The sequence below is a fragment of the Pagrus pagrus genome, assembly GCF_965226575.1.
Source record: "Pagrus pagrus genome assembly, chromosome: 6".
Lineage (NCBI taxonomy): Eukaryota > Metazoa > Chordata > Actinopteri > Spariformes > Sparidae > Pagrus > Pagrus pagrus.
Window position 1 is genome coordinate 20,026,738 of NC_140190.1, and position 72,089 is coordinate 20,098,826.

The 72,089-nt window shown below is 40.5% G+C and overlaps 2 protein-coding genes across 3 annotated transcripts; both read right to left on the bottom strand.

Annotated features, from left to right (window-relative positions):
- Window positions 1–2,137: 2,137 nt before the first annotated feature.
- ncl (nucleolin) lies at window positions 2,138–10,470 on the bottom strand. Of its 2 annotated transcripts, XM_084354582.1 has the most exons (16): window positions 10,300–10,470; window positions 9,121–9,222; window positions 8,917–9,022; window positions 8,187–8,306; window positions 7,529–7,753; window positions 7,162–7,296; window positions 6,631–6,714; window positions 6,319–6,442; window positions 6,055–6,191; window positions 5,492–5,618; window positions 5,256–5,392; window positions 4,623–4,752; window positions 4,178–4,317; window positions 3,779–3,905; window positions 3,132–3,427; window positions 2,138–2,916 (listed from the first exon to the last, which is right to left on the bottom strand). In XM_084354582.1, exons 1-16 carry the CDS (start codon window positions 10,315–10,317, stop codon window positions 2,852–2,854), a joined length of 2,073 nt encoding a protein of 690 aa, XP_084210708.1. In that variant the 5' UTR covers window positions 10,318–10,470; the 3' UTR covers window positions 2,138–2,851. The 2 variants fall into 2 exon arrangements, with proteins under 2 accessions (XP_084210708.1, XP_084210709.1); XM_084354583.1 differs by lacking the exon at window positions 7,529–7,753.
- Window positions 10,471–16,883: 6,413 nt separating this feature from the next.
- nppc (natriuretic peptide C) lies at window positions 16,884–20,251 on the bottom strand. The gene is made up of 3 exons (XM_084354894.1): window positions 20,039–20,251; window positions 18,637–18,931; window positions 16,884–17,422 (listed from the first exon to the last, which is right to left on the bottom strand). The coding sequence occupies exons 1-2, from the start codon at window positions 20,129–20,131 to the stop codon at window positions 18,659–18,661; spliced, it is 366 nt and encodes a 121-aa protein (XP_084211020.1). The 5' UTR covers window positions 20,132–20,251; the 3' UTR covers window positions 16,884–17,422; window positions 18,637–18,658.
- Between the last annotated feature and the right edge of the window lie 51,838 nt (window positions 20,252–72,089).

Here is a 72,089-nt window from a genome sequence, read left to right on the forward strand (position 1 = left end):
TTTGCTCCCCATGGGATTTATCATACTGAAAATGGTCCTTGTGTTTGCATTAGGGTGCACCAGCAGCAGCAGATTTATACATGTGGAGCGCCTCGGTAACCGTGCATGCACACCCGTCTGCATGTGCATTTGAAGATACAAAGCATAGGATGGTCTTTATTTAACAAACATCCAGGAAATGTGAAGAAGATAAATCCTTATTTGTATGCCCGCTCAAGGACAGTGTAGTCCCTGACTCACCATGTCACACTGGAAAACAGGCCAAGCCAATGCGACTTCATAGTACATCTGTGCTATAGGACACCATGTACTTGACAAAGATTCATTGTGAAGAGGACTCCGAGCCGTATACTCCCCTTTAAAGAGGGTCCTATTTAGACTGCCACTGTACGAATGAGATAAAGTATCAGTCTCTGTCCTCTCTGCTCCTCACAATGCCCTATTGACTCAGCATCACACTGTATAAAACAGTGACATGCTGATGGAGGTTTAATCATAAAATGCAAAACTGGAGGGTAAAATGTCCCCAACCTCACCTCACTGAATCACAATTGCTTCCTTTAGCAGGAAGTAAATAACATCACTCTACAACACAGAGATAAGCAGCTTGCAACTTTTATTTCGCTGCTATATACGGTTGGTTGCATGTGTATTTGATCAACTGGGTACTGAAGCCCACGTTAATACAAAAAATAAAAAAGAACAGCAGGAAAGCACTCAAAGGTGAACTCAGACATGGAAAAGAAAGCACACAGGTCATTCTAGACGGCTGACATAACGCCACAGAGAAAAGCGAGCATGACCTCTGTCACCGTTCAAGGCGGGGGGCAACCAATCTCTAAATGGAGGTATTCAGTGGTGCCATCATCAGTGCCTCCCGCCCAGGCACCTTCAGGAACAAAGATCCCTGTTCAGCTACCAGCGCCACAGGATGACAGCATACTGCTGTCCCCTGTCTGGTAGTGTCACTGACAGAGGGAACTGGCCAGCAGCTCAGGGTCACTGTTAATCAAGTCCTGCTGCCAGTTTACATAGGATGTGTTTTTCTTCTACTTAAATGTACATAATTACTGTTTGTTTAGCTTTGTTTTAGCTGTCTGTATCTTCCTGTACATTTGGTCTTGGCACTGTGGCTGCTGTAATACTTGACCAATAAAGCCGATTCTTTGTCTGAATTCTGAGACGTGAACCCTCATTTTCAGACTTGCCTTTCAAGCCTCGCCTCTTAGTAATAGGTTCAAATCTTAACAATGTCCTCTTCTCTTTTTCAGCTTGCAACTAAAAGAAACTTACCATCAGAATGTACAGAAAGTGAATAAACTGCTCAAGTGTAAAGCAACAATTCATCAATTAGTTGCCAAACATCAAATTAATTGCCAACTATACTTGTTAATCAATTTATTGGTTTGAGTATTTTTCTTTTTTGAGAAAAAGTCATAATTCTGATTCTAGTTTAAGTGTAGATATGTTCTGGTCTCTTTACTCTTGTATGACAGTAAACAGAACATCTTTGTATGAATAAAGGGCATTTGTATTTGCAGTTCATGCCAAGCCATCACCGATAGGTTCTCTGCCGGTTGTGTATTTTGAATAGGCAAAGTTCACCAGCAAAGTTGCACTCCTATTAATAGCCTGAATACCCATTAAATCTGTAGTCTTGCCATGAAACGACAGAACACCAATCGTTTGAGAGTTCTGGCCATTGTCTGAGGTGTTACACTGCCACCTGGTGGAAGAGGAAGTTCATTGTCTATCAGCCATTTTCTGCTGACTTATTAACAGTGACACAGGTTACACCCAAGTCGTCACTGTTGCCCATAAGCACAGCTATTGGTGTAAGCTTACAAACGTGGCCATCTTCAATTCATTCTGATTCAATCGGCTGGGCAAGACAATTTTTAGCACCCATTAGCATAATGCAATACAACAGCACCATAAATCACAGCCTCCATTACTACCAGATTTGAATCAACAGTTGACGGACTAACAAGCTTCAAATGTAGAATTTATTTTAGGGATGTTGTATTGCATTGGATCTAGTTAGCTGCATTACCAAAATCAGTAAATGTACCAAACTTGGCAACTACTGATACTTATTCAATGCTTAAGGTAGACATGGATACAATGACGAGAGACATTTAAAAATCACCACCTAGAAGATTTTAATTGATCATGTGAAAATCTTGAGATTTTCAGATGGGAAAAAATTAGTCAATGCACTACAAATAGTTTATGTTACATACATAAGAGGGCAGTTCATCCTCTGAATCAGACACCGACTGTGCCCCCACCAAGCAAACATGACTGAACATCTTTGCCATATTAACAACCAACTCTAGAGCACTGACTCAAATCTTCTATCAAAATATGCTTTGCACATTACAGTAAAACAGTTGGCAACTAAAGCAAACTAAACGACAAACAAAATAAAAACAAAAACATATGGATACAGGTGTATTTTCTTTTTTTTTTTTACAAAAGGTAAAATTAAATCATACAAACTGTTTAAATTTACACAATGTATCTGACAAAGACGAGCGTATTTTTCACAGCAAACCTGTTTGCCAGACCCATTCCATTTCACTCGTTCGGAAAAGCAAGTAAGCTAATGAGGGCAAGAGGTGCAGGTTTTGCATTAGGGACATTCAGTACTAACACGTAGCACTTGAGCTGAGAAGGTCAGAAGTACCAGTCTGGCACAGTTGGGTGGGGGAGGTTTCAGGGGTCTAAATAAAGGGCTAAAATGCCCATTAACAGTTAAATATATAATCAATGACGCTTTCTGGAATGTCCAAAAGCTCTGAAAAGTGATGAAACCAGAGTCCATTCAAAAAGTAAAATAGACTAGGATTTAGTCATCAAACTTGATTTTCTTCCCCTGGGGTTTGGCTCCAAATCCACCGCCACCTCTTCCACCTGAAATGAGAACAAAAGGAAACTTAGTTTAAAATACTCCACTTTCACCCCGAAGGGCACCAGTACTATTACACATCCAGAAGTTGGTTGACATCAGTGCCTTAACATTTGCCAAAACACCGATGGCCGTTTTCTGAAAACAATGAAACCAGAGACTAAGTTGTGCAAACCAGACATTAGGTTTTCATTGCCCTTTCAACTTCAATTTTCTTTACCTCCGAAGCCACCACGCCCACGTCCACCTCCGCGAGGGCCTCCCCTTCCTCCTCCTCCTCTGCCGCCACCTCCGCGACCGCCAAAGCCGCCGAAGCCGCCACGGCCTCCTCTGCCACCACCGCGGCCGCCAAATCCACCACCAAATCCGCCACCGCCGCGACCTCCACGGAAGCCACCTTCACCCTTGGGCTTGGCGTAGTCCAGGGTCACCTTGCTGCCATCAATCTCCCCATCATCCATGGCCTCCTTAGCTGCCTTGCAGTCATCCTCGTTGTCAAAGTCCACAAATCCAAAGCTGCAGGGAGGTGAAGAAAAGGCTTCGTTATACTTCAGGTGGAAACTCAAAATTGATTGACGTCACCCATACTAGGAATTCTTACTAAATATTTATATTGTATAGAAAGATGCTTGGTTTAAATTATTAGATCAATTAAGAAAACTGACTTAATACTTAACCCAAGGACATATGATTGCATTTCACAGTACATAAAGATCTAATCAACAATTCTACTGTGTTGATGTCGTTTCACAGACGACCTGAGTCAGCTGCCTGTTGAACTCCAAGTACGCTTTACTTCTCATGTGAATCTGTACACTGTCAGAGAGTTGGCAGCCAGAGGGAATGTCAACAGCCCCACAAACTTACCCCTTTGATGATCCTGTGTCTCTGTCTGTGACTATCCTGGCTGCTGTGGCACCATCGAACGCATCCCTGAGGGTCTGATCTGTCGTGTCCTCAGAGAGACCCTTGACGAAGAGGGTTTTTGTTGGACCTGGTGGCAGAGACAGAAGTCATTATTAAAATGATTTGTGTAGATTTTATCTACCATGATGATAATCATTTGGATTAATTAATTAAATTAAATTAATTAAACGGTTCGATCTAAAGCCTTTTACACAGACCAGATCAGGACTTGACTATCATTGATTCATCAAAAGAGTTCAGGCGATCAAGTTTTCATCACATCTGGCCCCTTTACCCCTGAATCATTGAACTGTGGTATGGGTTTGAATATTTTCACACTGGTTAAGTCTTAAAATATACCTGAGTTTCCTTTGCCACCATCTCTGCCACTGTTCTGGCTGTACTCCAGTCTGATTGACCGGCCTTCAATGTCTGTGTTGTTGAGGTTTTCCAGAGCATCCTTAGCTTCTTCTGTGCTCTCAAACTCTACAAAAGCAAAACTAAAGAAAGAAACATAACATTAGAAAATGATTTATCATTACACATGTGGGTGCAATCTGTCTCACTGACTATAGTGTCAAATTATTCCTCAATAAAAACATTTCTGCCTGTTGCACAGCTGACGTAGGCAGCACCCAAATGAGAGGAGGGTGAGCCTGTTCAAACTCTGCATTGGCTCTGCTTCTCGTGCGAATCCATGCAGAATCATAGGTAAGATTGAGAGGAGCTCATGAGAAGGTGGAGCAGTTCAAGATCTAACGCAGAAAATCCTATACAGTTATTGTATACCACACAGATGACTTACCCTTTAGGCCTGCCATCTCTCTGTGGAATCCTAATGGAGACTGCCTTCTCAAATGTGGATTGGAGGACCTCCTCTGTAGCACTAAATGCCAAATTATTAACTACGAGGGTTTTACATGCTGCTCCTGTAGCTACAGGAAGAGATGAAAGAAAGAAAGGAGTGGTAAGACATCTACCAAGCTGAAACATTTTCTATGATCTCTTGGACTAAATCAGTACATGACTATAAATATATCTTCTTGCATCTTAACTGGCCAAATGCAAATTAAACTTCCCCTTTTTGATTAAAATACCTAGCCAGAGAGCTTTAAATCATTATAAAGACAATGACTATTCAAAAGTTATCAGTCTTTATCAGAGGCAACATATTAGATTCAATTAACAAACATTTGAGTTAAGTAATGATTAAGCTGCATTGTCACCACTATGACAGTGCAAGTAGTGACTTATATGACGAGCAATTGGCATTTGCACTGAAGCCATGTAGAAACTGCTTCATAGCAAACCCCTTAAAAATCCACCCACACTGTCATGCCCAGCTTCCCAACCATTTTAAACAAACTACCACTTAACTACTAAAGTCTTGTGCAGATAAATGCCAATGCTAGTTTCACATAATGTCCAAAGTGTTTACCTGCAACCCTGCCCCCTTTCTGGCTCTTATCTCCCACATAGTCGACCATAATGGACCTTCCCTGTACGTCAGCTCCCTGGGCCTCCTCCAGCATCTTCTCTGCTTCAGCCTCAGTTTTGAACTCGATGTAGGCAATGCTGTCAGGGGAGAAAAGAGTTTACTTGTCTGGTACAAGATGAGGATATTACTGATGAAAACTCTGGTCAGCTCCTGAATAACTGGAGAGTTGTTCTTACCCTCTGTTTGAACCGTTCTGGCCCGGAGGTAACCTGACTTCAACTGCATCTTCAAAGACTTCCTTAAGGTCATCAACCGTTGCAGAGAAGGGGAGGTTTTTGACAAACAGTGTCCGTGCATCCCTCTCTGTGGGAGAAATGACCATGTCAGTGGGGGGTAATTGGACTAAATTATTGCCAGAGTTGACTGCCTGGAAATTTCCCTGATACATTTAAAAAAAAAAAATCCATGATACAAAGGCACATGAAAAAAATCAAGTAAAACCTCTTCAGACTCCACCGAAATCCATTTGAGGGACAAATGTGACAGCGATTGAGGATAGAACCGGCAGACAATAACACACACCGGTACCGAAGACATAGCGCTGCATTCACTTTTCCTCCGTACATTACACACACGAGTACTAAACAACCACATGTATGCCAAGAAATGGAGGGTGTGGGGTAATTTCACATGTAGGATGCAAAAATTTGAGGCAAGTGTGCACACTTTACAAATCTTGAGAAATGTTTAACTTGTTAAGTTGACTGCCTACATGAACACACACAGAATCATCCTTCACCTTTCTTGCCATCCTGTGAAGCGTCTTTGCTTCGGGGCATGTCCAGCTTCAGCTCCTGACCCATGAACTTCTTGCCGTTGAGCTCCATTGCCTTCTGCATGTCCTCCTCAGATGCAAAGTCCACATAGCCAAATCTCCTGTTGAGGTAAGTCATGCAAGAACCATTAGACATTCCTGCTTTAAGAAGAAAAAAGCGGCAACAACACACACAACGTCCATCACAAAATGATTTCCACATAATGTACGTTTAAATGGATTTCTTACTTGGATCCACCTAGTCGGACATCTGCAACCTCAAGGTCATTCTTGGAGAAGAATTTCCTCAGTGAAGTTTTGATTTCTTCAAAGTCTTTGTTGGAGTTCAAGTTTCCAACAAACAGACAGAACCCTGGAAAATGGGAGCATACATTTTCTATTAAACTTCATGTATCGAGTAAAAATGAATCAATTGTATTAATTTGGCCATACAGAGTCAGAATAATAAAAAGGTGACATCACACATCAGTATTAAGTCCCTTGTTGATCATCATAAAATATGTGGTCATCTGATTGATGGGTCAGTGCATTTATTCTTACCATCGCCGTCTGACTTTGCCTTCTTGGCAGGAGGGGTGTCCTTCTTGCTCTCTGCCTTCCTCTTTGCAGGAGTCACTGGGGCGTCTGTAGGCAGAAGAATTGCATAAGCTTAAATTCACCAACATTGATTCAGCAGAGACAGAAAGAAAGTCAGAAACTAGTATTCTGTTAAACTATATTAAAGCTTAAATATATTATCACTTGATTTTACCGACGATGACACCATTATTTGCCCATGACGCTGTAATTTGTCAAGTGTTCTGGCAGCAGTCGAAGGGAGTGTTTTTTTTTTATTCATTCAATCCCCTGAAAGCCTTGCACCCATGGCATGAGCAAGTAATTACCGGTTCAACTTTTCCATCTCAGCCCCGTTCTTTTAGCCTTCCGCTTTCTACAGGGTCTTTTTTTTTTTAAAACTCAATTGAAAATAGCAGATTGAGGAGAGCAAAGCGACTAGGAAAAAATGCAATAAATTAGATTGATTCTGGCCAGCCATGGCAGGTTAACCACATTTCCATCGCCAGCACTCACCATCTTCCTCGTCATCATTATCATCGTCTTCGTCATCTTCGTCATCATCCTCCTCAGACTCTTCCTTGGCCTTCACCATGCCAGCTTTCTTTGCCTTTGCTGGAGCAGGAGTAGTGTCCATCTCCTCTTCGGAATCTGAAGACCGACAAAACGTTACATCAGAGACAGTGTGACCAAATTTAAACCACTGACCATCTGCCGTTAGTCTGCATCAGATTCATAATAAAGGTGACATCATACAAAATCAGTATTAAGTCCCTTGTTGATCATCATGTACTCTTCTACAGCTGTAGATCACAAGCCAGCAACCCCACACTGACTCTCACCAACCATTAAGGTACAAATGTAATTTAAGGCTTAGTCTAACCATCTTCATCGTCATCATCTTCGTCCTCAGACTCCTCTTTGGCAGCCTTGGCCTTTGCAGCCGGTTTAGCAGCCTTCTTGGGAGGTGGGGCCTCTTCCTCTGAATCCCCATCTTCATCATCAGAGGACTCCTTTGCAGGTGCAGCCTTTGCTGCGGGCTTGGCAGCCGGTTTAGCGGCAGGCTTGGCTGCTTTCTTGGGTGGTGGGGCCTCTTCTTCAGACTCATCTAGATAATACATGCACAAGAGTCGTGGATTTCTACCATAAGGACATTTGGTTGAATCTGCACAGTAACGATCCTCCAGAAAAAGTATTAAAATGCAAGAGTGTAGCAGCGATTGAGGATAGAACCGGCAGACGATAACACACACCGGTACCGAAGACATAGCACTGCATTCACTTTTCCTCCGTACATTACACACACGAGTACTAAACAAACACATGCATGCCAAGAAATGGAGGTGGTGTGGCAATCTTTGTAAAATACAAATATTGCAAAAAAAGAATTATTTCATCTAATTTTATAACCAATTGTTATATTACAAATTCTATGATCAGACAAAAATTTAAAAGCTGTTCAAGAAATTGGATAGCTTTACAAAAAACATCAGTACACATTTTTTTTCCTGTGGCCAGAAATACAATGCTCTAGGACTTACCATCATCATCGTCGTCATCATCTGACTCCTCGGCCTTTGCAGGGGCTGCCTTGGGTTTAGCTGGTGCTGCTTTTGCAGGGGTCTTTTTGGGTGGGGGGGCCTCCTCTTCAGACTCCTCCTCTGTAGGTTGAATGATAAAGCACAAAACCTTAGCACACCATACTATATATTGTGACATGTGTCAACATGGTGCTATCTGACCAGACTTTGCATACACTCCTTATTTTGCTTGAATATGAAAGGGTGGACATGCACCTTTATAGTATAACTGTTTAAAGATATACAATAAGCTGAGAAGGAGTATTAGATCAAACACTGGGTTTGACCAAAACTTTACATTACATTGTAATACATGCAACATATTTATGTGGATTTTATATTTTCTGGAAGAATTTATGATCTTGAATTAAAATGCAACCAACGGGTGAAAGAAAACTTGTGAGAAAATTTCATGTCTAACCAATACCTAATCCATTTGATAATGCCAGGATCAGTGCATCATCATTTCAAATACATTTGGACAGCCAACTCTGATTTCTTCACACTCAAATAAAATTGCATGTTTCAATTATTTTAGTGTCTATAAAATCTCCATTAAGCGTCAGTTCATAAATGCAATTCTCAGCTTTCGCATGCAAAAGCTCCAGAACCGCCACTATACAGACCTTGCGGCCAGATGTTTCGTTGAACTCTTCTAATAAACTTAGTTGTTACAAATGTTACCACTTACCAGAATCATCATCGTCATCCTCACTTTCTGCTTTTTTGGCAGCAGCGCCATTTTTAACTGGGGCAGCTTTGGCTGGTGTAGCTTTCTTCACCGCTTTAGGTGGAGCCTGCAAAAGAAAACACAAAAATCAAATCACTTAAAATCTCTTTGGAACAACCTGAAATGCTCAGAAAATACCCAAATATCCTTCAGTAAATACCATACCTCTTCTTCCTCATCACTGCTCTCCTCTTCACTAGATTCCTCCTCCACATCTTTAGGGGGTGGAGGGGCTTTTTTCTTCTGGGTTGCTTGCTTGGTTGCTGCCTGTGAGAAGAGGGACAGAATGCAAATTTAATCAAAAATAGAGAGATGGTGAGAGATAGACAGGCATAGCTATAGAGGAAAATCCTGGAGCATAGTCCTCCACACAATCTGCTTCAACATGTTTGCTCATATCGGGGGTTTACACCACAAGGTATTTCAAAGTTTGACAAAAAAACGTACTTCTACCAAAATGGATGACTTAATCATTGCGCCAATTATTTACGAAGGTTAAAGATGAGGCAGATCTTGATAACTGAATGCCTGGGGGCGGTAATCTAGTTTCTCGGCTCCGGTTCTTCACCTCGTGTGTCACTCAGAGCAGGCGCACAACCCACGTGGAGCTCAGGAGGTCGGGCTGTTAGCATGTCGGCTAATTTTCCCGTTAGCACAATAGCTCTTAAACGCACGTTGAGCAGCTATCAAGAAAGTCGGTTGCGTCCTAAGAGCACTAATTTCTGAATCAAACTGGTCACGCCTCAATGAAAAATTACACGGCCATTCATACGGCTAATTAACATTGCACTAACTGCGAGACGGAAATGAACCTCAGCTCTGCATTTGGATTGTTAACTGCGCTAATGCTAAGAGCTAGCTTACACGTTAGCTGGCGCAGTGTATACAATTCAGATTTTCCACTAATTATTTATTAAATGTTTGCAACGTATTATTTGACAAACGTATGTTGCATGCGATTAAATTGATCTTTTCCCTCGTGTAGCTGTAACTCCACGCTTAAAATCGAGAACGCGCATGAATGCCATCTTAATGTTAGCAGGCCAGAAGCGGCCAGGAACAAACATGGCCGATCATAACGGAGAAGAAACATTATGTACGAGTGCAATGCCACCATGCGTTTTCACACCGAGGGGACTCTTACAGAAAGGGTTGAAATTAATGAAGAGAGGGAAAAAAATCATTAGCTGCGGCACATGAGCAGACATTTTAACCCACTGTCAGTTCCCCCGTTTCTCACAAACGCAGCAACTTCAACGCAAAAAGGCCTCACGCATAAACACAGCTTTCTGCCACTACGCGCACACACTCGACACGGTAAAACGCACGGAAAATTGGCCTTACCTTTGCTAACTTCACCATGGTGCTGTTGTGTGTTTCCGCGAAACACGAAGAACTGGACGTTTTGGGAGACAAGTAACGAAACAGCTATTGCACACACGTGGCTCAGCCTACTCGGTGGGACATTGGGCAGGAAAGACAGAGAAGTGGAAGACGCGCTCGTTACTCTCCTGCTCTGCGCGTTCGCGTCGACCCGCCCACACGGCTGTTTCCACCAATCACGAGTGGGGGACGTATTTGCATCGTGCCCGCGCCTCGCCTACATGGGAAGGAGCCGCGAGACGTATCGCACCGTAGACACACACGGCTTCTTGTTAATGCTCCTCATTAATAAATGCGTGACGTGAATAAACGATAACGTGATGACGTTTTCTTTATCAAAGCTGCTGTGAAATAATGTTTTCCCTCCGAAAGTGGACGAATTTTACAAGAAACGTTATGACGTTATTTACACATGGCGGTCATTTCACCTGGAATATTTAGAAAAAATAAATAAATAATGAAACTTAACTTTATTCCTTCAATGGACAGCAGTCACTCAGCACAAAGCGTCTTTTTGACTCCCATGCAGCTGTTTATGTGGACCACGTGGTCTGGGCCAGTTGCCATCACGCATCAAGCACATGTAGCAGCCACCACGCGGAGCACTACGCGCTACCAGATGTGGAGAACAGCAACATAAACTCAACTACTTTACAAATCTGAGGTACTAATTCAAGGTACTACGTTCAGATTATGCTGCTGAATACTTCTCCACTTGTTGATTACATTTATCTGTCACAAACGACCAGTTCCCAGCAGATGAGGATGGTGTTTATCATAAAGTAAGATACATGTGGGCTATACTGGCTGGCCTAAACTACTTACTATATAAAATGGCTAAAATAGATCCACCTGGATCACCTACAACAATAACGTTTGCTTTAAAGTGGCACTAAGTAGTTTTGGAGAAGCAATTTAAACTCAGAATTTTAATATTTACAATATTAATGAGGTAATTAAACAGACTCAGGCTCATCTATTTTTCCATATCTGAATAAACAAGTCATTCTTAGAAGAAAAGAAGGTCCCCAGAACACTGTCTGAAGCTAGAAAGGTGGCAGGGTCCGCCAAATATAAACAAAGTAAAACAGTATGAAACTGTGTTGTCAGTTTGTTTATTCAGTTTATTCAGTCTGATCTGGGTGCAGAATAGAAATTACGTTGGTCTAATATAAAGAACATAACACCTAATGTGTACTTTAAGCCGTCTTTTGGTAATCTAGGTAGTTTTTTTTATGATAATAAGGCCCTTCTGTATTATGCTTAAGTAAAATTCAAAATAAGGACTCCTAAATTTGATATAAGTTGTAATGTTACTTGTTACTATAGCAAGACTTCTTAATATGTACCTCCATCACTGATAAGAAACGTGTACAGAATGGATAGCCACCACAACTGGAAGAATATTAAGTTGACCTCCTATAAGGTCCATTCAGTTGCTATTCTGGAGCTTTCACATGTACACACAATCTTTCTCAGCCAACGCAGTTTGCCCAGTTGACGAGGAATTCAATCTGCCCAAATTTCCATTTTTTGAAGACTCTGAGGACTCGTCATCTAAAGTATATTGGATTAAGAGATTGAAAGTCCTCTTGACCGCGGAAAATTCAGTTGATTAAACATCCACAAGGTCCATTTGGTAGCTGTTCTGGAGCTTTTGATCATATGCTTCACTCTTCCCCGGCGGCAGTCTGTTTATAGGTGTATATGTGTGTGTACAAGGCAGCCTGCAGCAAGGCTCGATTCCCCGGAGATACCAGCAGCACATGTGAGTAATTAACCCTCAGCACCACAAAGAGGCAGCATTGCGTTTTACATCCCTCACTTATTTCACAGAGGGAGAGAAAGTCGTTTGGTTCCAAGCAGCTTAATCTCTCTTTCATTACTGGTGTCTCACAGTGAAATAAGGCTGGCTGCCCATTATTTTAATTAGTGAGAGGTAATGCCTTTGTTTAGCTCCATTCATTTGTTTTCTTTCTTTCTTTCTTTTGTTTTATAAATGAAGAGGCATTTGAACTCTGGTACTTTTTCGTGTTACTGTTTTGGGGGTAGGGGATTGCTTGTAAAATTGTCTTTTTGTAGTAGAATGTATGTTTTGTTGACTGTTAAGTCTTCAAAACTCTTAACATCACTTATCACTGATCTCAATGATGTCGTTTGAGCTCACAGACCTGTCTTACTTTTCTGCTCCTTTATTTCAGGCCTCACAGATCGTCCTCACAATGCAACACTTATTTTTGACAGTAATTATTGAGTATTCATTCTACTGTCAATGTTGTTTCCTTTCAGCCCTACATGCATGGATTTTACCATTCAGCAAGTGTATTACAACTGATTTCTTTACAAGCGCATACAATGTCATATTTTTAGTTAAATACCTGAATAAAACAATTACTGTTTCATGCAACCCACACTGTAAAATCTGACAAAGTGACTTAACTTAAAAAAGAAAAGAAAGCTATTACCTTACAATTAAATTAAAATCAAATAGACTAGAGTAGAGTTGATATAACTTTTTAGCTTGTACAACTCAGATTTAATAGTCTACTTGGTAATTCCGTGGTAATTGATTTCCTGAATTTTTTAAAGTAAAGTCACAGATATGTTGAAACTTCACATTTCTTTTTGGTGCAACTTTATGTGTTTTTATGTTGATGAAGGTTCTCAGTCATCCAGGTCATGGTAAATTTAGGGCAACTGAACTTGTTTCAGTTTGTTGAAGACGTTGCACCTCTCATCCAAGAGACTTCTTCAGTTCTAACTAGCTGGAGGGGAGTTGCAGGCTTTTGAACTCTGTGTAGGTGTGACCTTACAGAGTCGTTAAGGACACGTGTGAGCTCTGAGTTTCAAAGTCAGAGTTAGGGCCACTTGTGAGTCGTTGGTTAAACCGGCCTTCATGGGGGTTGCTAGGGCTAGGTGAGCCCAGGTGTGAATGGTTGTTAAGCTGTCTGAGGAGAGAACTCAGTACAGCATTGTAGGTGGGTGATAAGTAATGTCTCAGGCCACCTCCTCTGTTCAAAGACGGTCGTTTCAGTTTGACATAGGTGGATTCCGTTACTCCTCTTTCAAACCATCTGTCTTCTCTGACCAAAATGAAAATGAAACTGAAACAAGTCTAGTTGCCTACGATACAGCATCTAGATATGTGTCTTTATATTCAATTTTTATGTTGCCACAACGCTGTGCTTATGGACTGGTTAGGTTTAGGCACAAAAAAACACTTGGTTAGGATTTGGAGAAGATCATGTTTTGGCTTACCTGGTTCTGTCGCCACAAACAAGCCTGGAAATTGTTTCGTTAAAAATATCTGGTTTTATGACCACAAGTATGGCTGGAAAATATCCTGACATCTTGTTAAAGTTATCAGTCGTTTCGCACTTACAAATGTTGAAACGCTGAACCGTGGTGTGCTGCTTGGCAGCTGCCTCGCCTAGCTGTAATGCCACCACCACCACCACCCCCTCCAGATATGAAAGTCAGCACATATACACATAATCTCAACATGATACGACACATATTGTCAATATGGTGCATATGAATCGTATAAATTTAACATACGCAGTGTTTGGCAACATTTTACTCTGGATTTATGGTCGACTGGTTGATGTAAAAGGTGATTCCATTTGATGTTGTAGCAGACAGCGGTGTAAAGTGTGAGGTGTATAGAAGAAGAATCAAGGATTCATAGCTGTTTCATAATTTTAGTTCACTCATGTTTCACTGTCTGATATAAACATTTATCCTTGTTTTAAGTGTTTACATTGTACCCCAGCTGGCTATTAAACAGAAAGCACAGCAGCGAGGGAAATAGATGCATCCTGGGATTTTAGGTCAGAAGGGATTTCCTTTATCACAGGGTAATGCGCATTTATTTCTGGGCGGCAACCCAAAATGACCAGATGTATTCTCAGCTGTAAATTGTCGGTAAAAGCATACAGTGGTAAATCTTTGGTAATGTTTCTTAATATGTCAATATTTTTGCCAGTGTTTGCAGCATTGCTAATGGAGTCAAATACTAAAACCTCTTGTCTGCTGTTATGAGTCACCAATTCTCAACAGGGCCAACTTGTCGTCATATAGCTGGCACATGGAGTGGACAAAATAACAGACACACATAATACACCAAGTCCCAAATCAAGGAACAAAAGAAGAGCAACCCATTGTCCTTAGAGCACTTGGATTCTCTATAGATGCTGGACTATCTGTAGTTCTTTGTGTTACAAAAGCAATCAAGGATATCCAATTTACCTATGAGAATTCAGACATCGCCAACACTATGGTAAATCTATGGTAAGTCATTTTTATACAACAATACAGTCCCAAATGCTCCCAAAATATAGTTTAGAATGATCTAGAGCATTGGAAAAAGGCATAACAGAAAGATGATCAGGGTATAAAAGATGTAAGAATAGCTAAAAATGCTAAAGAATTGCCAGAAAGGGCTTACGTTTTGACTTTAACACCTGTGCAGAGAGCTTCCATTGTGGTGTCAATGTGTGAGGCATTCAATTTCAAGCATTTAATGTTTGTTTTTTGAATTGTCATCTTGAATATGGGAACATTAAACTGTAAACTATAACTATTATTATAACACCATCCATATATACCCTGACTGTTATGTTACCATTCAGAGCTACTGTCAGACCATATTTTCTCTGAGGTTTTGTGTTCTCTATTCAACCATTACTTGGCCTTTGATGCAACCAAAATGGATGGCATATAGATATAATTTTTTAAAAGGTCACATCACGGAGCACTGAGTTTGGCACAGTGGTGTTGATTAAGTTCTGTGGTTTACTTTTAGCAGCTCCTCTTCAGTGTAGTCCTTCCCCACTGATGGGCTTCAGCTCGTTGGAAGCTTGTATCATGTTTTGCACACTGCCTCCTTTCCTTTCTCAAGTTTTTGCAACTAGTGTTCCTGCAATGAGGACATCAACCATGTGAGGTGTGCCGCAGTTTGTGGCCAGTCTGTACTTTCTGTCAGTGACAAGAAAGAGAGAGATGCCATTCATTATAAATGACATTTAAACATTTGTGTAAAAAAAATCTCCCTGCTGTCATGATGAGAAGGTTACTCCATGCACTGAGTCATTTAACTTTTTCAAATGTCGTATTTATCATCATATGGTAAATGATGGGATTGATTGTGTGCATGCGACAGGTGTCTGCTTTGTTTCCCTCTGCTCGATGCTGCCCTCTAGTGTTGGAGCATATTAGTGCAAGTGATCAATGTTGAACCACTTGGTTAAGCACTTTATGCATGCTACAAAATATTGTGTTCAATTAGATTTGAAAAGCTTTGTGTGCATACCTTTGGCTTGTGTGGTAATAACTTTTATGACCTACAGGTGACCACGATAAGTCATCCTTGTGATGAAGGGTGGTCTACAACAACTCTGTAAAACGCATCCAATACCAAAGTTAAAGCCCTTTCCCAGAGCCTGCAGATCTTCCTCCACAGCCTCTCCGACTCTCAACCCCCTTATGGGTGATTATACCACAAGACTGTGGAACAACCTGTCTCAGAAACTTCAGCTAGCCAATTCATTATCACGTTTTCCTCATAAACACACTTTTATAGACTTGCCTTCACATGTTTCCATCTTATATTCTCATGTTGCTTGTTTGTTTCTTTGAAAAACTCACATACAGTATTTATGACCGCTTTTGTATCCTTCACTGTTCTCTTTCCTTTTACTTTGGAAACTCTGCTTTTAGACACAGATAGGTATTATTATCATTCACCTTAATCATTCAACTTAAAGCTTTGGAAGTTAAAGCTTGACTTGACTCCAACTGCATCGAAACCTTGTAACTGCTTTGAGAAACTCCTCCGCCCCACGAATCTACCAACACCGTTTTTGACCTTCATACTTCATTGGATGCTCATACTCTGGATCACAGGAACATTGTGAACATTTTGAATCTTTGGATAACTGACGTCCCTGCAATTAGTGATTGACATGGTATTAAACCTAATTCTACTGTTGCTCTAGAGGTCACATTATGAATATAAATTGTAACAGTACAATACCATATTTCCATTTTTCATTGAAAAGTTCTGTATTTAAAGTCAGTGAGCCATCAGTTTTCAACTTGGCTTAAAACTGTGTCTGGTCATAGAGAGTTGCTCTCCGTCAGCTGTTAAAGTGCTACCTAATAAGGGTATGATGCCATTAATACATCTCCAACTCTGCGAGGTGCAGGTCAAATGCAGGAAAAATAAATGAACTATCCAACGTAGTCTTATTAAGGATAATTAGGTATTAAGTATGATATATGAACACTCAGTAAATACAGTAGATGCCTCAGGTTGGTGATTTTACTGTTACATGTGCCTCTATGGGTGCAGAGTTGTTTTACTCTTCTAATGAAACCTTTTAAAAAACTGACTTGCGTAGAATTAAACAACAAGGCAGGTTGTTTTTTTTGTTTTGTTTTATCTCAGCTCCTTAGAAGCTGATATATCCAAGGTACCACTTTTCACCGGAAAGCCATGCAGAAAGTGTTCAGTTCCATAACATAAAAGCCTGAGAGGATACATGTAAGTGCACATGGAATGTTCTTTTTATCATTTTTATCAACATTTACAACTATTTGAGACAAAAGAAAAAAGTTACAAACAGAATTGACCTGCAGTTTGCATCCATTTTCAAAATGTTACATAAATAAAACTCATATTTATAAATATCTCTTTTTATAAACATATAAATAGTTTTTTAAACATAAATACATTTATGTAGGGGAAGATGAAGTACATGAATGTACAGCAGCAGCAACAATATACAGCTTTGCGGTTTGTAGTTTTTACACCATGGTCCGCCATCTTGTAGTATGCGTCTGTGTTTGCATTTATTGATCATTTGTATGGTATACACATATGTATATATATATATATACCTGCATATCTATTATATATATATTTATATGAAGGTTTTGTAGCATTGTCGTCTCAGTCTTTGTTTATGCTGGTCGTGGTGACTTTCGTACCGAAAATCTGTCACTTGGTGAGTTTTGCTTTTCTTTTTTTCCCTCAGGTGAGAACAAACTGAACCTTTGTTATCCAAACCCATCGTCCAGAGATCTAGAGAAAGAGAGAGGGAACAGAAGAATAAGGTTAGAAAAAAACAGTTAACCGCTAACCGTTTCTACCCAGCGGACACACGGATACGCCGCAGCCCAAAGACGGATGTCAGCTGATGAAAACCACGTACAAACACATACACACTCACTCACTCAAGTTAGTCACAAATTCACACTCCCCCGTCAGGTTTTCACAGTTTGCCACAACCACAAAAAGGCCTCAAGCCTCAGGACTAATTGTGCGTCACCTAGCTTCCTCATTACTTCCTTCAGCCACCACAGCCCCTTTGTTGTTTTTCTTCGAATCACTTGGATAAAAAGCTAAGGTTTCCCAGAAAGATCCTGGCCACCACAGGGTGCTGTGTGTTTATAACGTGTGTGCATTAGCCTGTCTGCATCCTCTCGTTCCTCCTCCGTCTCCCCCTGTCCTTCCTTTCTTTTTAAACCTGATATATGCCACTTGTTTCTAGCTGAAGCAGATGGGATCGTTCATGGTGATGCGCATATATGTATGAGCGGACTTCCTGAATATCTACTGGATTGTTTCCTGTACGTCAGTTTGTATAAGATTAAGTTGGTGTTCCTGCTGTCTGAAGCATGTTCCTGTTAGAGGAGGGAACACAGCTGGACTAAAGGTCATGTTTTGATGATATCGTGTCAATCAGGCAGATGAGGTAATGACAGATATCTGAACATGACGTGTTTAATGTAATGATCTTTGACCCAGACTGTGTTTATCGCCTGACTGAATATTACCATCACCTGACGGAATATTACCATGCACAGCCATCTGTCTGCACTGATTTACAGTATATCCCTTCCTTCCTTCCTTACCCGTCTTTTCTGAAACTACACAAGACCCATTTAGGACCTTTGATGAAACTTTATTGCTTTCGTCCTCTCTTCTTTATTTTTATTTCCTTTCTTTCACCCACATGGAGTCCTTAGATGACCACTGACAAAAGAAAATGTAAATTTGAAGCATCCATCTTCCTAATCTCTCCCTCTTCCTTCTTTTTTCCCCTCATCCTTTTACTTTTCTTTTGCACCATCCTTCCATAAACTAGACCCTTCTCTTTGCTCCCTTGATTGTTTCTCTCCTCCTTCTTGTCTCTTCCCCCCATCTCCAACACCCATTCTTGCTTCCAGTCACCCTGTTTATGTTTATATATCAGGTTACAGTGTAGTGGTCCTGTATCTTTGAAGGAAACTCACCATCAGAGCGCTGCTCCGACATTTAGCAACCCATGCCGCTGATGGTTCCTATCCTGTCCATCTTGTGCCCGAAGCAGCCACTCCGCGACGTGGACCCCCCTTTCTTGTTTCCGGATTTGTGTCTCTTTGGCGTGGGTTGGTCGTTAAGGAGACGAGCCCACATCCCTCTGGCCCGGGTGTCCATGCGTAAATCTCGCAGTAACCGTATCCGAGAGCGCACAGCGTCTAGCCGCCTCTCCCTCTCCTCCGACTCCAGAAACTCCGCCAGCTCCTCGCCCAGCAAACTTCTAAGAGACTGGAACACAGATTGAGAAGGTCAATAAACTTTGTCTCCCTCAGGCAAATGCGCTGTGCAGAGAGATGTGCTTTCGATAAAAACCGAAATACATGCTGGCGAGCAGAGCATCCGTGTGCACTGAATTCGGGGCAATCTCAATTTAAGCACTTTCAAAAACAACGTGCATTAACCAAGAAGGAAAATGTAATGACTCCTGCGGCGCTATAGTAAGAACTGAGATGGATGTGGGTCCTGACTGACCAAGAAACAATTGTGGAATAGATCCAGAAGTTTCTGCAATGACTCGATTGAAACATCAGCTTCCCGTGAGGGTTGTGTTCTTTCGATCGGTCTGTGTGATAAATCAGCTCTAACGCTCTCCTGATGCCTTCACGTCTTGAAGCGTCACATCAGGCAGGTGCCTGCAGGAGCCCGCTACTCTGCTCTGAACGCAGGCTGTGGCATCAGTTTGCAGCCATCCTGAATTCAAGCCATCTGAGCTAACAGCTGAAACTCTTGATTCGAATGATTATTTTTGAGGTCTCGGTGTTATTCAGCTGATTCGAATTCTGTGCGTAATGACGATTTTACGCACAAAACAGTTTCGTTTGCTCCGACTTTAATCTCCGCAAACAGTCGGGAAAAAACGATTCCGAGTTGAAGCTGAGCATGTTCATCGTTTAAATTCGCCTCGAAAAGAATCTAAAATTGCTTTTAATTCTTGAATGTTTCCGCCTGGAGGCTTTGTTTTCTTTTTTCCTGCGGAGCGCATGTCAGACGGCTTCACCGGGCGCTTAAATGCAAAAGCTGACAAATGCTGCGGAGCAAAACTGCAGCAGTTATGAAGTGTCCAGGGGCTAGGCATCACTGGATATAAAATACACTGTCTGTTTATAAAATGCGGTGGATGTTTTCGATTCAGAGTGTGGGAAAAATGCCCTCACTGACTTGCTAAGCATGACTGAAATGATGAAATATGATGCGTAAAATAACAGTCTTGAGCGCCTGGACCACAGAAACAGCTGTTCACTCCTGAGGCAACATTCAGCTCCCGGCGGTTAATGGTGCGAAGCAAATAAACTGCCGTGATTGTACGAAATAAGGATACAAGTGACTTCTTCTTACCTTCTGCTGCGACTGAGATAAAGGTTTTGCCCCCATCCTTACTGAGAGCAGGGTGACCATAAGTCCACACGCTACCAAGTACGACAAGTTCATTTTGACAAGTCTTGTATTCTTTCAGGGATTCCTCTGCGCTGAAGTTCACAAAGAGGGACGCAAGCAGCAGCCAATCAGCTGTTAAACATAAGAGGCTTCAGTCCGTCCTTTACTCCAAAGCTCTTCAAGTGCTCCTCTAACTCTGTGTATTAGTCCTCACCGCTTTATAGCCAGCCCATGGTGATGTCATGCCAACCTGAGTAATGGTCCTCCTTCCGCGCCAACTCCCTGTTTTCTCTACCTGCCTCGGAGCACGTCATGCGAGGGATTAATTCAATGATACAAGCTCCGGTCATCGGGGCTTTGGAGGAAATGAGATAGCCCGTGAGCTATCAAAATGCTCCGTTTTTTAACTTTGGGACCTCTGGCTGAGACGCAGCCGCTGAAATCGAAGGTGGTTTCAAAGGCTGCGCGTTAAGAGCTGAAGAGCGACTTTGGCAGAGGAATGACCTCAAAGATGCCAGCCGCCTGCCCTGCGAAACATCTGAACAAGTCGTATATTATAATGTGAGAGTGTGAATGACATGTTTTCTTTGACAGGAGAAGTGAAAATTCAAATCCACTGCCACAGGAATTAGAGATTTGAACTCACTTTCGGAGATACTCCAGAAATCCTCAATGATCAAGTGTCACTTTTGGTAACAAACCCTTTCCTGAACACTTTCTAAACCAGAGGAGAACGTGGATGTGCCTCGCTGCAGCCCCATCATTCATTTATTTGAAAGAAAATTGATATTTTAACTTTCACCATGAACCTGAGTGACCGGTGAATGAACACGATTTTTTTTTTCTCGAAACAACTGGGATGAACTTTGCGTAACACACCCCGTAAATCTGATGCGGGCATCTGTGCGCAAAGAGGTTACTGGAAACGTGACTTTACGCATAGCGATGACGTCTGTCAACAATGGACCATTCAATCAAATTGATCCGATGGTTCACACGACAGAAATGATTCACAATTAGCGCGGAGACTCATCGCGAAGGAGTCATTGTTGTGTCTGGGTGAGAATGATACTGTGTGGCTTGTTTTGTGGATCTTGGAGATGCTTCACGGTGTGAGTTTCATCCAGACCTGTCGCATCTCACCAGGTAGCTCAGAGCAAAACAGACACATGCTGAGGCTGCTCCGAGGCACGATGAGTGTGTAGACGTGTGCGTGCTGTCTGTCCAGACAGCCACCTGCCCTCAGAGGGGAGGTTAATTGCTTACATTGGTTATTGAGCCAATTATATGAGATTATAGCTCCATACAGAAACACTAATGAACAATACTACCACAGTGTCCCTCCAGAATATGTATGACTGCACTGTTCCTACTAACTTTACTGCACAGTAAAGGTTCACAACAGAACCTCTAAAGCCTGCTGGAATAAAAAATCCTTCTTGAATGATCTCAAATCTTCAAAAAAGACTGTTTTGTAAAATAACTGAGACCCCTTGGTGCTTTATGGAATCATTTTTAATAGCATCAGCAAGGGTTCCTGCGACAAGCACGTCTTTTCAAGATAACATGGAACTTTTTCAGAAAAAAAAGAGGTGCAGTGAAGGAACAACTCAACATGAAACTACATGAAGACGCAACCTTCGAGAACCATCTCCTGACACAGTGTTCAAACTTACATGAGAGCTTAACCACCTCATGACATCATTCATTAATACTGATTTATTTTATGTGATATAACTGTGTATTGACTGAGGGAACTCAACTTATTTGCAGTGTTTACAGCCTCACTCATGGATGCAGGAACGCACGAGAAACACCCCATGTTAAAAAAAGAAGTTACAGCTGGCACATTACTTAATCTGTGTCAAGGGAATGATGTCATATTAGAAACAACTTGAACTGAAATAAGTCAGCAAACAGTTTGTTTCACTGAGAAAACGGTGTATTCAAGTTGAATTAAAAACCCGGTGAAAAGTGATATTTCTTGCAGTGTGGGGCGACTCTGGGGCAGTCTTGGACCTGCAGAGCGGAGCTGCAATCTCAGGCAGCACCGTCTGTTTTGGAACACAGAGTGGCAGTATTTGCTGTGCCGAAAAGTGAATACACCTCACAGTCGCATGTACACTGGATCAATACCATCCTGTAACAATAAGTCACTATACCAGTCAGATGAGGCACATGCAATGTGATGAGACAAAATCAATAAATCCCAATGTTTTCTGTGTGTTGCATCATAGAGTTCTACCAGCCTTAAAACTTGCAAGTGTGGTGGATTTGCGGAGCTACCACACCGTGTGGCAAAGGTGATGTTTGGATGATTGATAGCAGCAGTGTCAGCCATCATATTCATATCAGCACTCGCAACATGCATTGCTCTCTGTCTCTTTGGTTGCACAGCAGGGCTTGACCATGTGGACAATAGTCCCTCACTGTAGGTGTCTGTGTACAACAACGGGCTTTGAGTAAGAACCTTTAAATATTCACAAACTCCGATGAATGTGTGAAAGTCTCTGAAAAAGCACTCAGTAGTAAAACCCATTACTCTAGAATTGAGTAAGTAATGTGCAGCAATTCATAATTTTATTGATGAACAATGTGGCCTGATATTTAGGATAATAACAGACCAGCAGCACTCACTGAGCAAAAAAGGCCCCAAAAAGAAAAAGAAGAAGAATCTTTACTTATATCACATATCATACAATGTACAACATGGTGAAAACTGTTACTCTGCATTCAACCAGTCACAAGGGAGCAGTGGGCAGCCGACGTACAGCGTCCGGGGACCGACCCCAGACTGAGTCCAGTGCGGTGGTCAAGGATACTGGAGGAGAATGAACCTAATGTTTTCATGGTGGAGGAAACCGAGCCAAAAACACACTAAAACACTCCCAATCTGTTTTATTGGTGGAAACTCTCAATCTTCAATAGTTCATTTTCTTCCTCTGAATCAAATCATTTTCTCTCTCATGCCAATAAGTAATATTTTCTTAAATTTTTGCTCTCACGACATCATTGGTTTTGAGCAGTAGGTGTTTCTGCTCCGGACTTCTAAGAAATCATTTCTGATTAAACCGTGCGGTGTCTGTTTTGATTAGTAATTCTTTGATTAATTTTCGTGCTTCAGTGGTTGGAGCTCTTTTCTTCTGCTTCTCCTGCTCGGCCGTGGGGATAATCACTGCTCAACTGCCAAGTTTTCTTATATTCATCCCTGTATACCAGGAATAAATAGAAGAATTGCTGGGCAGAATTTTCCCAGGAGGGAGCAACTACATTAATAGTCTCTCCTGCACTGGGAAACACTATTGTGTTGTATCAGTCAGTAACAGTATGAAGCAAACCAGATATTCGCTGATATGAAAACATTGCTATAAATGATTGCGTAAGAGATATTAAACTTCCAAAACTGCATTCATGTGTTTGTTCAAGAACTGGGTCTGCAGCACAAAAGGCTTCCCGTCAAACGGCAGATTATTCACTCAGAATGTTTACTGAACATGCACACTCTATTTTAGCTAAGCGTTGTCCTCTCCAACACAACAGGCTCAGTTTTACCCCAGTCCTCTACCTTCACGCAGCGCCACCTGGGAAGTTTAATGTGCCTTGCTCAAGGGCACTCTGGCAGTCAGTGGTGAACATTTTTATTAATTCCTTGATTTTTCCACTGATCTGGAATTTTAACCAGTGGCTGTTGTACCTTGCGATCTAAGTGATCCTGATTCTGATTCAGCAGTTGCCATGAAGACTTTCACGGCTACAGATCACAATCAAATGAGAACTGTTGGAGCACAGTGAAATGAGAGTGGGCGGCTTTAAGATGTGGTAATCATCCACGCTTCTTCATCTACAGCGAGACTGTGTTGAAGACAGTGTGAGGCAGTGAATGGGATAATTTGATGAAAACTCTCTCATCACACTATTTGTGCCCATTTACTGACACTTCATGGACGAGGTATGCGTGACTGTCTCGTTTTGTCCTTCACGATAAACTAAATTGAAGGAAACTGAACTGAACTCTTCAAGCACTACCTACAGAAAGTACTTTGCCGAAGTAAATAAACACATAAAAGTTATTAAAAGACAACTGTTTCCTCAATCACCAACAACACGTTCTCGGACATGAGTCATATATCCTTCTTACTTCAGAGACACACTTTGGTGTAACACCGCATTGGCACTACTTTCACTGACTCACCCGTTTTCTGTCGCTGACACATAATTACTTTACATTGCACAAAGCTTTCAGAGTGTAATTTATCTGATGTTTTTCTTTAGTTTTAATTAACACAGATGAGTAGATTGAAATTGAGTCCGGTTCCACCAATCACACGGCTGTTGCAAACACTTGAACTTATGACATATTTTGTTTCTTAAAATGGCTTTAAAACACACTGGAGCTGCTTTACCTAACATTTTGTCCGGAGACAAATATTTTATTGCATAACTGATAGGAAACACATCTTTTATATAGTGAACATCCTTTTTCGTGATAAACAAACGATCGAGCCGTTCAGAGAACAGATTTGGACAGTGGTCGCCAAGATGGGAGTGCAAATTTGAAATGGATGAAAACCTTCCATCTGCAGTTCTGCAGCCCTCCGACCTGTCATGCTTCAGTTTTGAATCCCTAGTATTTCCACACATCCAGTTGAACTTATTTTGTGGACTGGATGTCATCGGCAAGTCGAGCCGCCAACCCTCGCTTAGGATTTTGAAATGACTGGAAAGATGCAGGCTTCGACTTGTAGCGATTGAATCAGGACGTCAGTCGGTTAAGCTAGTCAAGGCAAGTTACTCATATGAGGATTTATCTTGATTCACGATTATCCCGATGATGGAAATTCACCACAATCAACTTATCCTAAGAGTTTTCTCCATCCATGATAAAATCTTTGGAGTGTCACATACTGACTCTAAGACTCTAGTCTCTTGCAGTGCACAAAACCTGCATAAGGAAGCCCACTATGCAATTAAAATGGACAGCATGTCAGTCACCAGATTACATCCCTGCACATTAAATCTACTTACTGATGCTCGTTTGTAGCAATCAGGAAATGTTGGATGCTCAGGCCTATGAAAAATTCTGACCTGACTCAGCCCTGACATCAAGACTATGGTGCCACAATGCCAGCTGTCATCAGCAGAGACGAAAAGTCCCTTTCAGCAACTGTAGCTGGAAATCACTTACACTCTGAGGTACCTGTGGTCAGGAAGGACTACAGGATCCCACATAACATCTTAATTAACTGATCTGCAGTCAACTTCTCTTTCACAACAACAACAACACTGTGGAGCAGCTGAACTCTGCTGACCTCGTGTCCATGACGACTTCTCTGGTTTTAAGCAGGACATTTTTCTCTGATTGCTAATTCCTTTATTTTGAATTTTAACAAGTGAGTGACACATTCTTCCTTAATGCCGCAAGTGTTGTGTCACAAGTTTGTCTTTTTTTGTATACTTTAACAATGTTACACACTTTTCCCGATGACATCACGCGGGTTACTGAGAGCACCTACTGTATTTTGCTCTTTCCTTTTGTTCCCCCTCCTTTTCTCGCTCTGCCTTTGCCGCAAATTCTTATCCGCTTAATTTTCAATAAATCTTTTCGCTTTCATGTGGCTGAAAAAGCTTTGACTGGTTTGCATCAGGAGGCTATACAAACCAGCGGCAGGGCCATGTGTTGCAGTAGCCTTCAGCAGTGAGTGTCTATGGGAGGATTGAGTGTCTTGGTTCCTCCTCTGGGGTTTGTGTAAGACAAACTACAAGGCTGTTACGGTCCTATAAATAACGGTTTTATTGCGTGGGGAATTTTAATGCTTTTTACACAAGTGCTCTGAAGGCTTTCGCATGTGCCAGCAACAGGCTTTTGCCTTCAATGGACAGATACTTCAGACTCATGTATACACACATACCAGCGTCAAGAAGTACATTTTTTTCAGGAGGTTGGTTTTGTCTTCTTGATCTGATGTTTCGTGTTGTAAGAAATCTGACATTTGCTTTACCATGCAGAAAAATGAATACTTCATTTATCTACGTTTTATGATATAAGAGGTGAAAAAAGTGATTTTTTTGTGCCATGAGTACAGATGTTTGTTTCACGATCGTGATTTGTGCTTTTGTCGGTATCATCCTGTTGATTTTAAAACCACACATGGATATGTTTCGCTCTATTTCCCAATGAAAGATGGTGAAAACTTCACCTCTATCAATCACTAACATTGCTTTTCCTACAGCCAATCAAAAGGGCTGTGGCCACAGAACATCAGGTTATATAGTGTGACACAGAAATATGCAAATTTGATATAAAATGTGTTTAAATAATAAGTTCACTATTTTTGCTCCACACTTCACATTTCATTCAGCTTGTTTGATTTAACTTGACACATCCCAACCCGACCTTCTTCCTTGTTGGTTTAAAACAGGCCTTAAAGGATAAGTCCACCTTAAAATGAAAAATTAGACAATATCTACTCAAGATTGAAAGTCCACAACACATTTCGGGGGCATCAACGCAAAAACATTGTTAAACCATTCTCCTAAACAACTGAAATAGATGGGGACTGGTTTTAAAAATGTGAACAAAAACAACTAAAAAAGACATAAAATGGCTCCATAGTGCTCATCCAGCGTAATCCTAGTTTCCAGAAGCCACGGGATCTCAAATTGATTTGAAAAGCTCACGCACCCAGTTCAGAGGGGGTGTGCGCCAACGCTTTTAGCTATGCAGCTGCAGTGAAGATTTCGGCCTACAAAGAGGGTGTACACAACATCTTTTCAAATCAATTTGGGATCTCAGCACTTCCAGAGACTTAGATTGCAGCAGACGAGCTGTATGGAGCCATTTATGTTTTTACATTTTAAAACAAGTCCCCCATCTACTTTAAGAGAATGTTGCCAGGCTAATATTTTGTGGACTACAAAACTTCACCTGACTTTTCATTTTTGGGTGAAGTCTTCCTTTAAAGTCTGATGCCATTGTCCTTTCTCTGCCCCTCAACTACTAATACTAAGTCTGTATTAGTGCTGTTATTATTTTTGCTAAGTTGGTGCTTTGTATCGGGTAAGCCTTTAGAGCAGCTGGCTGTATGGCGCCAACATCTTTTTTTTTTTTTTGCTACATGTTAATTTACTAATTCTTTGGTCAAAAACCATCCAATTTTCTTCTTTACCAGGATAATGAACTGGAAGAAACTCTCATCTGACCCCACTTGGAAACTACTGCATATTGTATAAAAGAGGAATCCCTGTTATAAAACCACAATACCACATATGTGGTATGATGCATCTCAAGAATACCAGTCAGTTATGTGTCAGACCCAGGGATGCAGGTGTAACAGCTTGACAGATGAATTTTCCTTAGAAATATTGTTCAGCGTCGTTCATGCGTGAAGCCAATATAAAGGAAGAAGAAGCCACAAGTGGAATATAGTCATATGAACAATAGAGTTTTATTGCTCGTTCCAGAGCATGTGTTGTGTTTTCACTTTATTGTAATTCCATAACCAAAATATACTCATGAGTTTTGAGCACAGACGTGGAGATGACTCAAAAGCGGAAAAAGTTAAGTCATGCGCAAACATTTCAAATTGTCTGTGAGATTTGACATCTCATGATATAAAACAGCCAAGGAATTGCATTTTAAAAAAATCTGAGCATACCAAAAAACACCTTGAAAGGTTAGGTGAACAAGAGATTTTTCTGTTCTAATGGCACATTGCCTCAGTCTGGAGGAAGGAACATATGAAAGACGCACTTAGGTCAAAAGCTATTCTTGCACAGATATTTTGTTTTCTGGACCACAAGAGATGCTGTCTGGCTTTTATTTTACTGGGTTTGTGTTTAGCAGCTGAAATGACTGTAACTGCACACGCACAAATTGCTAACATCCGCAAACACTGGGCCAATGGTATCAGTGTGACAGCTAAGTTCTGCTCATTGCATTATTTTGAAAAATAGCTACAGTCATCATGGTGACTATTCGGATTTTTCTGAAATCTTTTCTTTTTTCTGTCCCTGCCCGTACTACTATTACAATCATAAAAGTGAATGATATCCAGACTGTTTTAAGAGCATTTATTCCAGTGTTCACAGCACTGGCACACATAACTTGGTGGCAGAGATGTTTTTCTAAGCCACTCTAACACTGGTGTGTCACTTGTGTTTTTCAAACCATGTGGAAAAACGCGTGTTTGGGGTTTGGGTGGCACAAGCTGCGACAAAACCACATGGAAACATGGGACATTTCATCGCAGATATATAATCTTGGATCGAGGCTCCAAATAATTTGCTTGACTGTAAACGAAGTGTCCTTCCTAGACAAATGCCACTGCATGAAAACACTGCAACACACTGTTTCCCTAATTATTTTTTTATTTGAGAACAGTATTTCCCCAATATCTAATTTATGAGTAATTGCTTTTAAAACTCACAGTGAGTCATGAGGATGTAAAATATGTCATTCAAGGTTTTGCAAGTATTAACGGCCATTTTATCAGCGCTGAACAGAATGACGTGCTGTTGTACTTAATTCTGTTGAAACACAATCCTATAATCAGTGGTGTAATACAGGGTACATACAAGTGAACTCTATTTTATACGCTATTTAGCATAGGTATGATTACGCCATTAAACAGTTTGTGATAAACATTATTTAATCTATTAAGTCTAGAATAAAGACATTAGTCTTTCGGGGAAGGACACACCCTTTCAGAGGGACCCTAAATGCTGTGGTTTATTCACTTTCTCAAGCATCATTGATACATATTCCCACACAGCACAATGTCATTGAAGGAGAAAACTCAGACGTAGCCGAGAGAGAGGTGTGATTCAACTCACTTGACCTACCAGTAAAACACGTCTTCATCTGCGAGACGAAATATTTTCAGTCCCGCTTGTCGTAACGTCTGAGGACAAACTGCATTCAGGGAGTGATGTAACCCAACATCAGCTGAACTACAAATCCAGAGCTGCAGACGCTTCACGTGAGGTCACCACTCTGCTTCACTTTGAAAAACAAAAAGGAATGTGTGTCAGGACGACCGCAGAGGAAATTCAAAGGCTCGGTTAAGGGTTTAAGGGCATCTAGCTGACGTTTCTACTCAGCAGCCCGCCGAAAAAGAGTCAACAAGTAAAGGCGTTTGGACAGGACAATTTAGAAGTGTTTTTATGGCATAATGAAAAACCAGGTGCTAAAAGTGGTCATGAATGTGGAAGAATGTCCAGCGTGGTGTCTCAGCTCTGCGATGGTGGTAGCTTGTTCTTTCAGGTACAAGTAAGAATGTAATGCAATCCAGGAAGGCCAGTTTGAATCATAGATCAATAACTCTGAAGGCTTATCAGATGCCAGAACAGTGCGGAGGGATGTGAGGGATGTGAGGAAGGATTTTACATGTGTAAAAAGATATCAACTATGTAATCCTCTGCTTAACACAAGCTTACCCCCATTATCTCAGGAGATCTTACAGGAATGTGACCGTGCACGTGCCAAAACAATGGTCTCATGAAAAGGCATGAATTGGCTTTGATTTGTCACATAATTAATAACTAATAACTCGTCTGTCTGATCTCCAAATGGATGACATATTTGAAAATCTAAAACTAATGTACAAATATATCATCCGGTGATTCTTCATGTTTTGTCCCATCTAATACACATTACACATACCTCACATGTCCGGAGCAGTGCTGAACATACTGACCCCGGTGGTGTCTTCAGATTCCTTGTCCTATCACACCATCGTGTTTCACACCATCAGCCCCAAACCCCCCAAATATCCAGTTTTATGTCATATTTGACAAAAAAAGAGGCTGAAAAAATCACACTTGAAAAGCTAGAACATTTGATTTTTTGCTTGAAAAATTGATTTATTGAGTCAACAAATTGTTTGCAATACGTGTTTTGATGATCGGCTACACACACACACACACACACACACACACACACACACACACACACACACACACACAAAGACTTATCATTTCAACTATTGTTGCAAGTATTAAAGGTAGGGAAGGCGATTCTAGGGAAACAATGTTGTTTCTAAGTTTCTCGTCTCTAAATTCTAACTCAACATGTCAGTATTTGATGATCTGGGAATGAGACTCAACAATCAACTATCTGTCCAGAATCGCTTTCCCCACCTCTAACCTGCCATCAGCTGATGGTCAATGACACCGCCCATCTGAGCCTGTTTTTGGCCTTTATTTAATATATGACACAATAATTTGCATGTGAGGAAATCGTCAGTACTTTATACCAAGCTTTTTTTTTTTTAAAATGCACTTGTATTGATTAATTGCTGTACCTATTCACAGATGTTAATGAACTAATCGTATACCTAATGATTCATTAACATCTCCCAGTCTGTTCTCTCCTGTTCCTTCAGCAACTACTCATCATCGATCAGGTTTTTCTTGCTCCTTAGCTCTCAATCGTTCCTTAGTACCTGCTCACATTTTTGTGTTCTATACTGTAAAATCTCACCGTGTTGATTGCTGATTTAAAGACTGGAGGGACAGAAATAAATCCATGTTCAGTATATGACTGACAACCACTTCCCTTCCTCAAGGCTGGCAGATAAGATTCTCATGAATAACGTTTATCTCAGCTTTAACCCCAAAATCAGCTGCATTTCCTGTGCTACCTATAGAGTATAAGAGCAGTTTCAGGCAATACAGACAAGTGATCCTGTCACATGCTGTGTGACAGGGCGAGAAAAAAAAAAATTCTTCCTGCACTTACGTCTATAAGTTCACTGTACAGTCACGTCACAAGAATCGATTATAATCAGTCTGTGAGAATAGTGGAATTTTTGGTTGATATTCCCATTGAAGGATTTTTCGATATGTCACCATTACCTGCATCGCCAGATGCCAGATTCTCCCTGCTGAAAAAGTAAGAGAATCACCCAGCTGACTGGAAATGAGGCGTCATTATGGCTTTGCCTCTCACTGAAACCTGCATTTAGAAGCCTAGCTGCCACTTGGAGCTGTGATAGCCACTCGCACACCAGAGCAATTTAAAACCAGATGAAACATTTGACAAGTGGCGTGGTGACCATGTGAGGTCCAGCCCAAATCAGACAAACCATGCCAGTCTGGCGTTTTCAAAATAACCCTCTCTCCCAACTCCCATGTGCCTCCTATTTAGTGGCTGATTTCTGACGTCAAGTTAGATAGACCTGCGCAAAGGCCACGCAGGTCCATAATGAGCAAGTTAGCACAGAATAAAATACAGACTCTTTATATTTACAATACGTGTGTGATTTGCATATTCTGTAATTTCTGTGTTCTTTGGTGGAGCGAGTGTTTGTGTTGGTGAATACAACACATTCAAACTGTTTTGGAGTCTGGATTCGGCTTATAAACTCATTTTGCCTCTGGTTTCATTTAATATGCAGTGATTTAATCTTGTACGACCCAGCAGACGTATTATTGTTTGATGTTGTTTATTCTCTTAAATTGTATGATTTACCAGAATGAATGCCTCACTTACCTTTGTATGTCTGCACACCAAAGCAGAGGTCTGGGATCCTTACGCATTATGGGAAACCTGTTGGCCTGAGACCTGAGAAAAAGTCCGTAGCTTGATGGCAGTTAACCTTACAGTCAGGAGCTAATTCAATAAAGATCTTTTTTCACCCAGTACGCCGCTACAGCTGAGCCTAAAATGAGAGAGGATGGAAGACAGTAACCCAAGCGCTATGGAAGGGCGTCTGACTTGCCACATTAAAGGCAAACCCAGGCCGCTGTCAAGCAGCGTTAAGCAGCGCTCTCATAAACTCCTGTCACATACTATAGACTGGCTGAGAACGAACTGCACCATCACCCCTGGGTGACCTCTGTCTCTATATTATAACTCAGAGGTCAAAGACAGTCCCAGACAGAGTGGTCAGTGTTCTTTCACAGTCTTCATGTTATTTTACCTGACTGGTGCATCCTGAATCCAAAATTGTTCCCACTCAAACAAACTGTAATCATGACAGACTAATAACCACAAACATGCCATCAACCAGAAAGTGAGGTCATCAAGGATTACAGTTGGGACCATGGCCAGTGTGGCCACTGGGGTGGGGTTGTGACTATGAATGTCTCAATGATCAACCAGGCAGTTAATAACTATATATAGTCACATTCCCACTGTGGGAAATCCATAGTAATTGGATGGATAAGTGTCATTAAACAGGTAAACTGTGGGAGGAACTACTCTCAACTATAAACAGGGAAAAGCCATCTTCAAAGCAATGTGGTTTTCAAAAATAATATTGTTTTAAAAATGTATACTCAATGTATATGTCTTAGAAAGAAATGACAGTGTGACATTTGATGGTAAACCCAAAAGATATCAAATGTAAAGTAGAATATGATTTTTCCCCCCATTTTTTTTTGAGTGTTTCTCAAAGCATGGCATGTGATTCATAGAGCAGATATGCATGTGTCAGCAGAGAGAAATGTGTTTTTCTTGGGAATGCTGTAATATTAGAAATAACATTATGCTCTCACCGTCAGTAGTAAGCACAGGTGACGCATGCAGGCATCACAGAAGTTCCACAGAGAAGCCGCAGGCTCCACAAAGCGCACTAACTGGATGAGCCCCGGTGAGTCCAGACATACTCCCAGCTAACATGCCCCTGTGGGAAAGTGTGGGTTTACTGTGGGCAGGGTGAAGCCCACACTAATCCCACCTGGGCCCTCTGTCGGTTGGCTCACAGCAGTTTTGCTGCTAGCCTGTTAGCTTGTGCAGGGCCCATAACAATTTTGCCCTACTGGGGAGTTTATTAGTGTTTATTAAATTAACTTCTAATTAAAAATAGTCAATATTTCATATACAAGTACTGTATGTCCACAAAAATTAAGGGCTTAAATCAAAGGTTACCATAACCACTTTCCCTGCACCTGACAGGACAGAAGCAGATTGAACTGGGTTTGCTAGCAGCGCAGCTTCTTTTTTAAAATTTTTTTTTATACATTATAGCCTCTTTGTTGAGTCATCTGGGAAATTTTGCACCTACTACACATACTGTACACGTTTTTAACCCAGGTTTTAGTCAAGTTGAAGATATAACACCAGTTGTGGGTGAGCTGCATGCTAGCAAGACAGAAGGCTGTGGTTATGCATCTAATGTTGGCAGAGAAGTAGCTAGCAAATAATATCCATACATTAGGTTAATGGAGAGTAACACCACCTGGTTGAGGACTTAATGTAATCTCTAGAAGGTAAGTATGCCTATGTATGTTTTTAATAAATTTCCATTTCCACGCAGTTTATAATAAACTAGGGCACTAATTATGATTAGGGCGTTAGCATGCTAGCTATATTGGTATAGCTCGCTGTGTGGTAGCAGTCCACATTACTGTGTATTGGCAAAGACACCTTTGGAGTTACAGAAAGGCTACGTGGTTGTATGCTTCATTTTTTGTAGGCTAGCTGCCCAACCAACCTTTTCACGTTTGTCTGGTTAAAAAAAGTGTGTGTTTTGCTTTGGTGTTTAGGGGTTTGTAGTAAAGCCAGCATTATAACTCACTAGCTAACTGGAGACTTCTTGGTCCCGCTGTAGAGTCAAATGCCAATGCTGTCAGTGAGGCAGCAGAGTTGAAATGTTGTATTTAAAGGTCAGTTTCACATTCGGGGCTAATAGTTAATCAGTACTATGAGTACCAGAAAAATACCTTTAAATGCATCTCACAACTGGAAAATAGGTAAAAAAAATGTCCTTGTGTTATTTTCTCTAAGGTTAGCAATGACAACGACTGAAACCCAGATTGACGTTTGACCTGCTGAAGCCAAAGATGGAGCGAGCAGTTATATCCAGATGAACCAGAAGCACTAACAAGCTAATGGCAGCAAGTGAAAGGTAAGTAAAAGAACCACTTACTTTGCTGTCAGATGTTTTCTGTCCAGATAGTGTGTACTGCAAGTTCAGCATTTTTTATGCTTATTCAGAAATCTGAAACAAACAATAGGAATGACTGTTGAGACATCAGAATTGCCTGGAGATCCATTAGGCCTCTAGCATTAGCACTAGGTTGAAAGCAAAGCATTTGTTCCAACTTTAGCATCAGGTTGGAGGTACAATATTTGGCCAGGGAGTGGCAGAGGGCTGTCTCTGCCTAGCCATGCCTGACGCCTTAACCAGGCTTTTACAGTAGGAAGGAGTGAAGCACATCGAGGTTTACCGCCATGCTGGGATCACCAGTTTAATGGAGGCTCGCCCTAGCCCACATTCAAACCCTGCATCTCTTGGCTCCCTTCCGGCAGCTGGGGTATACTGGGGAGCGTTCCCATGGAAAAGCTGTTAAACTGGCCACGGTAGTGAGGATGAGGAACAAGTTTCCATCATGTTCTAACTAGCTACAAAGAGATTCACATATTGCACTGCCATATAGACTCCTGCAAGATAGTCCTATTAATTGTGATGTGTTGGGTTTAAGTGGGCAGTTGAAGGATTTGTCTGCATGTTTTTCCTGCCGTTTTCCATTTTGGTGGCTACAGGTGTGTGCATGGTCAGGTCTGTTTCCTCTTGGTGTTTTAACTGACCTATGAGGGGTCTGAGCGAGCTTGTTTTTGCATCGTCTCCATGTTGCTATGCAGACTGACTTTTCCATTGGCTGGGATTTACCAGTCATCCTTAAAGACAAGCCCAGTCCTGATTGTTCCGGATCGTACGGCGGAATCAAATTAGGGACTGGTAATGGCCATAAAGTCCGTGTCTGAGGCATTATACTCAAGGGCGTGGGCCCACCTCACATTTCCCATCCGCATTTCCTTTTCGTCCCCGCTTCTGAGCGGGATTGTCAGCTTTTTTTCATTACCAGCTAATCTTGAGGATTTGTAACTAAAACAACAAACAGATAAAAAAGCACAAATCAATGGGAGAGAGTGATGTTACACAAATCAACTGTATGTTCAAATTGGCCAACTCATACATCATGCTTATTCTTCCATGAGTGGGCCCCCATGCTTTGTTTATAAAATCCAATAATGTCCTACAGTACATCGCAGTGATTCAAGGTGCATGTCCTGCTCCTTGTGTTGTCTTTTTTTCTTCTTCTTCTTGGGAGACACGGGAATACCACAGCGTTTATCTCACTTACAGTTACACCGTTAGTAGCAAAAATACCACTCTACAATACAAGTCTCTGCAAACTTCCATAATAACCAGGGGCACTTTAAAGATGATCTGTATCACTATGTGGGAGCATTCTCGACTACTTAAATATGTAAACAGAAGCCAACTTACAATAACTAATTACCAGCTGTTGACTGTGGCTGTTGTTTGGTTAGATTTATCCTCATTTACCCTCTCCTATGGGCATGTGAGTGCTGAATTATTGTTTGCTTTGAATATGCATTATTAAAAAAGAGCCAGCAACCAATTTGGAAATGCTTCCAGACTGTCTTGTTATCATTACTTTTCAGTCATTTATTTTTTTCCTTCTCTGTAGGACCCTTAGGGTGTGAAATTATATTGTGGCATTTTGCTGGCTCAGTGATAACAGCTAGATATCAATCTTGTCATTCTCAAAATGTATACCACACTCCTTTGGTTGGCTTTGATGTGTAAGAGCAACAATTATTACTTTGTTGCTCAACACCTGTCAATCTAGTTAAGATTGTTACATATTCTGACCTGCAGAATTTCTTGGTAATAAAAGCAGAAGTCAGTATCTCTGCTCTGATTACCTTCTTTAAGGTATCACAGCAATGTGCCAACACTTACGCCGTAATCAAACGTACATTCTTCCGGATTGTTCAATGACAAAAAATGTAGCTCTCAATAAGAAGTTCCAACCCAAAGAAGATGCGTCTCTTTATTGTCATTGTTAAGTTAAGTAGATTTAATTAAGTTCGTGAGAGGTGTTTTAATAAAGGAACAGGTCCTGATGGTGTGGCAGCTTGTAAACATGAAAGGAAAGACGATTATTTTTAATTACCATTTCCATAATTTAGAAAGCGTGATCATACCCCGGCTTAGTGGTTACATTATTGCCTCATAGCAAGAATGTACTGGTTTTTATATCTGATCCAGCTGATCACAGGGAGTTTGCACGTTCTCTCCACATATGGACAGGTTTCTGGTTACTTCCACAGTCCAAATATATTCAGAGTGGGTTGATTGGAAAGACAAACTTGCATAGGTGTGAATGAGGATATCTTTCTGTATGTGTTGACCACTAATCTATTGCATCTATCTAATCAGCACATCTATCCTGCAGAAATTGCTCAATGAGATACAAGTAATAATAAACTATATACCTCAATATGTCATAAAGAGATGGTAAAAAGAGATGTTGTTCTTGCATTCATGCTGCTTGAGCTCTGATACGCCTATCGCAATCCACATATAGCATTGTAGATAAAAGTGAAATGAGTAGCTATTGTTGAGGACTTATACTGACAGCAACGTGATGTCGACATTGTGTGAAATGCTCCTACCCAGTGCTCTTGAGGAAAGTTTCCCACATTTTTCAGGACCATTTACAGAAAGCGTAAGGCAAGACCACGTCTGCTTTCATTATTTTTGTTCCAGTGTGACATTGAGCTATGTGACATATTATAAAGACATTATCTTCTTCCATCCAAACACACATGTCTACATTGTTTTTCTCATTCCTTCACCTAATTCACAGTGAACTCTAATTACACAAAGTGTGTCTTTCTCATCAATGAGATGTGGTATTAATGTTCAGTGACCGCACGCGTTGTGATAAATTCTTTTCGCATGTTTATCTGCTCCATGACTCACAATGTGTTTTTAGGGCCTAACGTTCCCGATATAATATGAAAATTTAAAAAACACACCACTTAATTCAGAGCATGTTAACATGTGGCGAGCAGTCATATCCAGAGTGACTTTCAGCGACTTAGTGAGTGGTTTCAGCTTCTTGCTGAAGGGCTTTTGGCCAGGACATACGGCTGTTACTGCAATTGAACCCTTGTCCTTTACATGATGGGATGGTCACTGTAACCACTAGGCCATGCTGCCACCCTGAATAATCGTTACTGGGTTATCCAAATAAGTAATATACTTGTGGAACGGAAGGGAAACCTTTCGTTGGATGTTGAGTGGGTGGTTGTAAAAGCAAGACTTCTTCACTTTATAAGACCTGAAGCTGCCCTCACATCTAGGAGGAGCTTTTTCCCAAATTATTGCCATCAATTGTCGCTGCACTAGCAGCTGGCCAAGAGCGTTGGAAGTGGACGCTTATTTCCTAAAACAGTGAAGCACCGGATGGTGGTGTCAAGCACCAGAGCGGTCAGGTTCCTTTGGCCTGTAATTAGCCATGAAGCAGTTTGGTGACAGCATTGCTCCTTTGTCACTCTGAGTTAATATTACCTTACCTTACCTCATTGACAAACCAGCCATGTCACCTTTTACTGAGTTCATGTTAGCATAAAGCTAGTCTGTGACTGTAATTTTATCAAGTTAGTCAGACAATGAACCCCTACCAGCTCACTCGCTGCTATGTCGATCATTATTTCTCCTTTTTTATTTCTCCTTTGTGAAGTCTTACCCTTTCAAAGCCTTGCAGTCACTGTTATACAACTGACTGCTGTGATCAGACAGTTTGGACATTGTACAGTAACACAACATCCAAAACTCTGCTGCAGTGAAGCCATGACTCCTGCCCTGCAGCTATAAATGTTTTAACCATGATGTGAAAAAAACAGGTAATGAAAATATTATCTTTCAGATGCCAAGGAAAACGTATTTAGAAATATCGGATGTGCTTTTACGGCTCATTTAAAACTCATGTCAGCGTTGTCACCTCTGTGATGAATTGTGTTAAAATTACAGTGCAGTTTCCTTGAACTTGAAGGTTGATTCAGTCCAGAGTGTTTAATGATTTTAAAGTCAATATTTGGATAATTTGAGAACTTATCTTTGCTGTGTTCATCACATACACAGCTAAGGTGAGCGCAGGTCAAAGCACATCTAGTCCCGGGAGTTCTTGTAAATGAGCCTGTTAATAACCACTTGTAGCAGAGGAAATATTACTGTCAGCATAAATATTTCCCACTGACAGGCCGCCGTCTGTGTCATTAAAACAAACAGTACAGGTACTTGATAACCACCTTTACAAACACATCCAGCATTAAACCGTCAGGCTTCAAACTGTGGTTTCCATACTTAAATAATCAATCCGATTGTCTTGTCTTGTCATGCTCATTGAAGAGATATAGCTGCAATGGCTGCAGGAGTTTTTCTTGTTGATGATACTCTACATGCACAAAGCTCTTTGTGTGTGAGAGTGTGTGTGTATGTGAGTCTATGAGAAGCTGACTAAGGCAAAATTGCAAACATTGCTTGCATACAGTGATCACACATGAAGGAATACAGGTGCAAGAATTAGAATATCATGGAAAAGTTCATTTTTTTCTGTGAATTCAAAAAAGTGAAACTTTCATATATTCTAGATTCATTACACAAATGAAATACCCAAAAAGCCAATATCTCAAAATATTAGAATGTTACATAAGACCAATCAGAATAAGGATTTATTATACAGAAATGTCGACCTTGTGAAAAGTATGTTCATTAGTGCACTCAATACTTTGTTGGGGTTCCTTTTGCACAAATTACTGCATCAAAGTAGTTACTAGTAGTTTTGGCACTGTGGGCAGGTGCCAAGTCCTGCTTAAAAAAGGAAATCAGCATCTCCATACTGTATGGAGATCCTTTTCCAGCAGGACTAGTAACAGACGATACAGACAATACAGACGAGCTGAAGGCCGCTATCAAAGCAACCTGGGCTTCCATAACACCTCACCAGTGCCACAGGCTGATTGCCTCCATGCCACTCTACACTGATGCAGTAATTTGTGCAAAAGGAAAAGTATTGATTGCATAAATAAACATACTTTTCAGAAGGTCCACATTTTTGTATTATATATATATTTTTTGGGTTGGTCTTATGTGATATTCTAATATTTTGAGATACTAGATTTTTGATTTTCATGAGCTTCAAGCTGTAATCATCAAAATAAAAAGAAGGCTTGAAATATTTCACTTTACGTGTAATGAATCTAGAATATATGAAAGTTTCACTTTTTAATTAAATTACAGAAAAATGAACTTTTCCATGTCATTCAATTTTTTTTAGATGTACCTGTACACATAAATATACATATAAACATTAAGGAATATAAAAACTTATTCAAATGCATTCAAACTCATCAGCCTTCCTGAGTGCAGTGTCTCAGATCAGACCTCCCTCAACCCATTCGTCAGTCTGGGGCCAGCTGTGGTTCAGGAGGTAGAATGGGTCATCCACTAATCACACTGCAGGTGGTTTGCTCTCTATCGCCTCTTGTCCACATGTCCAAAATTGCTCCAGATGGGCAGGTCACCATGCATGGTAGTTGACTGCCATTAGCGTACAATTCGAATGGGTGTAAGTGCCTTTGTTCCCTTTACTGTTGGGAGATTTTGACAATGTCGAATTTCCAAAATCTATTCGACTAATATTAAAATAAACCTGAGAATAACCTTTACATGTTGAGAAAGAAAAATCATTAGTGGTAAGGATATAAAATTACACGTATAACTGGTATTCAGCCATTAAGGCCAGGAAAACTGCCGCTGATGTGTGTGCTTGGTTTCAATAGTCAGGGGACATTTTTCAATAGTGCGAGTGTGTGCAAGTTTTTCTTTACTAATGCGTGCATGATATCACTAGTACATTACGTGTGTGCTTTCACTCATACTTTGTGTATACATGGTTTCAGTAATATGTGTGAAACCGTATATTAGGTAAGGATTGTGGTTTGGCATGTTGGAGACAGGAAAGCTTAAAGCAGAGGTCACCAACTGGTGGACCGCGGTCCGGGTCAGGACCCAGACGCCGTCTCGTCCGGACCCGGACCTATAACCAATAAATAATTGAGAATTATTACATTTTAATGGCGCGTTTGTACATAAACTGGTACCACTTTTCCAGCCATTACAGTACTGGTTTAGCGGCCCATGTAAATCCACAGACCAATTGCATGCGCTGTAAATCATGTCACGTGACCCAACTTAGCCAATCAAATCAGCGCATCTGTCGGAGGAAATGCAAGTCAGAGAAGAGGTATTTCACATGTCGTGCTCTAAAAAGAGAAAAGTGGACAACAAAAACAGAGCTTTTAGTCCAGTGGATGGGCAGTTTAAAACCAGCACGTCTCATATGTTCTGCTACTGTGGTGATTATTACAAGCAGCAATGTGAAGCAAAACTATCGTTCTAGTCTCACACTGAGCACCTACACATGTGTATGAGGACAGCCCTGACACCATTACAGCCCAGATTTAAAATCCTGGCAGGAAAAGCTGAAGCTCACTTCTCTCACTGAACAAGAGAAAGTGGGGGAGTGAGGCATAAGAGGGAAAGAAAGATTGCTCAGTTGTTAAGAGGTGTTGAGATTGTTTTTACACAGTTGGTTGAGAATGTTAAGATGTGAAATGGAGTTAACAAAAAGGAAAAAAAAGGGGAAACTCACTGTGAACTGTATTTTTCTAAAATTAAGTACTTAAGAGGCACCTTTTTCAAAAGCTATGTGTGATGTATCCTATTTAATTTTAACATTCAACCCTTAATTTACTTGCAATAAGAAAATAACATTTATTTATTATTGAAAAACTTATTTACAGTCCCTCCAGTTCAATGTGAAAACTGACAATCTTGCTGAAATATTTATAAAGTCTAGAAAAAATATAGAATTGTACTTCTTTTAATTTGACAGTCAGTTGCTGACCACATACAGACGTTGACACAACAACTAGGCTACTTTAATATAGGCTACTGTGCATGGCACTGAATCGTAATGCAGGTCAGACATTATGAGGTTCTGGACCTTCACTTGAGGAAATTTTCTCTCACTGGACCTCTTTGAATTTTAATTGAATACCCCTGGTTTAGAGAAATAAATGCAGTACATGAAAGTCCTCACATTATCAAAAGTTTGGGTGTGCACTGTGTGTTTCTGTGTGGCCTGTCTAACACTGTCTGTTCTGGCATGGGTTTTATTTATATGGCAAAATACCTTGTATTTGCATAGTGCTTTAGTGTAATATAGACCTCTCAAGTGTTGGCATAGTGTTTTTTGTTAGCATATTGTCATGTCTGATTGCATCTGATCTTGATCTGTGTGCATTGTTTGCATGCATGAGGAAGAGGGAGCTTGTTTCAGTGCAAAGCCCTGTAAGCTCTAACCAAAGAAAGCTTGTGTGGCTGCTGTAGTTAAGTGCTGTGTCAGCCGAGGTCTGCCAAACTACTCTTGGCAGGCGGCCATGTTCTTTGAGTGTTCCCGCTGCCTTTGCCATGTTGTCTCCTGCCCTGCTGTATCCTCCCTTAGGGAGATTGTTCTCCTCCCCAGTCCTCGTCGTCTCTCTCTCTGACAGACCCGTCGGGCAGCACATTTATGCACAATCACCCTTGTTCAGATACAAGTTGTAGTTTCACAATGCACACATTTTTAAATAATCTCTTTGGCTGAGTCAATCCTCAGTGAATGAGCCAAATGTCATGCCGGCATCCAGGGAGACATGCATGTAGAGGAATAGTTGTGAACATCAAGCCTGTTGCTGCCATTAAAAAAACACAATACATAAAAAGTTAGCTAGTTAGCTTACAGAATAAGTCTTTCAAGATCATGAATGAGTGATGAAATCATTCACTGTCATTCATATATTCAATCTCTGGCCAACTGTGGTTCTTTATCTCTGCCTGCTGTGGTTTTCACTCAACCAGTGAGATTATGTAAGGCCTCAGTTTTGCTTTAGAGAAATGTTTGTATAATTTAAACCCATCCCTCTGGTTCCATTCAAAGATTAATGATGATTGATAGAGTTTCATTAAGAGATATAACGCTACTTCTCCTACTACTACTAACTAATAATTTCAAGGCTCATGGACTGTGTACTCTCGCATTGGCTTCTCCTGTTCTGTTGACAATTACAGACTATTATTGCTTTCATTCACCATTTTCACTCATTTTGAGTTGAGGTCAGTTGGTCACTGACTGGACAGGAAATACACAGCAAAGAAAAACATGAAAACCTTTGATCCGCCTTTGATCTACTCAAACACTTGACGAGGAGAGGCTCCTCGGAGGGCTTTCAAAGGTTATAGGAAACACAGTTGGAGATGTGGGCTCATCCTGTGTGATCTGTTTAGAGAGTCATCTGAGGTAGAGCATTTGTTCTGGGTGTGGATGTTGATTTGAACTAAATTAAGGGCTGGAAACCCAATAGTATTGCCTCGAGCAGGAAGAAACACCCGAAAGGCGTCTGACTAGTGCAATTTGGCACAAAATGAAAAGCTTGGTGTCACTGAAGGCAAAACTATTAGTTTAGATAATGCAACTGCTCTGCACAAACATCAATCAGATGAACATTGTTAAGGAGGAAATTATTACTGCCAGAATTTGAGATCAATGTCAATACATAGTGAGTGGAGATTGCTGCACAATGTGCCACTGTTATGATGTCCTGTGACAGATGAATAGATGCATTGTATGATGCGTTCATATGTTGCAGAAATTTCACTTGCTACACTGTTGAAAGCTGCACAGATAGCAAACACAATTCCAGGCTTTTTATCAAGAACTGTTTGTTTGAAAGGATGAAAGAAAGCAAGCAAATCAAGCAAAGAAAGCTAAGAAGACATGCCACCACGTTTCGCCAAAAAGTGAAACTATGAAATGTCACATGGGGGAAAAGGAAGATATCTAAAGGTCTTGGAAGGGAAAAATCACTTTCTAAAGTTCATCTTGAAAAGAGTTAATGTCAGTCTGTAAATTATCACTTTGTCAATCAGAGATTTACAACTATCCTGCAAAGCATATCACGCAACTTTTACATTTTCACTGAAAAAAGAAAAGAAGTCAATAAAAAAGATGTTGCTTATCTAATTTTAGCACATTTGTTCTTTGAATGTGAAAATGGAAATTCGATCAACGTCAGTTTCCACAAAAACAAAATGAAACAAATAAGCTATGAAGAGGGAGTCTGAGGGCATGGTGGCATATTTTGCAGCTGAGGAGTTGGAGCATGAGTCAAAGAGACCAATTAAGACTACAGAGCATCAAGACAAACATTGTGTTTTACCAGCTGACACTGTTTGGAAGTTTGTGGCAGGAAGCTGAAAGATAGGTTTGGATACAGGAAACATGCCACCTCTCCAAGCAATAACCAAGCAACTTCCCTCTCGGCGGTTTGTTTTGTAGTCAGTTTATTGGTTTAATCACCCTTAATTCCCCCTTGCCCTTTCCATTGCTTTTTTACTTTAAGAGGAGAATGTGTGAGGTGTGTTTTGCTGAAAATTGCCCCACAAAACTGCCAGGAGTCAGGTAATGTAGTCTACCTGGGATGTTGATGTGGCATTTAAGCACTTTGGCACTCAGCTCTGTTGTTTCAAATGAGTCACACTAAATCTGGTTGTCTTTAATGAGCGTGACACCTTTTCCTGTTTGTTGGATACACTCTTCTGTCTCCATATTCTGGGAATTTGGTAATTTTCCACACTCTTTTAAGTGAGAAACAGCAAAATTTTAGGCTTTTAAGCTGCCAACGCCTAGCATGGGATACAATCAAACAAAGTTTTAATACATAGAGATGCTAGTCAAGCTTACTGCTGTTTTATAACAAGAAACACCACCTCATTTACCAAGCAACAACAATGTGATATGATGGCGTTAAGTTACCAATGATGGATGATTTTCTCATTTGAGATGCCTTAGTCAGCAAACACAAAGTATCTTGCCAAGTCAACAAATACCAACCCAAACCAAACAAATAGCCCTAATTAATTTCAGTGGATTAGAAAAAATAGTCACAATAGAAGATGTACAACAACAAAAGTAAAAAATAATCTCAGCTTTGCTTAGTGGCTCAATACCTATTGCACAATTTAGGATTTTCTAGCTCCAATTAAGGGACCATGGTGGTGGTTAACCATAAACCCAACTCCTGTCATCAAAAAGTCCATTGCCTATGTGTGATGTCATATATACTGTTTATTCAATCACTGTTTTTTTAAGTTTATGACTTTATGTGCTTCCCAAACTTTTTGGGATGTGACCCATGAAAGCAAAGCAATGTCTGCTTGCAACCCCATATTACAGGTTGTATATGTCTTAAAATGTGCGCAGTTAATTCAAAGTGTAATCTTCCCCTCTTCAATTGCCTCAGACACAAAACAATTAGAGTGGTCAGAAAAAGTACTTTTTTTTCTCATTTCCTACTGTATTCTCATTGCAACCCTTCCTAACCCGAAGGTTGGAAACCATTGGTCTTTGGATATTACCAATAAATCCAGTATTTTCAAGAGATAGCAGAGATGGATTCCTTGTGGTTCACTTGTGTTTTGTTTAACTTTAAAGGTCCAGTTTGTAACATAGTTGACTGTTGAGTCTCATTCCCAACTCGTCCTTTACTACTGCTTTGGGTTGGGGGCTGGCCCGACCTATCAACCTAAAGCGTCAGTATTTGGACCTTCAAGTCTCGACTTCACATGAGCTGCAGGCAGCAACTGTGGTCAACTACAGCTACTTACTTACCTTAGATGTACCTGCCTTATGATTTTTTATTCCCAAGGATCGTCTACACTGCTGCAGTTTTTCATTATTCCTTTGCTCGCCCATAAAATTGATAGCAAAGGAAAGTGTTGTTAGTCAAGAAAGAAACTACTTTAGGAGACAAAATGTAAGTGCGCCTCTGCAAATCAGCACGTATTCAGTCACCACAATCTTGGATGAATATGCCAGCCTGCATCACTTCAGTTGACTCAGTGCCTGTCGCAAAGAAATCGAACTCTCTGGTCCCGCCCTCTTTGGTGAACCACAACCTTTAGACAGGAAAACGGACAGCAGGAAAAAGCTCATCAAATTGCTCTTAACATCTTTGGAAACTGTTGCTCAGACAATGATATTAGACTAATCCGACTTCACCGTCATCCGGCACATAAGCTTACCAGGCGGCTTCAGTGCTCGTTCTATGAAGACATGGCTGCGTCAGGTTCAAATCATCTGCTGTGACACTAACCATACTTGGCACTATGACTTCAGTCAAACTGGTGTGACTACCACAATGTCTAGCCACAAGAAGCTAGCCCGACTGGCATGAGCTTAATCGCTACCATATGTGTGTAATCACAAAACGTGTAGCTGCACTCTGGTTTCATGAGCATATGGTTATGGCAGCAATGATGATATAACATGTTGAAAGAAATGCACCTCATTTGGTTTTTGTGTCTGTTTGTGCTCATCTGGTTAAAAGTTCAAGTGGTAATCCACAAGATCCTTATTCTGTCATTCTGGCAGCATCTTTGGTGTGAAGTGCTCATTGCTGTGGTGTTCCTGCACTGTACTTCCCAGAGTTCACTTGTCAATCAAACAATGCGGCTTGTGCAGTGATGTCTTTTCCTTGGATTTTCTGTTAATGCCAGTGGAGCTACTGTAGTTGGCTGTAGGTCTGTGGACTGCAGGTCTTTTATTTTAGGTTTATTCAAAAGAGAAAACACTGCTGCTCAAACACAAACAGCATCACTTCCTGTAGGCCGGAGAGTTCTTCTCCACTTCTACCAGACACCGAGTGTCAAATCAAGCAAATCGTTGGCTAAATTGCAACATAGCCATATCAACTGGAAAGTGATAGAGAGTGGCAAAATGGCAATTTATTTATAAGACAGTGTTAGTCCACAGCGATAAAACATCCTATCCTATGCCAGATGTAATCACTGTTATCACATAATAAAATATAAACCCAAAAATAAGACAGAATTACCCCTTTGTTTTGTTTCGTTATTCAGTCTAAAATTGCATTCATATTAGCTGTTTTTCTGTTTGGCAAGGGTTGTTATTTACCTCCAATCAATAGCAACCTATCCATCCACCCATGTCATTTCCAACGGACATGGAAGCTGTCCACACTTCATGTTTTTCAAGGCAATTTTCCTGTTGCCATCTTCTGGCTCTTGCACTGAAAAATTATGTCCTCGTTCTTAAAAATCGCACCATCCAAAAGGGATGCAGAAAACATATGCTGATTCTGTTTAAACTATGACATCTACATACACAGACCTGTTTACGTTTGTTCAGGAGTTCATATGGATCTCCATGAACATGGGCAGATGGATGTTCAGGCTAGACTGAAAGCAGATTCTGAGCTTACAAAGCATTGCTTGAAGGTTAGCATTCTCTGGTAAACACAGTGGAGTCATTGATACCAATCTGTAACCAGGTAGCTCTAATTACTAACAATTTCCACATGTCTAAAAGATGAAGCAAAAATTATGAATTGCATACTGTTTGCTTTCAGGAAACCATTATCACTATTAAAGCATATCCATCTTCCTTTTAACAGATAACACCAAATGTCAAAGCAAGCTGATTTACATGGCGACAGTCAGCTCACCCTTCAGGCAAAGAAAACTAAAACATCCATCTGTCACCATTTCTCACGTCTCATCAAAACCGCTGAGTCAAGATGGATCTTTTGTTTTTCCACTAGCATGCTGTAACAGTCCCTCAGTGGAGGGCAACACCAAAATCCCATAGCTTCTGGCTGAATATCAACCTTTCTTCCTGCTGGATTCTGTTGGTCCATTTCAAGGTGGTCCCCGATCATGGTTGGAGACCCCCCTCCCACCCATCGCCCCTCCTTGTTGTTCAGTTCAGACGTTTCTGTTTTGTATCAGCTTGGTTTTCCATATACCTGTTTTTGCGCAGCTGTGTTGCCCTCTGTGGAACCTGGTACACTGTGAGCTCTGTGCTAATGTGCTTCAGAGAACTGTGCTCAACTCCAATTATGCTTGTGTTCAACCCCTACACACCCACACACAAACCTACAGAGACATACAGTGGTGGTAGTGATGGCGTGGTGGAGGGTGTATGAGTGTGGAGACAAAGAGTGCCTGGATAAACTGTCTTTTGGGAATTCTCTGGTCATTGCTGGTAACTTTGGATTAGCACATAAATTGCGAGCGGTGACAGCAGTCAATAAGAACTGCAACATCAGAAGTTCATTATACATTTGAGGGGGGAAATCTAAGACATCAAGTAGTTTTTTTGCCTTTCAACTGACTTTCAACTGTGGGTGAAAACCGTGAGATGTGTTTGAAAGTTCTGGAAAAATGCACATAAAAAAGAAGAAAAAGTAACATTGTCTCTAGAATATTGACTAATTTTGCTAAGTAAAAAAAAATAATCTTTTCAACAAACTTTACTGGGACTTACATAACACATACAAATGATTAAATGTAAACAATGGCGATATATGAAATCTGGTTAAGCTCTTTAAAGGGAAGGAGCAGTGCTACCTCTAAGCCAAGCTGTGCTTGCAACATGTCACTCTGGAGTAGTCAATTCTAAAATTTGGTTGGCCGTACAGTTTGTCACATCTTAAGGTTGAGGTTGTAAGGAAATTACATGGTAGACTTTCTCCAGAAATCCGCAGGAAAAATGATGAGACTCAAAGATACTGTAAGTGGTTGCTTTCTCATTGGGAGTGGTAAGGATTTGATTTAGAAACAAAAGGACATGAGTTGTGTTCCTGTTTGATGGAATTAAGTGCGAGTGCGGGGAAATGTCAGCATGAGCAGCTTCCTGTACAGTAAACCCTTATAGTCTATCATACTCAGTCAGCTCAAGGATTTGATTGTTTTGTTTCAGGGGAAACAGCTGTGTTTGAAAAAAGGAATCATTGCTTACTCTTATCTAAGGTCATATATTTTTAGTTTAATGTGATTCTACTTAGCCTAAGATTTACATTTATTGTCCTGGAAACAGACAGCAATGTTAGTGTTGGTTTCTGCTCCTAATTTAGAATTCAGCTTTGTCAAGATACCATGGCCATCTGATATTTTTAGGCATTGCAATCATACGGCGGAGTTGGAGGACCCTGAACCGGCCTGCTGAGCAATGCCTGAGTAATAACAAATCATTTGGGTTTCCCCTCTTAAAAGATACAGGACAGGAAAAGCCCCACCAAATCCTTACACATCAGGAACCTCAACAATCTTGAGGGAGGTGGAAAACCACAGGCCTGTCTGATAACTCCCACTCAAAAGAATAGCACCTTTCCTCACCCAGCTCCACCTTATTTTACTTACATTTCCGTCAGACAACTCACATTTGAAATGTTCATCTGCGCAGCAAAACATACTTAGAGTTTGGCGTCTCGGCTCCGACCTTACCACTCCCCGCAGATATGCTTACATAGAGATATTGGGGAGTGATGAGCAAAACATCTTGAACCCCCCAGGCGGATCCTCGAGGTGGATGCCGGGAGAGATGGGAGATATTTGCGGTTTAAGTGGACTGCCAAATTGATAGGGTACGTTTGGTAGATGAGTGTGGCGAGTGGGGCATGTCATCTGTATATCAGCGCACTTCGAGTTGCCTGCCTGAACTAGCTCGCAGGCGTCGCTCCAGTTTTGCAACGTAGATAAGCTTCTCTTGTCTGTCAGATTGCATGGTTGCACAACATTTTGTTATCGCTCAACAGAAAAACTCTATCTTTGCGTAATTTTCAATGGAATAATCCATTTTAATTAAATAGCATCCAAATGACACATCTGAAAATTACGCAAAGATAGTTTTTCTGTTGAGCGATAACAAAATGTTGTGCAACCATGCAATCTGACAGACAAGAGAAGCTTAATTAAGATGGAATAATATTATTCCATCTCTCTAAGCCTACCGACTCCCAGAATGAGGAAAGCAAACGAGTCCTGCATGGTCTCTGCAGCCCACCCACTGGTAAAACGGGGCTCCTACAGGTTGTTCAGATTCAGCTCCTGTCGTTACATAACGATAGGAGTGATTTGCATAGGCCGGGCTCCTCTGCGTGAAAACACTCCCCCCTCTCCCCAGAGATATCTGAGAGGGGGGCGTTCATCCCCGAGGTGAAGTTCGGTGCCACGCCACGTTTTGATAGTATTTACAGTTGCCTACGAGTATGGTGAAGTCAGCTTGAAATTGGCTAACTAGTTAGCTCCGCCATGCAGGCGTTTGAAGCGAGGTTAATGTTAATAATATTACGAGGGAGCTTGGTTGTCACAGTAAAAAGTCTGGAAACGTGCAGACTGGAGACAGAGACTATGCGAACAGTGTCCAAGAGTTTGGTGACTGTGTTGGAAACAAACACAGCTTTCGCTAGCTGTTTTTAGATGTTACCTGTTGCAGGTCAGTGGGGGATGGGAGCAGGGTGGTTGTGTTGGGGAATGGAGAGTCTCTCATGTAATGGTGGACAACACACAAATTCCTGAGTGTTGGCTTATTAAGCTTATACAACCAGTTGAACGACAGCATCTCGGTGAGCCATAGCGATACATCCACCGTAAACATTAGCACATGCTACCGCTAGTGTAAGCAGCATCCTCTCCCTGAGAGGGGCGTATAGCAGGCAAGGCAGGCTTTGACAGATGGAGCTCATTAGCATTCAAAGGTGTAGGCACAGAAGCAGCTTGCTCTCAGTAGAGCTCACTTGAGCGACTTTTAGACAGCTGAAATTCAGGACCATGGATGGGTTTGGGGCAATACATTTCGAATACAGTGTTGTTGGACCTCTGACAGCTGTGTGAAATTGATGAAAAACAGTATAATATGGGACCTTTAATTTTTTTTTGCATAGTCTTACAGGAAAAAATTAAAACATATAAGACTACACCAGAAACTTAACTTCACTCAGCTTGCAATTAGTAACAGGAACCATGAGAATTTGTAACAGCGACAACCTCTGCTTCACATTTCCCATGGTGGCCTTGTCAGGTTGGGGTCTGCATGCAGAGTTGAGTTAATCCTATCAAAATAAACTTTGGAGAGTGCTCTGACTTCTACAGCACCTGAAGCATTGTAGGTATGACTGCCCCAATCATTCCAGATGAGGATTTAATTGTTCCAAACCAACCTCCACCCATGTGCAATGTGCATATTGTTTCATTTTTAAGCTGTCCCTGTGTTTACATGTCAAACCACTGAAAAGTTATACAAATTGTCATGTACACAAACCACATTTGAGAAGAAATTAAATCCACATCAACACTCTCTCCATTACAGAATTTTGAACGGAGAAATGAAGCTGTTAAAATTGGCTAAACCTCTGGGAAAAAAGTACACATCCACTGTATGAAACAGGATGACACGGCATAACAATTTCTATAGGCTTCAAAATACCACCAAACCATAAAAACAAAGCGCATGTCATTAAAACGAATGGCCTGCACAGATAAAGTCTATAAAAATCAGAATAGTAATTTTATTGGAAACTCAGTTGGAATTCAACCTGTGGGTTTGCATCGTAATAGATAAACGCTATTACTTGCCCAGTGCCACATATGGAAATGGGTGCAGGCACTGGAATAACAAACTGGACGATTCAAGATACAATCTGTCGAAGAGATGAGATATTTTAATGGAATCAGAGGGAGGGGTGAAGCTCTAACCTGCCTGTGGTGATTTTTGACTCCATGAGATAAGCGAAGGAGACATAATGTTTTTCCTCCCCTCCCAATGAATGCAGCATAATAGCCAATATTCACTTGGAGGCAATTCTACTTCTGTGGCTTGACACTGAATATTGGAAAAGCAATGAAATGGAGGGTTTGTAAATCACATCATAATGACCATTATGTGATCTAAGTTGCAGATGCTACATGGTTTTTTTTCTGCCTTTAAAAATTCCGTCACACAATTGTAATCTCATACTGTACGTTTAACCTTTTATCTAACCTTTTTAATTAACTTAGTCACGTAAACAATCTTTTTATGCTGCTATTTTTAGACATCAAATGTAGCAAATAAATAACGTGATCCAAATCCAACCACAATCATAGGTGGTTAAAAATATGGCACAAACCACTCAATAGGACATGCAGTGTGACAAGAAGAGCTCATCAACTGACCTAAAAAAGCAAGGAAGCCAATACTTGACTGAAAAATATCAACTTGTTTTATGCATTAAAATGACAAACTGCAACTGCATGTTTGTTAATTGCAACAAATGGGTTTTTAAGCAGCAATTAAACATCTTTGTTACTAACAGGTCACAATATCTTGAGTAATTGAAACAACATGCTTGGATATTCACATGTCATGTTTAAGGACACAAAGAAACACTACTGTTTAACACTAGGCTTATATCAGTTACATGTTACTGCAAGCACCTACTGTATACATTGTTCTACACTAAAGTAAATAAAAATAAAATGGATGGATGCAATTAGGGACATTATTTTCATTCTTTACAAAGGAAAGACTTTGAAAGAGAGGTTGGAGGGGGGTCTCAGCAGACTGGAGATTTAGCTGGAAATTTCTATTGCTTTCTTTGGCGGAGGACCACTTCCTCTTGCAGTGTGTGTGCTGTGTCCCAGGTGTGCTGTTCCTGACCTCAGAGCTCTGTATTAAAACACATGCGGCAGACCGCACTGGGCAACAGTCACCAGCCACTTAAAACTTCACTCAGGCTCATTGCTTTTTGGTTTTTCCCTTCACTGATTGTGTTCAGAAGGGATATCACACATCAGTCAGCTGGTGTTGTTGTTAACACTAAAGTGCATTGATTAAAAGCTTCTCAAATAACTGAATTATCATCATGACAAGTTAACTAATGTGTGCTCTTGATCTGATTAACTTTCTGGCTTAAATTTAATTGACCTCTGTTATTCTAGTTAACAAGACCTCTGTTGCACCTGTTACAATGCTATTCATGAATATTAATGCGGGTGCTGTGACCCCGGCCCTTGCCTTACTCACTATAGAGTGGTGTAGTCTGTAGTCCTAAAACCCATAAATCATTTAGCATTTTTGCACATCAGGTTCCCTTGTCTCAAAGTCTATAAGGTTTTTTCATTTGTGTTTTGGTTGATATTTACATATTTTGTTCAACAACTTTAAAAAACTCATTCAATTTCCCACATTTTAACTATAAAGCCCTTACATGTCTTAGAAAGTGGCTAAATGAGACTACAGATGCTGCCAGGGACAATAAACATCAACATGCTGAAAACAGAGACTTTAAGTCGTGCAGCCGCAATGTAGTCTGTTTACAGGTATAGCCCAACATTAGCTTTTTACTTTTAGCGATTTAATTTATGCTTCGAAAATCACAAAAGTGTTGTTCATCTGTGAAGATATTCTTGCTGAACAAAAGTTTAAGTATCAAATACTTGTGTTTGCCACATAGTTTATTCTTGGTGATATTCCCAAATCCATCTCAAAAAGGCTTTTTGTTGAGGGAACTAGAGTGATGCTAACTTCCAGGTTCCCCTACAAAAATGCGTCATTCCTGCACCACTCTGTTGGTTTCTTCAAATGAGGGGTGAACTCAATCGATTCATGTCCCAGTTTTTCCAGCTGAGTAATTGGATTAGCATAAGCTAAAACCTAAAAGTGCCAGCATGTCAGTGAGATTTCATTAGGCCTCAAACCTCCGTGTATGTTTTAGTGCTTATTATGCAAACAATCAAACTTGAAGGTCTGATCAGATTTTCCCCTTTGGAAGGCATGTGCTTTGGCTTTAGATGTTTGTCCTTTAGAGTTCACACAGGACTAGTGTCGCCACTAGTGTGGACACTCCCCTTGCAATCTCAAATCCAGATTTCATTTTCACATACGGGAAGTTAATTGGCAACAATCCTGGTCAATCAAATCTAGATTTGCCCTGCCTGTTGATGTAACGTGCACCACTAGGAATAAGCGTAGTGATCTGACCTAAGATGTACTGTATGTTTAGTCAGTCAACCAAATACGAACATCCATTTGACATTTATCTTGTCCTGTGACATAGGCTTTATAATATTGGCTGCCTTGTATCTATTCACTCTTAATGTGAAAAACCTTGATAATGTTAACAGAACTGTGTAGTTTAAAAAAGGGAATGGTTGTTTCACCAGCAGGTTAACTTTATTCTCAATGTGGATTGCTCATGTTCTTTGCAATGTTGCAGTATATTGCCATTTCCCTTGTTTAAATAGCTAAACATGGCAGCTTGTTTTAAGGGTATGTCTCAAAATGTTCCAGTGTTGTCATTGCCACTGTTCAGTACGTACAACAGTAAAAGTACAACAAATGGCAAACATGTATAAACTGTTCATTCAAATAAGGTTGATTTTGTGCGATTATTTAGCAGCATTGATGAAGGAACGTAATGCACCAATGCAACACAAACAGCGCGCCTCTGTTTATGGTTACAGTTCTTGCCATCTGCTGAGTAACTAATGACTCACCAATATGGCTCAAAGATGTGGCGTACTTCAACAGCAAACGTAAACTTATGAGATAATCAAACCTCCGGCTCACTATGGAACCAGCAGAGGTGTGGCTTTGGGTAGACCTACTTTGTATTGGAATCCCAAATTGTTATTTGTCTCATCTTCCCTTAGCTGCTGTCAACTGCCAAAACATGGCATACGTCCGTAATGTAAAACAGATCAAGGCTCTCCCCTTGACGACCCTTCCAGGAAATCCCCTCGAAGCTTCCGTTCCTGTCACTGTTGTTGATTCGATGGGTAGAGGAGAAATGGCTAACTGCCTGGGTACCACAAGCAAGCAAAGTTCCAGCCCATGAAGGGCTTTGGTTTTCACATTAGGCTGCAGTAATAAAGTCGAGCTGGGGCTGCTCAAAGTTCTTATCTTGGGGTTTAAGGTCTGCTGTTGGCCCGGCCAACAGGAAGGGAATGGTGACACAAATTCCCTGTTCATACTCCCATGACGACAGTCTCTGTGCTTGCCATTAGGTGAGCACTGCCCGTTTCCTTCCCCACAAAACTGGAAGAAAGGTTGAAGTGCTATTTTTACTTCAAGCCTGAGTGAAGCTTTGCACTAAAAGGGCCACATCTTTCAGTGACCCACAGTCATTAAAAAAGGAAGTGTGTGTGTGAGTGTGTGGTTGAGGAACACTTTATCACAGCTTATTCAGTGGTATGCATGATGACCAGCACACCCAGCCCTCAAACTGTATGGCATTCGGCATCTGATGACAGAGTGACCTCAGATGTCTTTAAAGGGAGCCAGAGTGATCGCCACAGTCTTACAGTATAACCAACCATCCTGTTGGCTGCATTACAGTATAAGCACCTGCTATATTATTAACAAGGCATTTATTTAAAAAACTGTCAAATTAGAGTGTGAGATCAGTCTGCTGGATGTATTTGACTACAGCAATGCTACCTTTCAACTCTGCTTCATAAAGCTGACAAGTTAGAGGAACAATTGTAGCCATGACTGTGTGCAATATGAAAAAGGTTCTGTACAGCCTCTAAGCTCTTATTAATCAGCGGAGACAGGCGCCTCTCAGTGTTGTCAGTCCTAACTTCCAATGTGCCAGCTATGATTTAAAACATGAAACAATTGAGAGAAGACAACAGGCGAAAGATGTGACTATAACATAAGTGCCAGATTAACAGCTCATGTTATTAGATGATCCAAGGTCTGACACAAGGAACTACATTTTCAATGGGGGTTCCAAAACAATTTTTTTTAGTTATCTCAACAACTCACCAACTCACCGCTTTTATGTCGACAGTCAGGCAAATGAATGGAAATCCTATCATTTGGAGCTAATAAAATCACCTTTGGTGGTGACCCAGTGTGTCTTTTGGGGTCAATCTGACCTGGTATAGACAATAAAAGGCGAATTCAAAGAAAGCTATTCTCATGTGGCTTTTAAAGCATTTCTCACTCAATAGAACTTTTTTTAATTATGTTAAGTGGTCGGAAAGTATGAGTAAAAATCAACTAATAGATTTTATAATAGTCAAAAATTACTTATTTGCTTCTTTATGTCTTTACTTCATATAATTTATTTAATTGATTGTGGGCATGATACGCTGTGACCTGAGAAAACCTTAACAAAACTGAGTAAACTTGTTCTGCTATTAAAAGATTTTTCATGAAGTCTATTTTTTGTAAATGCCAATGAATACTCCATAACAGGATGTTGACAGTAGTGCCCTATCCACAAGATTATATGCAGTCACACATTTGTGCAAACACAACTGAAAACACACTTTCAAAACTGGCAGCTTAGAAGTTTGGTCTGGAAAGTAATGTGGTGTTGTCATAGTACAAAGTTTAATCGGCTTTCTAATGACATTGGATGTTGTAAACAGCCGTGACAGCTGATGTATACAGTGTCCAAACAGATTATTACGAAATATAGGTAAGCCTGTTGTTTCACTAGGCAACTGATTAAACCAAACTAAAGCTTTCCTATCAAACTAAACAAGTCACACGTGTAAAGATGACATCAGATGGAAAGATGTGTAATGTCACGTTTGTTAAAGGATGATTTGTCCCTTCAACAATACTTCATCTTTGCATGCATTGTCTATCACTGGTCCCTTTTACTATGGAAATTGATAGTAATTCATCTGGTGCCTCTATTCATGGTCCAGCTCAAGGAGGCTTTTAGAGGCCATGGCAAAGTCAATGAGTCAAAGTGGAAGAGAAGTAGTTCAATCAAGTAGTCAAATGGACCAAAAGTTGAAGGTCAGCCAGTAATGCCAGCTATGAGACATGATTTGATTTGGACATGATCAGTTTCTATTTGTTGACAGTGTTATATGTAAGACGAGAATCTTCTTTAAATCGCCATGTGAGAACTGCAGAGTTGTAGGGGAATTCAGCGCTCAATTTTTAAAGAAAAAAAGAGTAAATCCGAACCAGAGCAAGACTGTTCTTACGCGTAGTTGGTACTTGCAACGCCTCAACACCACCTTCAAGATCAATGACCAGCTAGTTGTACCGTAGGATCTGCTGTCACATATCTTGTACACTCAGTGAAGAGGGGAGCAGAGCTGCCAGCTGTTTACCACCTGGTGATGAGTTGGAGAAAACAGAGCTGGTAAACCCAGGAGGGATGTATTTCGGTACTTGGCAAGCCCATGGAACTACTGAATCAGCAGGGAGGTATCTGCAGACCAGAATGTAGTTGGAGAAGCATAAACTTCTGTGTCGGTGGAGTTTGTGAAGGCCAACAGGCCAACGAGAACGACTTGCAGTTGGCCCCTGAAGATATTCTGGCAAACTGTTAGACCACGGAAGTGTGGCATGGCCTTAGGGTTCACAGTATCGCAGGGGAACTGCTGACCCGAACTAGGGAAATGGGAGGCTGTAGTAGGAAACATGAGGAACTCCTGAATCTGACTCACTCTCTGTCTCTTGGATGGGGTCACTGAGGTATTTGATGACCTCTGCAGTGAAAGGTAACATAGCTACATGAGGTTTACCCTGTACTGCTGAAGTTTTTTTTGTGTGTGTGACCTCCAGTGTTGTTTTGCAGCCATCTGTAAAGGGTTGCGATGAGGTTTAGCACCACAAAATGTGAGGCCATGGTACACCAGAAAATGGTGGAATTGATTAATGGGGTATCTGCCGAGAATTATAGTAGACTGTTGTGGTGAAGAGGGAGCTGGAGTTGAGAGGGGAAGTGCTCACTGTCAGAAAATAGTGACATACAATAGATAGCAGTGTCCAAAATGAGCGTCCTTGCCAGCAAGTCTGGGCTCAGCCATACAGACAGGGTGGGGGGCTCAGTTTTCCAGACAGGCTACAATGAAGAAGCCATCTAAGGAGGTTCAGGCTCAGGATTGCTCCCATATAGCTACTTGTTGAGCAATTCCTGGCTACTTCCAGGAAGAGCAAATGTGTTATTCTACAGCATCCTGCCTAGGTCACATTCCAGTGTCCTTTGCCAGGGCAGTAATATTGTCCCGTATTATTTATTTGTTGTAATGTCTTGGGATGTGATGGAGCCCATAGGGCTTGCAAAATTTATCAGCAACAAAACAGCAAAATTAGGAACAGAGTCTTTAGTCTGCATTTTTGTTTTGTGTGTCCTCTGTGATTTGACGTCATATCTAACAATATGTTTCCATAACGAAAGAGTGCTGAATTTCAAGGATGTGTCTTCATTGACAGCACCAAAAGGAAAACCCTAAAATTCATTACAAGAACTACAAATCATGTCAAAACTAACTGGAACGAACAAACAGAATGGCAGTCTAAAGGTCGTAGCTGATTGAAGCAGCCCGGAAAAGAAATATCTGTCAGTCCTATTTCAGGATAAAATGTCAAGCACACATCATAAAAATTGTAAAAACTGAAATCTTGTTCTTGAGAAGTCAATACTTGCTACAAATACATGAACAACTGAACTCTTGTGACAGATATTGTATATGTGAATGTGTGTATCAGGGTGAAATTGAAGTAGGACAGTGTTGAAAAACAGCAAATATTCTCAGTCATCTGCTGATGAAAAAGCCTAATAAGAAATCGACTGACAATAAAAATGCAATAATAATCCTCAACTCCCTGACCTCTTAATGATAAAGACTTTCAAAGTATTGTGATAATGTAATAGGGTTCTTTGAAATGAAAAAAAAAAAAAGGCTTCATAATTGCTTCCATACCCTACCTTTTTCTCAGTGTTGTCAGTGGGGAACCTACACTCTAAAAATAAATGATTCAACTGTGTTTTTTCAAAGGGAACCAATGAATATCTCAAAATTCTGTATCATGAATCTGAAGAACTCAGTTCTTACAGTTAATTTCCTTAGAAAGAGACTCTTCCTTAGAAACATCACTCTGGAGCTCCCCTGAAATTGCAATCCAAACAGCACTTGTTCCAGTTATCTTGATTTTCGCTTACATTTTTTTAGAGTGTAGTGGCCAGTGCACTCGAGTACCAAGAGTTCAGAGTAAATTACAGGCCTGATAAAAAAAGAGGGAAAGTCTGGCAGGGGTCTTTTCTCACTAGATTAAGGTAACAAGACCTCCTTGCTCTGTACTAGCAAGCCCCTTTAGATTGAAGGATGATTACAAGCACTCTCGTAATGATTAGTTAAAATGCCCGTCCTGAGTTGGCAGCAGGCCCAGTATTGTTTTCACTCATGGTGCGCTTTGATGTCTTTGCAAGTGTGAGAGACTTCTTCAGGCTTGTTCAGAAGACTGACTTTATTTCTGTTTTGATACTGACTCTGCACTTCTCAGGCAATTAGTGTTCAACGGAGGAGAGGACTGCAGGGAGCTATCACTAAACAACATGTATACCACTTTGGGCTGCTCAGTGGGGAAAGGGACCACCATGAGTGCAGTCGCTTGAAACCTGCACATATGCTACTGCTAGAATATTTCGTGTGACAACTGTTTAACTTCAGAACCGCACAAGCTCTTTAGGTTAAAAGTCTGGACATTATGATAGTCATCGAAATCATAAGGCAAACAGGGCAGATAGCTTCATCTCCTTCACACTGTGACCCTGTAGACTTGCTCATGTTTACCAGCAGAAGATTTTGGTCTTTAATTGTGACAAATCAATAGGAATAGGAACTGTATTAGGACTGCGTGTGTACTGATAAAGCATGAGTCATCAATATTACGTCTTTACCCTTTTCCAAATATTTCCATTTGGCATAATCCCTTTCACTTTGTAGATCTACAGTATATACTACTGCAAAACCAGGAGGAACAAGCACATTTATTGAAAAAGAAAAGGTAGGGAGAATGATCTGTATTATTTACAGACAGTTAGAGATCAGTCAATGTTATTTTTGACATAAACAATGGGAACTTAACACATCAAAGACCAACAGTACACAAGACCTTCTATGACTTAATGGCCCTAACACACTAGGCTGATGGTCATTCGTTTTTTTTTTTCATCATTCTTTTTGGCAGCATTTTGGCCGATTGAGCACTCTGAATCGATGGTGGAACCAGTTAGTAAGAGAATTATATATCTGGAATCCAATCAAGATTAAGTAAGCCCAAAAGGGTATCATTTTACCCAAAGCTGTTACATACAGTAGCTGATGAAAAATGGCAACATATCCAAGTTTTATCACCAGGATTGGGACCATTTTCTCTTGGGGCTTTGGCTGTCTAAAATCTATGGCTGAATACTTTCTGGATCTATTTTTGCAGTTGGCTGTACAGCAGTGCTGTACCATTTTAACAGATGTGTTTTCATGGGAATGTACACAGAGTATTTGTGTCTTTGCAACTTGGGGAGAGACTGTGACTTCTGCTTATGGTAATGACATGTGCATACCTTGAAAGTTGCCAAAAGCAGCCAATTGAAGTTATCCAGTGCAGTCTAAAAATAGAACCAGAGAAAGGCAAGGGGATGAGATGACATTACTAGACATTTCACAATGTATTCACTGTCCAAACAAAAGTTTAAAACATGCTTACAGTATTGTATGAAAACTTAAAAGCATTGTATTCCTCAGTCCAAAGAAAGGTCAAAGAAAGTCTTCCTTACTGTATTATGTCCAGACAGTGAGACTGACTAGTTGTAGTGGTACTTCAGGTAGCGTTAAATGATATGTGCACTGGCAAATTAGTTAAAGGTGAGCTTCAGCATATTCACATCACTGCATTGCACTTGAATTGTGTACATTAACCTTTATTCATTGAGTCAATGGATTTGCTGGACATATACATGAATTCTCAGCTCTAAGTAAGCAAATATTCCCAATTTAGGAATTTAGGCACTACACTGTCTACTTTTGATCAGTAAGCAGCTTAATATTTAATCATATTGCTGGTTGTTTTTGTGTAGTAAATTCACGTAGGTGACAGTTCAGAAATTGTTTTATCCTTTAAACTACCACTGTCATCCTTCCCATCCAGACACTTTCCACAGTGTTTGGTGTTTAGTAAAGAGAGGCTGAAAATGTAGCCTGCATAAATCACGTAGTCTTAGTCAGCTGCTCCACGGCAGTGTGACTGGTAAATGTGTTTACGACCTATATTTCTACCGGGCAGAACTCTGGCTCTGCTGAAGTCTAATCCCACCTTTTTCCGAGCTTTAACACTAACATGCCCCGTCAAATCTGTTCCATTTTAGATGAGAACAACAGACAGATTACCTGTTTGTATTTGCTGAAAGATGGCAGAAAAACAAATACTGCACAACCTACTTTACAATATTTAATAGCAACACCCCTTTGGATATAAAGGCAATTAAACAGCAATGTTTTGTATTCAGTATGTAAGATTTTCTTTTGCCTTATGCCAGCTTTCATAGCTGAGATATTAATCCTCAACCCAGTGAGCAAAAAGTGGTCTAGATCACATCTTTTAGACGTAAATTATGGACATCCAAAGACGTTTATCAACTGATTATGGGCTGGCCAGACGTCTTTTGTCAATGTCGTTTATCGACTAATTCTGGCTGTCAGTGGACGTCCAGATCATAGCCAGTATGAAGGTCTATTCTCAACTAATTCTGGATGTCAGTGGATGTCTAGATTATGGCCTGACTGGACATCTTTTCTCAACGTCATTTATCGACTAGTTCTGGCTGTCAGTGGACGTCCAGATCATGGCCTGGCCCGACGGACGTGATATCAACCTCTTTTGGATGTCCATAGACGTTGCTTGCTCAGTGGGAAGCTTCGCCTTGTGTCTGTTGACACTCATGGAGGCTTTACATCAATTAAAATGGGCAACAAATAGCAATTAGAACAATCTGTTGGTCTGGATGAGCAATCATTTTTTTCCCCCTGTCAGCCACTGTGACATTTTAAAGCATACAGTAAATCCACCATTGATGCCATCATAATTTAAGAAGTCTAGCAGAGGTAAAGTCAAGAGCACCAAAGTCTGCTGAACAGCTGGCATACTCTCATTCGCTGGCCTAAACACCTATGGTTCAATAAGGTTCAGTAAGTAGCTCTATCTTCCTTTAAAGAGTGTTTGTAAGTAATATCATTAGGCTAAACAACAGCAGGTAATTAGGTACAATGTGGCTAATTGCTCTAATTACCTGATTTGAAAAACGATTGTCTCAAAGGGACAAGCCAGTGTCTAGCTTTGGAACAAGACGCAGCTGTCGTCCACTGTAGCTGTATAAGAGATAGGCCTAATTACAGAGTAATTCACACAAATTAGTGTCTGTCTAACGCACATGCAACCGTGAGAGGAGAGGAAATTTAGGAAAGCAGGGGATGACGTGTGAGAATCCAACCACGTAAATGCTGGAGAGAAATCCTTGCAGCAGATAAAAGGGAACATCAAAAGGTTTCCTTTAACCTTAATTTACCTGAGGCAATGCCATGAATCACAACCACTTAGTTACAGAATGCTTTACAATCAGTTCAGATACAGGTAATCCCTTCTGAGAGATGTCCATGTGTCTAGTTGTTGATAAGGTAGCTGAGATAGTGTGATTTCCTTGTTTTTTCCACTTTGCTATTATTAAACAAGGAAACACAATGTGCATGGGAAATATAGTTTTGGCTGTAACTTATAGACTGTTTTAATGGTGCTGTTGTCTATGTGACATTTAAATTGTTGGTGAACTATCCAGAAATACATATTACTGAAAAGTCTATCTTTTAATTGTAGTTGTGCATCCAAATCTCTTTGTGCTTTCATCTGTTATTATCAGCACCTGTTACACCTGCGGCCCAAAACACTTTTCTGATCACTTTTATACAAAAAAACTGAAACTGCGTGCCATTTTCTGTCAAGAGCTTGTAATCTTGCCTTTGGCTAAGTGAGATCAATGCATTTGAATGCGGAGTTGGGGGTATGGGCCTGCCTTTAATTCCTTTAAGGATGTGACCTCAGCCACCAAAACATTGGAGGCATGTTGAGCCACTTACCACGAGGGAACTTCAGTAAGACCGGACTGTTAGTGGTGAGCACATTATTACTGCTGATAGGAAAATTAGTGCTGATTCACCAAGATTTCCCTATGGACTCGTGCAATGATGACGCATTCGAAAACAGCCTGCCTCTGTTTGTGTGATCCGTATGTTTGGTTTATGTGCCTTGGTGGTGTGTGTTCCTTTTTTCACGTTTAGTTACCAGAAGTACCAAGGGAACATGCACACTGGTGAGCCCGTCATGCTTGTCTGCGTCATGTGTGTGATCCAAGAACCTCATCAGGCCAAACAGTCTTAGAATATCTTCGGGATCTGCAGGCATTACAGGGCGCAGTAATTTCTTCCATACAACCTTCGAAGTAGGAAATTTCTCGTCAAGCTTCCAATCTGCCTTCACTTAGTTCTCAGGTAGTGCTCCCTGTGGCTGCTATCCACTTGAATGCAAACAGACTTTAAACAGGTCTGATAGATCTATCTGTGATTCCTTGTGTTTTTGATTAAAGGGATTATTTTAAATGAATTTGCTATATTTAAGCTTTTTATTTCTGTAAACATACTAATATCCTTATCTCTAATGCTGTTATATAAGCGCTCATAATTATGAAAAATATTTCTAGATGGCAAAGTGGGAGTAGATGCTGATAGTATTTGTGCTACTGTAAAGATTTCTTTCAAATATATTCCACATGTTCCACAACAGAGACACGTGTGAGTCTTGTAGATAGTGTAATGTTATAGCCATCAGTTTGAATGATTTCAACTATTTTTTATGAAAAATAATATTTTCTTTCTGTCAGTAATGTGGTGGATGTCTGGATGATACCCATAAACCTCAGCTGCTGCCGCAATGGAGAGGGAGCCAGTCAGAAGAGCAAATCAGAGCAGTGCATAATTTAGTAAGCTGCAACTGGGCTCAAAACACCATACTATAGCTGTCAAATCACCCCAAATTATCCCTGAAAACCAGAAGTGAATTGTTTAAACGGATACATTTATTATCAGCTTTTTACAAAACAAAATCTTTAGCTGTTGCTCGATGTTAGCAGTGCACACAACAGAATTTTGAGCTTTGCGATTGGATGTTTCTTACCAAAAAGACCTCAGTAACGGACACCTTTTGTGTAAACTCTTTCCATAGTGAATCATTTTTTGTTTACTGAGGCTTAAAGAAATTCATGCCCATTAAAGCCGTGGAAGCACTCCACAAGTCAGTCACCCAACATCATCTATATAGAAAATGAATATATTATTTTTACTTCAGAATCTCCGGACACCAGAATCAACCCCTCCCACTGTGCAACACTGTAGTGATAGTGCCACCTATGCATATGCACCTGCGTGATTTCATTAAGTAAACCTACACATGGAAATCTCACTGTCACTGTTACTTTAGTTCTGCAGAGCTGCAGGACATTGCTGGATTCTCTACTTTCAGCATCTTGTCTGCATCATGTTAGTGACATTGTGTGAGGCTATTGTCCCAGGAGCTCTGCAGGCTAACAGGACTAATTAAATATAAGATGAAGAAAGTAAGTACATTTTTAAATATTGTAAAAAATGCTTTCTGTAAAACATAAAAAATATGTAGCAAAATTTTTGATTCATAAGTACGGAAGCCCTAAAGGGCCATGCATTCATACATTTAATTTCCTCGGTTTTCCTGTGATAATGAGTTAATTTCATTTGTTTTCTCAAGATCTCGAGTTATTATCTCGAAATAACAACTGCCGTTTTCCCGAGATAACGGGATAATTTTCTCGAGATCTCGAGAAAACGAAACTTTGTTTTCCCTAGATAACAATATAATTAATTTGAGATCTTGAGAAAACAAAACGATAGTGTAGTATATTAAATCATTGCAGGAAACATCATTCAGTGTATCAATGTCAGAGGAGCAGGAGCATATCGATCACCGCGTCACATATCTTTTCAATCAAGGCCTGACACAGGCTGAAATAGCATTATGCCTTGCTATTACAGATAATATACACATTAGTGTGCATAATCTAAAAAGACGTTATCAAGGCTTCAGCTATATCGGCAGCGCAATCTAAGTGAGCCTGATGTCGTCATTAACTACATAGCTGACCAGCTACGAGGTCCCGGGCGTCTCCATAATCTCAGGCCTATCACATCACAGTCATTATGACCGAGATCTCGAATTAATTATATCGTTATCTCGGGAAAACAAAGTTTCGTTATCTCGAGATCTCGAGAAAATTATCCCGTTATTTCGGGAAAACGGCAGTTGTTATTTTGAGATAATAACTCGAGATCTCGAGAAAACAAATGAAATTAACTCATTATCACGGGAAAACGGAGGAAATAAAATGTATGAATGCATGGCCCTTTAGGGCTTCCGTACATAAGAAATCCAACTCTGCATGAGTTCTCACAAAGCTTTCACTCAAACATGGATTTTTCAGTTCCAACTTCAACAGCCATCTTTGTAAAATTAGCTTACACAAGTTACATTCGCTGTTTGTATAGTGTGCCGCTACAGTCAGACCAGTACGATTACATATATTTCATTGGACCCTGAGGTAGATTTTCCGAAGTGCAATATATTAAACTAACATGGCACATGTGTGAAATCTATTTCCTTCACGTATGGAATTAACATTTTTCTCAATATATATTTCGTTCATTCTCAGGTAACAGGTCTATTTCAAGGCTCAGTCATAATCACACCCAGGCTTTCCTTGCATTACCTGCCGTCGCTGACATTCAGCTCTTTATCATGAGAAAATATTACCCAACTCGGGTCACAGAAACAATGACAAAGGAAACTAAATTATACCAAATGTATACTTTAGATATGGATACTAACAGGTGATGACATGTCTAGGTGATGTGTAGATATCAGGTTCCTGCTGTGGCAAGATGTAGGATTCAACCTCAAGCTTGTCAGTATGTAGGTTATATTTGCTTTCTGTGGTTATGAATGGGTTCTTTATTTAGGGTCTGCATGGCAGTCTCCTAGACAAGCTAAAAATGTTGCTATTTTAGGTTTGGTATATTGTGTATATGAGGAGGGCCTGGTGACTTTTATCCTTGATCAACCTAATCGCCAGAAGCAATACTGGCAATGCAAATTTCTGCAAACAATGGATATGAAATTAACAATATGTTGCAACTTCTTTAGGATTCATTTTCAATTTTATGTTGTGACAACGCTGTGCTTACGGTCAGTCAGGTTAAGGCATAAAAACCACTTGGTTAGGGTTAGGAAAAGAGCATGTTTTGGATAATACACACATACAAGGCTGGAAATATCTCAATGTCTTGTCAACAATGTCCATTGGTTTCAGAAAAATGTTAAAACAGTCTCGAACAACAGTCTCTTGCCTCACAGCTTACTTGCCCTGCTGTAACTCCTTGTTCGGACATGAAAGTCATCTCTTAAACACGTAATGTAATGAGCAAAACTGTCAATACGTCACGTATGACAAGTACAAATTTGAACGTATCCGTAGTTTGCAGAAATGTATACCTCCAACAACAACATGGACTGGGCTGTCATTCAGCAGTTTTTTGGAAAAGCTCTCTCCTTTTGATCACTAACAGTAGGCCTGGATATCTGCCTTTATTTATTCCATCACTGAAATAGCATCTTAGGAAGTATTTTCATCTGAAAGCAACAGGGGATTTCCTCGCCTCACTACACGTTTCCAGCAGCCCCCCAAAATATACAACAACTGCTCTTTGCTCATTATGGCCCTCGACAAGGGGTGCCTCTTGCTGGATTTTCCACTTCTGGTACGTAAAAACAACCCCTCCCTGCAATTCCTTCTATACTTCTCCAGATCTGGTGGCATTTGAGAGGCTTCCACTGCTCTGTGTTTACATGTTCCAGTGGCATTTAATTTAGATATGGGAAGGTTGGTGTCAAAAAGAGAAAAAAAAAGACACGCACACACACACACACACACGCACACAGACACACACACACACACACACACACAGACACACACACACACACACACACACGCTGCAATTTGTTAAATGTTAGCATTCTTTCCAGGCACCTTCGTGCAGTGTTTGGCTCTTACCTGCTATTTGTTTATTATAGAGTCAGCAGTTTAGTTCATTTAACAGGGGATTCCGTTTTTCCCCCTGCAAATGGTTTCTGTTTAACTGTGTTTGTTCGTTGGACAGTTGTTGTATTTCAGTCCAGCTCGGGGTTGCCCATGATTTACATGCAAGGAATTCAAATTTGCATGGAAATCAAATTGACCAGAACCAAAGCCTCTCAGTGTTTTCCTCTCATAGTTAACAGAAAATGCTCAATGTACAGTGTGTAAGCAAACCCACTGACCTTTCTTTGATGATGTCCGGATCCACATAAAGATTTATGGAGCTGTGTAAAAGTTACTCATCAGACAGGCTAGTGAATAATATGTACAATATCTTACCATTCACATTACCCCCCATTCAGCTTTATAACACAAGCCTCAATGCCCGTGGTGGAGTCAGTCTAGGATTTCCTATATTTCCTTGTCAGCAGTGAATAATACATACATAATGGCTATCGAACTTGGCAGGCCTTGATAGATCTTTCAGCAGGACTTGGACCTGAGGTGCTATGCACAATGAAGCCTGGTGGCTTTCAGACACTCTGGGTTGCGATGTTGGTTTTATCAGTTTGCTTCCTGCCAGCTGTGGAGGCCTCTTTGTCTCCATCCTTGTCTTTAATGGGCAACAGTGGCATTGAGGAAATAATGATTCATGCTTTTAATTGATGTCTTTTATGGAGGACTTCAGAAAATACATGCTTCTTTATTGGTTCATTGGTTGCTGCACACGGAAATAGCTGTATCCTGCTGCTGCCTGTGTGGTGAAATCTGTCAGCCTGTATGTGGGCTGAATTGTCTCTTTACATACTATACATTTTGTAGAAACACAGAGGATACAGTCACTTTCAGGCTTGGGTAGCTTACTATAAGCGTGAGATAGTTTAACAACATAAAGAATGGGCACGAGTTACAAGTTCCCCGTGATAAGTAGCTACATCAAAGCACATTCCCCTTGGTGTGAAGTCTGTAGTGCTTTTTAATTGATACCAGCACTTTCTTTCTTAATAACCCATCTGAGATTAGAAGCAGCCTTAATGGAATCACCCTTTGGCTTCCAAGGGAAAGAATTTGTTGGGTCGAAATGTGTTTTTGATATGGGAAGACAAATAATCAGGTCATTAAGGGTAACCATAAAGAGTGTCGGAAATTTGAACAAAACACACGGAAAAAGCTGATTGTTGTGAGACTGGAGGAGGCTGTGTGGCAAAGAAGCTCTTAAATCTAATGAAGCTTCTATAAATAGTGTGAAGCCGAACTACAGAAAAAGGAAGAAATCCAAAATGAATTTGCAAGCCAAATTGAAATGATAAAATTGATATTCAGTTAAAGTTTTCATTGTGAAAAGACTTATACTCTTGGTTCAGACTACTAAGTATGAAACAGTGCAAATTTATAGCAGCAAAAGTGCACATTAGCTGTTATGTGCTGCTTAATGTGTGACGTATCACAACGTATTGTTTTTCTTGACTTGTAACGGTTCTATTTTTGGGCCTTTTTTCTCTTAACAGGACTGACAGGGGTTTGGTTCCTCCAGCCCTTTGATAAGTGTATCTTTAAGATTGCAGCATGGCAGCTCATGATAAAGGCAGTGAATAACTTGTCCCACCCTCACACTCATTATCCGACCATCCGTAGCACAAAGTCAGAAGGTCCTGGGTGTGAGCAGACTGGAGTGGAGGACAAAGCTTTTGGAGCTACATGGTTGTTATCTGCTTGCTCCATTTCCAAGAGACGTATGGGGCCTTTTGTTGTGTAGCTTTCAACGCCAATATCTTACTTAAAGGGATGTGTCGAGAATTAGCACATGTCTAGTGATGACGCACACATGTGCTGCTTCATTTGATTTGTTGAAACCAATTTGGGTTTTTCTTTATTTTTCTATCAGACCAGCAATGGTTGGTTATTCCGATCCCTGAAGCACTGGGTTTTGTAAAAGGAAATTCAATTTCCTATAAAAATAACTAACCCTAAAAAGTTTCTATCTGTCATTATAAAATGATTGCACCATACAGTGATTGTAGTGCTATTCCTCATTTTGCAGTCAGATCCACTATATTTTAGAGAAACCACACTCATATATCTCAAGGAAAATGTTTTCCAAAATGGTTATACAAAGCATTTTGGAATTTGTCTCTGTAATATCTTCAAGTGTTTCGCACAGGAGTTTGGCCTTGGACCCTGGATCAATGTGGTGCACTTTGAGAGAAAAATTAAGAGGCAATATTATCATTAACATAAACAAGAAATTATAGAAAATATATAATGTAGAAAAATTAACACTGAGCTCTGGCTCTGCTGCCTGGCAGTTAGTTCAGTCCTAACAATCCATTATACTATACAGTTTTGGCTATCCAATATTAATCCATTGCTTTAATGCTATTATAAGATGTAAAAAAATATCATTAAGAAACTATGGCAGGACAAATTAGACTTTGGCGGCCCATCACAGTCAAGGTAATTAATGTAAAACACTGTCTTTTGATAATGATTGGATCCAGTGCCTGAAGAAAAAAAACAAAAACAAAACAAAAAACTCCACATATGCACATGGATTTGATAGCATCGGACATCTGCTAACTGAGTTCCTGAATGGAACTTATTAACCGTCTAAGAAAAACACTTGTGATAAACTATGGATTATACAACAGGTAGTTACAGCCAAACAATCTGATTTCTTACATAAACATAAACAGACTGTGACAGACTGTAGATACAGGAAAATACAAGCAGAACCAAACATTTGACTTTTGTGCTCAGTGATCGCTCATTAATCAAAAGGATAGACAGAAAAGACAGCTTGTAACATTAAAGGTCATGTGTCAGATTCATGAAACAACTAGGAAAATCAGAGCAGAGGCTTATTTTTTTCCCTAAGTTGCCCTTGAGCAAAGCATTGTTAGCTGCTTTAGTAGATTCACTCAGTGGCTGACAATACACCATGCAGCCCACATCCACATGTGCATGTTTCTTGATTAAATACAGTCACAGCCTCTTTCACACACCACTTGTATGAACTTACCAGGATAAATAAGGCTTTAGTGCATACGTATTGTGTTATCGAGATAGTGGACTGCCACTGATATTATGTATTACTCCAAATTCATCACAGTGTTCCCAAAGCGGACTTTAAATACATCCCCTGATCCCATAAATACCCTCTAAATCAAAGGAATCATGTAGTTGAATAGTATGCAAACCATTTCATTCCTCGTGGAGAGGATTTTAACAGACCTTTATTAAACTGATAAAAGTCAGACACCATTTCATTATGGATACTTTAAGCCTGCTTAGTTTTTCCAGCAGTGAAGGAAGCAAGCACACATTAAGCCGTTAAGATTAATTTACCAAAACATTTGAATGTGATCAAGGTTAATTTCCCCTCAAGAAATGCTGCTCCCCGTTGTGGCATCTGCCACTTTCCAAATCAAAACCGCTGTACCTGTAAAACCTGAGACCTTTCTGGTCGTGCTGTGAACAGTGAGCTGCTCGGTGTGCTAATGCACATGAGGCAATTGTTTATTGTGGTGTTTCCCAGTGAGCCTGCAGTACCGCTGGAGCACTTGTTTTGTTTGGTTTTTGTTCTGGATTTTGGAAAGAATGTGTTTCCACCGTAGACGAGCCATGCCAAGGACCACTTGATGATGCATCGTCCTACACAACCACTCCCAGATGCTTAGCGAGTTTTACGAATAGACTTTCCTCATTATTTGGGGCTTTACTTGTTTGGCATCAGGCTGACCATGTTCACCAAAGAACAGAAATGAGTAGGTTTTTATTGTAAAATGTGGGAAAGTCAAAACCTTCAGATATGGGCTGGACTACAAAGTTTGTGAGCAAAACAATGTCATGGTAGAGCGTATGTGAAATGAGTGATTCCAGTAAAGAAAAGGAAAAACAGATGTACGTCAGTAGCCCTTTGCGTTGATAATAGGCTAATGATATACAGTAATTTGTTCTCACTGTTCTTCTTGTGTCGTAAAATTAGTCCAGTGTACGCCTAACTAGAAGGAAAATATCATTGGCTTTGGTCAAGATGACTAGTGTTAGGTCTATTAAGGTATTTGAGATAATTTCTTTATCATAGAAATGTAAATAAGAGCAATTAATTTAATAGGAATTTGGGAATTTAACTTTAAACATCCACATTTACACAGAATGCAACTCAATTTTAGATTCTGAGGCCAGCTAATAATCCCTACAATGCCTTCCTTTCCCTCAACAAACACATTTAAAGGCAAAAGATGAGAAATGGTAATTTCCTTTAAAGCTGATCCCAAACCTCCGTCTTTGTAAACAACATAGCTTAAACTCATAACTGTACACTTAACACCACTTCTTCCATGATATAGACAGCCACAAGCTGCACCTCAGTTGGTGCTCATTTAATGACGTAAGCCTTTGAGAGCACGGTTCTGCTGGTTCCTCTTCAGCCAAGCGGGATATCCAAGCCCAATACCTGTGGGTTTTGGGGTAGAAGGAGAAGTGCTTCTTTGCATGCAGCATTAATTTGCGCTGTATGAAACACACTGCGGTAATTTGACTGCTCAAAATAGATTCCCAGTGTGGAATAACTGTGGGAAATGGAATTGAGATTATTATAAATTCAGTAGCTTTATATGTTTTTTTTTAATTATTATTATGTTCCTCTCCGTGTTTTTCTTTCTTTAAGTGAATGTGTTAAGTAGGGAGACAGTATAAATGTTCAGATATACATTCAGATATCTAGCCAAAGATTAACTCACAGAATTATAGAGAGTGGAAATACATTTGTTTGTGAAAGTGATCTGGATCTTCAGTTTAATTCTGCCTTATGTAACCATGCTTGTAGTCAAACATCTGTTTTTTTGTTCTGAATTTAATGTAATTAAACAGATGCCAGTGTCATATAATTTATTGGTGCATGCCCAGCAGCCTCTTTTTGTGTCTTTTCTTAATTACATTATAGTAATTTACTTATTCTACATTGCTGTATTGATTGGCCAGAAATTCTAACTCTAGCTCTTTACTGTCATTGTCATTCAGGAGCTGCAGACTCAAAATGACTAAGTACTGACTGTTAAGGTGATTTACAAAGGCTTATACTTAAAAGGTCCAATATACAACATTCAGCCTCACTAAATGTCAGGAAACAACTATTTGCTATGTAAAGATAGAGTGATGTAAAGACGTCCTGAGCAGAGAGTGACGTTACACTCCCTCTCTGTGTGTCATTATTATTATTATTAATACTATTGAGCTTCTCTGTTTTTTGTTTTGGATAGCCCGCCTGGCTGCACATGCTTGTTAGTGCATGTGAGCCCCCTCCATTCTGAACCGTTGGACCACCTTGTATATGGACAAAGCGACCAGGGCTGTGTGAGTTCTGACTTATGCCACTTTTGTGGACAAACACCAGAGTGAAGACTGCATTTGCATGAAATTTGGTTTACCTAACCTTCAACACTTCAAAAGTAGCCCCATTCTACAGGACAACCAACACACCTCCGCGGAAAAACTGTGGACTTGAGCTTCTAAGTATTTTCATGTATATGTGGTTTTGACTGTGGTGTTTGTCCACAAAGTGGCATAAGTCAGAACACACACACAAACACAAACACATATACGACTTGCCATTACTCCCCGCCTGATGGCACCCGCTTCTGTCCCCAACTCTGTTAGTTACTAAGTGAAAAATAGGCAATATGTACATCCTCTCGTTGTCTAATGTACTGTACTTTCGTCATTACTTGGCTCCTATGTCGAGGGGATGGTTCCTCTGTGCTGCTGTAATGGTGGAGGTAGAGAGGGCAGAGTGCATTGGGGGCGAAAAGAGAAGGGAAGTGTGACCGACGTGCCAGTTTGTTTTGGTCTAACACGCCGGTACTGAACTGTGACCACTGGTGGTGCTCAATTTGGCATTTAGGACCTTTAAATGTTTATGATAATCTGCCAGACTGTGATATCTTCTATGTGTCAGCACTGCATTTCTTAGAGATCATCTGTCAGGGAAACAGTATGAATGGTACCATGTTCTGTCTTTGCCACACAGCTTATGTCATCTTCCCAGTTCTTTGGTTCATTTCAAGTCAAGAAAATGTAAGCATTTTACATAGGCTCCTCTGCATCAATATAAGCTGCAATTATACAGTAGCATTTCCAAAAAATATGTAATAACAAAAATTAATGTGATGTAAAATGAAACAACATCAGGTTTTATGGTGTTCACAATGGGAAGGAAATGCTGTGCAGTGCACTTTCTACCATTAGGAAGCTATCTTTTTTATCAGTTGGTCAAGTTGGAGTCAGTTCAGCTCAAGCGGTCTCCATCGTGGTCCACATCATTACACTGTTTGATCTCCCTCC

Coding starts and splice junctions, on each gene's coding strand:
- ncl (XM_084354582.1), bottom strand. Junction 6,443..6,630: donor GGCAAAGTCAGACGGCGATG/GTAAGAATAAAT, acceptor CCCATTTTCCAG/GGTTCTGTCTGTTTGTTGGA. Junction 3,906..4,177: donor TGGTGGCAAAGGAAACTCAG/GTATATTTTAAG, acceptor CTCTGCCACCAG/GTCCAACAAAAACCCTCTTC.
- nppc (XM_084354894.1), bottom strand. CDS start 20,131: ATGAACTTGTCGTACTTGGTAGCGTGTGGACTTATGGTCACCCTGCTC. Junction 18,932..20,038: donor TATCTCAGTCGCAGCAGAAG/GTAAGAAGAAGT, acceptor TCTGTGTTCCAG/TCTCTTAGAAGTTTGCTGGG.